Consider the following 72,089-nt stretch of genomic DNA (forward strand, 5'->3'; position numbering starts at 1 on the left):
TCTCAGGGCGATAGTTTTTTCAAAACGCAGCTAGCACGATACCGTTAGTTAGGTTTTGTCCCAGTCCAAATAGTACTTATTGATCTGTTTGAGAAGCGCTTCTATTCCTTTTTCTTTCAAGGTCTTTCAAGAAACCAGTTGCAAGTTGGCTGCTTCTGTGTTGGCAGTGCTGTGTAACGTTTTCCATTGTATCTCTGACTGCGCATTCTTTGTAAGAGACTCTGTGGCTCGTCGGACTCGTTGTTGGAAGTTAATCGACAGTACTGTAGTGCAGTTGAAAGTTGGTCGCCAGTAGAGATGGAAGTACTGTTGCGCAGATGCATGTGAACAGCCAGCAGTGACGGATGTTAAAAGTGAGAAGTTAGCATTGATGGAGGGTAGAGGTATGAAGTGTTAACGTAGGCTAACGATCTGGAAGTATCCGACTTGCAGATTGAAAATTATTCATGATTATATATCCTTGCACTGGATGACAATTCGTGTTTGAACTGGATGTTACATTATTAAGGAAAAAAATACATTATTTGGTTTGCAACGAAATATTTCCTTTGCTAACCACATGCCTATTAGCAGCTAGTGACTTGGGTAGTTAGGATTTTTTATTGAGCTGGCAGTATTGACACTCGCTGTATTGCAGTAGTTCGAGTAATGAACATTTTTGTGAGGTAAGATCTTAATGAAATGTATAGGTTATTGTTAAGATTTCTTTTTAGTCAGGGCCATTCTTTTCAGTTAATTTGGTAGCAGTCAGATCGCTTTTCTGTTGTATTGAGAGTAATTAATGAATACGAAAAGTTTGAGTTCTGTTTGCCAGGGCAAATTCAGTAGGTCAGTGTTATAAGGATAAAGACTACCAAAGTGACACTTGCATTCAATTTCACTCAGCAGTTTAAGCAAATATTTTATTAAGAAGTTTCACAGTATGACAAAAGCGATATAAACATATGTATGTTGCAAAATAATCTACTCTCACGCAAATACACACACACACACACACACACACACACACACACACACACGCACACACACACACACACACACACACACGCACACACACACACACATTAATTTTTAATATGGAATAAACGAAAGCAGTTTTTCCTTAGATGTGCACAAATATTAGTCACACTTAATCTAACATGACTTGGTTCAAAATCGTCGTCATGGTCGTCACTGAAGAGGTCACTTAAATATGAATCCTCCAAAATAAGTTGTATTATTTCTTCATCTGTTAACCCTAAAAGACAAAAGGATATTTTATTTGTACATAAAAACCAAAGCAGTACTATTTGTTCATAGCTCTTAGCGCGAATATTTACTGTACTGTCTTCATTGAGGGTGACGTTAGCGTGAAAGTTTGGCTTCATTAACACATGACGGAGGAGATAGAGAAGATCCAAAGAAGAGCGGCGCGTTTCGTCACAGGGTTGTTTGGTAACCGTCATAGCGTTACGGAGATGTTTAATAAACTCAAGTGGCAGACTCTGCAAGAGAGGCGCTCTGCATCGCGTTGTAGCTTGCTCACCAGGTTTCGAGAGGGTGCGTTTCTGGATGAGGTATCGAATATATTGCTTCCCCCTACTTATACCTCCCGAGGAGATCACGAATGTAAAATTAGAGAGATTAGAGCGCGCACGGAGGCTTTCAGACAGTCGTTCTTCCCGCGAACCGTACGCGACTGGAACAGGAAAGGGAGGTAATGACAGTGGCACGTAAAGTGCCCTCCGCCACACACCGTTGGGTGGCTTGCGGAGTATAAATGTAGATGTAGATCGTGCTACTCCAAATATAAACATTTATATAATCCAACTGGCACTTGCTGGACTTGTTTAGAAACCGTACATACGTTAAGAGAAATGTTCTCAGTCAAAAATAATGCAGAATTGCCTTAAATAAATGAAATGAAGAAAAATATATTGTATTTACCTAGCGGACGCGTGGCTCTGTCTTCTCGTCGAAGTTTGAAGTCATCTGCTGCCCTCTGGTGGTCGCATTATGAAACAAAACAGCTACCAAACAATACCAGTACAGATCCTGTAACTAGCAGGGAGTCCGCACTGTCGTTGCAGTCTGAAGTGACGTGGAAAAGTGATTCATTTAATGCGCGGCAAATCTAAAATCAAACCCGCACGATGGAGCGGGCTATGGTGAAAGGGATATATCCCTAGAGTCATCATTTAAAGCCGGTTCTTGAAAGGTGGTAAGTAGGCTTTCCCGGAATAGCTTACGTCTTTCTTCAAGAGTCTGCCAGTTCAGTTCTTTCGTCATCTCTGTGACACTTTCCCGCAGGTCAAACGAACCTGTAACCATTCCCGCTGCCCTTCTCTCTACAGTGTAGAGTGTCCGGAAATTCCCGTTTGAAACTTCTAGGACTTCTAGAGGGGAATAAGTGTATAATATTTTGAACAGGAACCGGCAGGCACGAGTTCTGGCCGCTGCACTATAAATTTAAGAGACATCAGATGGATGGAGAGTGTGTACCAGAGCACGCTTCGTAGGTACAATGCTGCAAGAACGGTGGGGATCGCCACAGCGAGCCACTGTTTTAGTGCTTCAGTACACTTCTGTACCTGAAGTATGCTAGATTCTTTCTTGTTTTGAAATAATGTAAACACGCAATTTTTAAATGTTAATACTAACAAATGTGCTTAAGTGATAAATGGATGTTTCGTTACGTTTACTTTCGAATTGTTACGTAATAACTGTACTGCGTATCACTTAATTCAATTCCTCAAGCAGAAATGGAAGAGTAAAACATCTTGACTGAAATCGTCATAGAACGGAAACGGTACGTTTCGGGACATGGGTTCCTATTCAAAATATTATATACTCACTCCCCTCTGCAGGTCCTAGAAGTTTGCAAAGTAAATTTTCGAACAGCCTGCATATTTTTAATATCCCCTGTTCATCCTATTTCGCATGGGTTGTACACACGTGAGCAACATTCTAGAATGGGTGGCACGTGTGATTTCAAAGTAGGAGCCTTTGAACACTGCACGTCCCTAGTTTGCCAATGAACCGAAGGCTGCTTCCTGCTTTACCCATGACTGAACCTATGTTATAGTACCACTTCATGTTCCTACTAAGTGTTATACCAAGGTATTTGTATGAGTTTACCAATGTCAACTGTGACTCACTAATATTACAGTCATAGGATACCACTTTTTTTGTTTTCTGAAGTGCACAATTTTACATTTCTGAACATTTAAAGCAAGTTGCCAATTCTTGCATCACCTCGAAATCATATCGAGGCCTGACTGAAGATATGCGAAGCTTGTTTCAGGTTTTAGTTCAATGTAGATAAATGTTTAGTATTTCAAAGTCTTTTTATGTCTGCAAAACTGCTGCGCCTACTTCCAATTAAACCTGCCTACTGTCTACCGCGCCAACGGTCCTAGCGCAGTGGTGGCACCGGTTCCCTTCACATCACTGAAGTTAAGCGCTGTCGGGCTTAGCTAGCATGTGGATGGGTCTACGTCCGGCTCTGCCGAGTGCTGCTGGCAAGAGGGGTGCACTCAGCCCTTGTGAGGCCAATTGAGGAGCTATTTGACTGAGAAGTAGCAGCACCGGTCACGAAAACTGACAACGGCCAGGAGAGTGGTGTGCTGACCGCATGCCCTTCTGTGACGCCTAAGGGCTGAGGATGACACGGCGGCCGGTGAGTACCGTTGGGCCTTCAAGGCCTCTTGAAGACGGTGTTTGTTTTTACTGTCCACCTGAAGTAGTCTAATCGCCTATCTCACTATACTTTCCTCCGTTATCAAATTATTTTGATGCCTCTTGATGAGTTACATCCGTATTATTATTATGGCATTGCTCCATAGAGCTCTTCTTTAACTTACTCGATCCAGTACCTCTTCACTCGTTACTCGGTCCTCCTATCTAATCTTCAGTGTTCTTCTATATCACGGCAAAGTTTCAAATTTGTCTGTTCTCTTCCACCCTGTAATTTTGTAATGTTTATCGCCCACTTTTCACTTGCATGTAAGCCTACATTCCAAACAAATACTTGCTGAGAAGACTTCCTAACACTTAAATCGATTTGAAGTTAAAACATTTCTCGTTTTCAAGAAAGATTTTCTTACAGTTGTAAGTCTATGTTATATACCCTCTTTTCTTCTGCCGCCATCTGTTATTCTGCTGCCCAAATAGCAACTAATTTCAGATTCTCGCTTGCTGATCTAATTTCCTCATCATCAGCTTACTTAATTAGACTGCACTACATCACCCCTGTTTACATTCATTTACTCTAATCTTCTAATCTCTTTTCAAGACACTACCCATGTATTCGTTGAACTGACTTTCCAAATAATTTTCCATCTCGGAGAGAATCACATCTAAATCCACAGTGTCATCGGCAAAACTTAAAGTTTACATTCCTTTTGTTTGAGCTTTACTTACCTTTCCAGTCTTCTCCTAGGTTTCATTTATTGCTTGCTCAACGTATAGATTGGATCATATGAAGGACAGAATATAACTCAGTCTCACCCCCTTCTCAATTACTACCTCCTTATCAAGTTATTCGATTATTCGAACTACAGTTTCGTTCTCCTACATGTTGTAGACAATCTATCGCTTTCTCTGTTTTGTTCCTGATAACTTCATAATTCCAAAGGGAGACTTACACCCAGCATTATCAAAACTCCCACTAAAATTTGCAAATGCTATGGCTGTAGCTTTGCCTTTCTGCACCCTATCTTCTAAGATGCATCGTAGACGCATTAGGGTATTATTAGGATACTGCATTTCTGTCGAACTCAAACTGATCTTCCCCCCGCTCTGCTTCTACCAATCCTTCCGTCTTTCTTTGGATAATTGGCGTTAATATAAATTCTGGTAGCCCGCCTTGTCTGCTAGGATGTCAATGAGACCTTCACTTGACTCTCCAAGACTATGACACAGAAAGGATCCTTTAAGAAAACAATTTCCTAAGTGATCCACCAGGATCTTTATTTGGACAGAAAAGCACTGTATATTGGATACGGCGTTGTACAGGTCTAATCACTGTGGTACAGTTTAAGCAAATTACGAGGGTTATTCGGAAGGTCCGAATCTCCATGACTAATTGAATGTCACGGGAACACTGCAACGCGCATACGCACCGCCCCCCTTCATGCCGTGCGCGTTAAATGATGCCATTTGCGTTGATATTGTCGCAGTTAGTCGTTTACAGTGTCCGCTCAAAACGGTTAAGACATTTGATCAGCTCGCCAACCATGAAATACCGTCAGTGATTCGATTTCTGACAGCAAGGAACTTCACAGCAGCGGAAATTCAGTGACACATGAAGTTAGTTGTATGGCCCCACTGCGATGACTGACAGCAAAGTGCTTAAGTGGGTGAGAGACTTCAAGGACGGACGGGAAGATGTCCATGACGAACCGCGGTAGGGTAAACCATCAGTGACCTCACAAGATTTTGTCAAAGCCGTGGACGAAAAGATTCGCGAAGTCCAACGATTCACAATTTCAACTTTAGCACTGGAATTTCCGTATGTGGGTAGAACAACTTTGCACAAAATTGTCTCCGAAAACTTGCAGTTTCGCAAATTGTGAGTACGTTAAGTTCCCAAGTGGTTATTGAGAAACACAAAATGGCTTGTGCTCTTGATTTTCGGGCCCATATCACAAGGAAGTTGGTTAACTGTCAGAGAACATTATCAAAGGAGACGAGACGTGGGTTTCCCACATGAACCCACAGTCTAATCGTCAGTCAATAGAATGGTGTCACGCGACGCCACCAGTCAAAGGCAAGAGAAAGCAGACGATCTCGACACGCAAGGTTATGGCAACCGTGTTTTGGGCCAGACATATAATCTTGTTAATCGAGTTAATGTAGCAAGGGCAACAATAAACGTAGTCGCTTACTGTGTTAACACGACTAAACTTCGATGCGCAATACAGAACAAGCGATGAGGCCCTCTGACGTCTGTAGTTTTGTTGCTGCATGGCAATTCCAGACCCCATTCTGCCATTCACAGACAAAATCGGAGCAGATCTTTTGGATGGGAACAAATTGTCCAGCCTGTACAGTTTAGACTTGGCGCAGAGTGTTTTCCACTTGTACCGCTACCTAAAGGAGCTTCTTGGCGGCAAGCGCTTCGCAGCAGATGACGAGGTGAAAGAAGCAGTTAAAGACTGGTTATATCCTCACAGGCGGCGGACGTCTATGACTTAGGGATAGAAAAGCTTTTGGGAAGTTACGACAAATATTTAAACAAATAAGAAAGCTATGTGGAAAAACATAGAAACATCTAAGGAATTAAATAAAAACAGCTTTTTGGAAAATCTATGTTGCTTTTCGTTTTATAAGAAATTCGATCATACTATTCGAATAACCCTCGCATCCAAGACGATATCCAACAGAGTGCTGGAAATGAAAGGTGAGTGACTTAATTACCATATATAATTAGTTATATAAGTAAAAACCAGATAAGATCGCGGCGTAAACGTCTACTGAGCAGCATGTGACGAGGTGATGGTCGGTGGGGCGAAACAGGAGTTACAAAGATGTTTACTTAGTCAGGTAAGCTACTTCAGGAACGGAGGACGACGGTTTTGATGGTAACACAATGTCAGAACGTATTGCAGATTGGTGAGAACTGATAAGGACATGCAGAAATTTGACAGCTGCTTAGTTTGGTCAAGGTCTTCCGGGTTCCAAAAACACTGAGCTAGTGCCTGAGGTCCTAAACCTAGCAGTATTTATTTTGTAAGTAAAATGCAGTAATGAAGGCACCGATATTTTAATTATTGATTAGTTAGTGTGTCCATTAATTTAGTTAGTAAGTAGTACTATTTTAGTAATTAATGAATTCTCTGGAAAATGTTCCTCACTAAAAACAGATACCGTACTAAATAAAATTACAGAATAATATCATTTGAAACAATAAAATTTCACGGTCTGCTTTATTTTCAAGGCGACATGCCTATACATGTATCAGCATTACTATTTTACAACCATGACTTATTAAACTGATGCCTCAATAGTGTGAAACGAGGCACGAAAACAATAAATTAATGTTGGAAACATTTTTTCGTTATATTACATAAGTTTTACGCTGTAAATTATCATAACAATAACACCCTATACCTATGCACAGATAATCTTACCGTTAGACAACAATTTCAGCACCTATTACAGCCTCCTGTAGCTATTCTACAGTTTCAAAACCGTGCATAAGATGTGTCGGATGTCATCATGGGCGAGAAAGTTCCACAATTTTTTCATTAGTCATCGCACTTTGCAAAGGGGTGTTTCCGGTAATGTACATCTTACTAGACTCCGTCCCATCATGCATCACGCCTCACACATGCTGAATGACGGAGGAATAGGAAGGAGGGATAGGGGATGGTTGTAAGGTCTGGCGTCTCTGCTCGCCAGAGGAGTTGAAGAACATCTTGCGGATTGTGTCGAGCAGCCATTTTACTGTCAAACATTTAAAAATTCAGACTTACATCCATTTTACAGCTTTACATGGTAACTCATACCTTAAAATCATCACATTCGACTTATTCCTAGCTGATATTTTTCGATGGAACTAGAAATTTACATAGGACGCGCTTAAAACTAAAGGAAGTAAAGTAGGAATAAGTTTCAAGGATAATTAGAATATACTCCAAAAGACTTTCTATCGGTACTTTTATGGATACGTCATAAGTTTTAGGAATCAGAGTTTGCATATTTATGAAATATCTTGTTTGATTCAAATAAAAACCACATATTGTAACATTTCGTTGTGAGATATTCCTCATGGACACATTAAGCAAACATTCTTCCAGGTCCTTTCTGAAGGGAATAGAGGTTCTTGTTTATTATTAGACCTACTCCTTCATTAATTTTATATTGATACTACTGCGTACACACAATTATTTAGAGTGCAATAAACTGGACGGAATGTAATATACTGTAAATCAATACAGAGATAGTATGACATGCTTCAGACAGGCAAGGTAAATGTTATCTGAGTCGTAATAACAAGTCAACTAAAGGCAACTATTCACGAAAATTTTTTCCAGACTTAGACTCTTCTGAGCTCGAAACTCACAGATATCGATATTAAACTGAAATTAGTGGAGTGCTGATAGCTAACAACAACGACGACAAATTTCATTGTATTTCTCTTCTTATTCCCAGCAGTGTTATAACACTAAGATTACATAAACTTCAAAAATCGGATTATGTTTTTACTTCTTTCAGAATTGTGCAACCCCGACTTTCTCTTGAATGGCATGTCTTTATATGTACAAGTAAAACAGTCCCAAGAGAATCAGACCCCACTTTCGTGAACGAGTGCCGTAAATGACAGAAATAATCATTTTGGCTAGCTTGCATTTCAAATGTCTTCTTGCTTCGGACAGCGTGGTATAAGTACATCTTGCACGACTGCGTCAGCAATGGCTAGCAGTCTAAGTGGAAGCTTAAACACTACCGTCGTTCCTCCCTTGCAGCAGGTTGGCAGACAAAAGATTGTCGTCCTATATAAGGCGGCCTAGTGGAGTAAGCATTAATAGGACGACTAACAAGTGGTTTTCTCACTCTGTAAAGTGAATGCAATGTTCAACGGTAAAACTTGTCATATCTTTTTCGCTTATGAGATCATAGTGGTGCCAAAAATACGCACTTTCTTGTAGTCGCACAAACGGTTATGAAATACCTTCAATAATTGTCCTATCTACTGATGTACTGGCATTCATTAATGAATCGAAACACTTTAGCATGATTGTAGATTACTTTTATATCCTATTAAAAAGAACCGCATGGAGTAGCCTTTGCCTTAGTTTGCGTAAGTTAGATTAAGTAGTGTCTAAGCCTAGGGACCGATGACCTCAGCAGTTTGGTCCAATAGAAACTTACCACAAATTTCGAATTTCCCATTAAAAAGGAAAATACGATGGTCAAAACTTATTTATTTCTACAGGGTGTTACAAAGTGACACCTCAGAACTTCGAGGGTTTGTAGAGAGTATCGTGAGCAACAAACTGAAGATCGGTAGCCATGTCCAGAAACATCGTACAACAACGCTACAGAGAACTGAAATTGTAGATCCCGACGCCTGCCGCTACGCCATCCCTCAGTAGCAAACCTGACTTTGTATACTAACGGACCTTAGGCGGAATGTTTCGCTTCTGACTATAACTGATCATGCTGGAATAACAAAAGTGACTCATGTTTATATTGAGTACCATTTATTAATAAAATATATTATAATTATTTACGTTTGGGCCCTACTGGACCACTTGTTGTACAACATCGGACAGTTTCAGAGTTTTGTTTTAGCTTTCCATCGTGCCCATGTTATTTGGATGGGGACTTACCCACTCGTCAGAGGAAGTTGTTCAGGTCTTTTCGGTTCTTGTGCCAGATCAACTGTCCAGTCGCGAAGTAAATCCCTAAATTTTTTTTTCGTCTGATGTGTGAAGTTGTGTTATTCTTACTAATTTCAGATCTTCTTGTACTTCAGCAACCCATTTTATTGTTTAAGTTTTTTGTTTACTGCAAGTTTCGTGGAATTCCACAACATGTCTAGTTAATCTAAATAGTTCAGTTCTTTCAATATGGTATTAGAATTTTAATTTTACAATATCAACACACCTTTCAATTTCTTTGTTTGTTCCTGGTTTGTGCATTCCCTCTTCTGTGTAATTTGAACTTTTCTGATTGATTTCGGTTCCATGTTTTGAATTTAGTCAAAGTTCTCTTTTTGTATAAAATAAGTGTTTCGCATTTTGTTATTGTGTATGTCTTTTGTAAGCCTGAACGCTCTTTCCGTTTCGTGACAACAAATTTCATAACTAGTCTTTTCTAAGCCAGTTTCTTGAATGGTTTCGCATAAATATTTGAACTGAGAAACTCTCTCCATTCCCCCGCATTTAGTTTTCAGAATTTTAAACACCATTTATTAACAGACATGTATTTCTCTTTCAAATGATATTTGGAGCCCCGCTCTTTCTGCTGTTTAAGCATTTCGATTTGTTTTTTGCTGTTTGAAAGTCCTGACATAGAATCACCAGATAAGCGATCTACTACAATTTTGGTTCTTCCTAATTCGATTGGTTCGTCAATTTTAAGCTGTTTTTAGCTTTCGTCACTCTTGGATTACATTCTCTGAGGCATATTTGAACAATAATGAAGAGAGTTCATCACCTTAACACTTCTGCTTTAATTTAAACGTGTTCCGAAATGAATTTTATCTTAGATTTTGTGAATTTTGTGTTTCTTTAATAATTACAGTGGTTTTGAGATCGAGACCTTGTTGTTTCAGTGTCTGGAAGCGAGACTTACGGTGCACTGAATCTAAGAATTTTTAAAACCGACAAGTTACTTTCTTGTTATACATTTTTTGATGCTTGAGAATTAGTTTCAGAATTAAAATTTGCTGTGGACAAGACTATTTGCTCTGAAACCTGTTCGATGTTCGCCAGTTTTGCATTCCAGTTGTTGCTGTACCCTCTTCAGGAGACATTGAGATATAACTTTGTAAGGGGCAGGAAGAGGAAAAGTACCTCTGTAACGTCCTTTCATCTCCATTTTTAAAGAGTGTATGTAGCAATTACTTCTCCATCTGGAATTTTTTCAGTTTACGATATGTTTTGTATGATCAGCTGAATTTGTCTTAAAATTTTTACATCAAATGATATCAGGAGTTCTTTAACAATTCCATCTACACCAGATGCTTTGTGATTTTTTAACCTTTTAAGTTGTTAAGCAATTTTCTCTTCATAGCGCTTGTGAATCTTGATTTATTTCTTGGAGAATTTCTGGTAGAAATCTTACTGTGGCTCTGTACAATTTTGAAGTTTTAAAAATATTTGCGAAGTTCGTAGCATTTCCTTGCTCCTTGAGTGCTGGTTATGCATTTTCCTTCATGAAGCACATATTTTGGGTCTAGTACCAATTTAGTTTTGCTTTAAAAGTGTTTCATAAAGTCCTGGTGGTTTTTAAGTCACTTACAGTTTAATGGACTTTACTGTTCTCATTTCGTTTTCTCTGTCTAATAAATTTTGAAGCTTCTTTTCTAGTTGCCAGCAACATCTCATATGTATTTTATAATTCGTTACTCTTCCATATATTTTATTTGCTGTCTCCAGTTACGAAACCGACATTTAAGAATAAACTGCATTTTTTACCGTTACATTTAGATAAATTACTTTTTTTTAGCAGGTGAACAACTCGAACCTAAGTGCAACATGTTAGACTTGAAGGAACTGGATGATTAAGAAGAAGATATTTGGATTGATAATGGATGTAATTTACGTGAGGCAGAGTGCCAGCCAGAATTAAAGCAGAAATAACACACTTGGGACTTTTTTAGACATACGTATACTTGAAGCTATTTTCTGTCAGATAATGATTTGATATTTTCTCCTCCATATATATTTCATTCGGTTCCCTAGTAGAAGACATGAAAAACATATTTTTCCTAAAGTTTTATTCGAAATTCAGATGTCCAGTAACCGATTTCTCTTTGTTATCCCACTAATACTACGCCGAATACCTGCTTAAGTGCGTCATTGAGCTGTAAACGAGAAACTAAGAAAAACGAACAAAATGTGTTGCTGAAGTAAGAAGAAGACTAATTCTTGGTTCCTGGTAACAAGGGCTTTTACTTTTAATGCTGTCGATACAAATACTCAGGAAAATTTTTTTGTGGGTGAAGTATTTAATACAGTGCGGTACACAAAAACGAGAACGCTCTACGCCTCACTCCTCAGTGTAAATGGAGCGTGAATGCTCCGGTTTCTAATGCTCACACTGATGTGTCGCAAGCGCGAATACTAGACCGGAGAACTTGACAGTGATTATAGTTTACTACTGGATCCGCTTCAGTGGCTATCTTAAGCAGAGCAGTAAAGGATAGTCTTCTCGTTCCAGCCAGACATTTCGGGCCTTAAGAGTATTCGTAACACAGAGATGAAATGTGCTTTAGTTTATCGTAGTACCGAAAAATAAAACGCATATTCCGCTCCGTCGTTAATCGTACAGAATAAATCATATACTTCCTCGGATAAAGGTTGTTCCAGCATCTAACAGCCATGGATCTAACGAAACTGCGTGTTTGTTTGCATAGTAGCCTACTCTTTTCAGCCGAGAAATTACAGTACCAACATCCAACTTTAGCAGATGGTATTAAATGCCAACTCATCAACCAACAGACAAACACTTTGACGTTATTAACTATTTTCAGTTTACTCAGAATATCGTTAACATCTCTCTCTGTCTCTGTAATGACATAAGCTCGTCATTCATCTTAACGGCACTGAAGTTTAAATTTTAAGTACTTCTAAAAATTAACTAGCAACTTACTTACAGTACGATCGCAGGAGACGTAAAATACGTGTTTATTAATTCTCGGGTGTGTGTCAGGCTTCTACCGCAGCCGTCAATAACATTTAAGGAGCCTACTGGGCTGAGAAGTTGTTGCCCAAAAACACCTTATTCCTAATGGAGGAACACCAGACATTTGAAGATGAGCGGCGAAGCTCGAGACGATACGTTAGGTTAAGGATTTGAATACCCTTCATCCCGAATGCGACGTCAGTGTCTTTACATCGGTCTGTGCCTGTCATAGGGTGGCAACACTAACTGCGCACTGAGATGAGATCCAATATTGTGTGCCAATCGAAAATATGTAAATTCCTCCTCTGATTCTTATACTCAGTGCACTATCCGAAAATTACCTCGAGCAATTAAACAGAGAACCGACTCGTGGAGATAACATCTTGGACCTACTGATAACAAACAGACCCGAACTTTTCGACTCTGTAAGTGCAGAACAGGGAATCAGTGATCATAAGGCCGTTGCAGCATCCCTGAATATGGAAGTTAATAGGAATATAAAAAAAGGGAGGAAGGTTTATCTGTTTAGCAAGAGTAATAGAAGGCAGATTTCAGACTACCTAACAGATCAAAACGAAAATTTCTGTTCCGACACTGACAATGTTGAGTGTTTATGGAAAAAGTTCAAGGCAATCGTAAAACGCGTTTTAGACAGGTACGTGCCGAGTAAAACTGTGAGGGACGGGAAAAACCCACCGTGGTACAACAACAAAGTTAGCAAAATACTGCGAAAGCAAAGAGAGCTTCACTCCAAGTTTAAACGCAGCCAAAACCTCTCAGACAAACAGAAGCTAAACGATGTCAAAGTTAGCGTAAGGAGGGCTATGCGTGAAGCGTTCAGTGAATTCGAAAGTAAAATTCTATGTACCGACTTGACAGAAAATCCTAGGAAGTTCTGGTCTTACGTTAAATCAGTAAGTGGCTCGAAACAGCATATCCAGACACTCCGGGATGATGATGGCATTGAAACAGAGGATGACACGCGTAAAGCTGAAATACTAAACACCTTTTTCCAAAGCTGTTTCACAGAGGAACACCGCACTGCAGTTCCTTCTCTAAATCCTCGCACAAACGAAAAAATGGCTGACATCGAAATAAGTGTCCAAGGAATAGAAAAGCAACTGGAATCACTCAACAGAGGAAAGTCCACTGGACCTGACGGGATACCAATTCGATTCTACACAGAGTACGCGAAAGAACTTGCCCCCCTTCTAACAGCCGTGTACCGCAAGTCTCTAGAGGAACGGAAGGTTCCAAATGATTGGAAAAGAGCACAGGTAGTCCCAGTCTCTGACGTCGATCTGTTGTAGAATTTTAGAACATGTTTTTTGCTCGAGTATCATGTCGTTTTTGGAATCCCAGAATCTACTATGTAGGAATCAACATGGATTCCGGAAACAGCGATCGTGTGAGACCCAACTCGCTTTATTTGTTCATGAGAAATATTAGATACAGGCTCCCAGGTAGATGCTATTTTTCTTGACTTCCGGACGGCGTTCGATACAGTTCCGCACTGTCGCCTGCTAAACAAAGTAAGAGCCTACGGAATATCAGACCAGCTGTGTGGCTGGATTGAAGAGTTTTTAGCAAACAGAACACAGCATGTTGTTATCAATGGAGAGACGTCGACAGACGTTAAAGTAACCTCTGGCGTGCCACAAGGGAGTGTTACGGGACCATTGCTTTTCACAATATATATAAATGACCTAGTAGATAGTGTCGGAAGTTCCATGCGGCTTTTCGCGGATGATGCTGTAGTATACAGAGAAGTTGCAGCATTAGAAAATTGTAGCGAAATGCAGGAAGATCTGCAGCGGATAGGCACTTGATGCAGGGAGTGGCAACTGACCCTTAACATAGGCAAATGTAATGTATTGCGAATACACAGAAAGAAGGATCCTTTATTGTATGATTATATGATAGCGGAACAAACACTGGCAGCAGCTACTTCTGTAAAATATCTGGGAGTATGCGTGCGGAACGATTTGAAGTGGAATGATCATATAAAATTAATTGTTGGTAAGGCGGGTTGAGATTCATTGGGAGAGTCCTTAGAAACTGTTGTCCATCAACAAATGACGTGGCTTACAAAACACTCGTTCGACCTATACTTGAGTATTGCTCATCAGTGTGGGATCCGTACCAGATCTGGTTGACGGAGGAGATAGAGAAGATCCAAAGAAGACGGTGCGTTTCGTCACAGGGTTATTTGGTAACCATGATAGCGTTACGGAGATGTTTAACAAACTCAAGTGGCAGACTCTGCAAGAGAGGCGCTCTGCATCGCGGTGTAGCTTGCTCGCCAGGTTTCGAGAGGGTGCGTTTCTGGATGAGGTATCGAATATATTGCTTCCCCCTACTTATACCTCCCGAGGAGATCACGAATGTAAAATTAGAGAGATTAGAGCGCGCACGGAGGCTTTCAGACAGTCGTTCTTCCCGCGAGCCATACGCGACTGGAACAGGAAAGGGAGGTAATGACAGTGGCACATAAAGTGCCCTCCGCCACACACCGTTGGGTGGCTTGCGGAGTATAAATGTAGATGTAGATGTAGATGTAGATTCCATGTATAACTTTATATGGACAGTTTTGTTCCTTCTGTCAGTAATAGCTTGGGGAAGTCTGCACGCATTGTCCTTGTACTCAAATGTTTAGTTCACTTATGGAGTCTCTCTAATATTTTCAGTGAGTTGGAGTTACTTTTTAAACGCAATTGTTTGTCACTCTGCCATGCTTTTGTAGGTACCACGTTAAAATATATAACAATCCGGAAAGTCTCAGGACAAAGGAACAGCCAAATGAGAAAGAATGGAGTGATCGCATTCTAGAATTTTTAGGATCTCTCCAGTAACAGTTGAGCGAGCTTGGTTCTAAGCTGAAGTCTATATGTCATTTAAAACTTCCGGAGAAAACACAGTGTGAGCATTCTTCTCGCAGCTTTATCTGGATTTCTTTAGAGAAACAACTCACATTCTTCATAAGGTATGTGTTAGCAAACTACCCTCGGATAGCCTTTCAAGGATGAGCTTGTATTCGTCTCCATTCCTTCCATCACCCTTCGTCCTCACCGTCAAAGTAATTTATAATTAACGAAGGGCAGCCTACGCTGCTGTGCAAAACTTAACGGATGAGCCTTTACCCGTCTCCATTCCTTCTATCAGCCTCTCTCCTCACCATCAAAATAATCTATAATAAATGAAGGGCAAACTACATTGCTCTGCAAAACTTAAGAACGAGACAGACAAAGTGACATACATTAATTGCTCGATGGAAAAGAATGAACGTGCGGGAGCACGTTGCCAGAGGTCTCTCCGTAGTGCACATGAAGCCGGACGTTACATGGAGTGAGACCAGCATCATTACTGAATAGAGCCAAACAGGGCTGACCCTGGAATACGAGGCAGTTGAAGGAACGGGAAAAGACTGTGTGTCAATCAGTGACCAATTACGGTGCTCTGTGGTGATGTTGTTCATTACAACACGCCCTGGAGACCACATTTGGATGACCTCACACGGGGAAGAATCGTCGGGAAAATGGAAGAGGGACGAAGTGTGACGAGTGTAGCTCAGCATTGTTTCATGTGCACGGGGAGCGTTCCGACCTACAGGCACTGCTGCCCGAAGGAGAGGACGTGGTCGACCACAGTCAATTACAGTAGCAGATGGTCGCCATATTGTGCAGTAGGCAAGAAGGGACCCATGCCAGACAGCGAGTACAATTGCCACCACATTTAACAGGGCTGCAAGGTACGCAGTGTCACGTCCCATAGTGGCACATCGACAGCGTGGACTCTCTGCACATCGGCGGCAACGTCTGCGATGACGCCGAGTGCACAGGGTCGCGTGCTCCTTTCGTATGCGAGCAGATTCAACCTGAGTAGTAATTCCCATGTGGAGAGAGGTGGGCACAGTAATGCACCCAGAAACGTTGTCGAACGAGATCATTTTGGTGATCTAGGTGTTATGGTGTGGAGAGGCATATGTTGCATGGGCGCACTGAGCTCCAAATATTTGAACAGGGTACACTCAACGATCAACTTTGTTGTGATACTGCCTGCTTCCCCATATGAGTCTTTTCTGCGGTGCATTCGGTTCTGACTTCATTCCTATGGATGACAAAGCACGACCGCTTCGAACCGCGCAGGTGGACTATCGATTTGAACGAGAGGATATTCCGTGAATGGGCTGGTCTGCCAGTTCCCCGATAAATCCCATTGTGTACGTGTGGGATGCGTTGAGGTATCGTCCACATGCACCAACGACCATCCAGAACTTGTCAACCCCGCTGATGAAGGAATGGAACGCCTTACCACAATAAGTCCTTGCCCTCCTAGTGCCCAGCATCGAAGCACGTTGCAGATCATACACTGCTGTTCGTGATGATCACACCCGCTATTAAGATACATAAACCGTCCTTGGTAATGTCCAGGGCACTATCAAAAAGCGCAGTGACTTCAGTGTACTTATGCTCTTTGAATAAACGTGTCATTTCCATTCGTGTCATTGCGTACTTCTTTCAGTTGTCTTCTGTACTATACCGTAGCATTTCTTTCTAAGCATGCTGCAAGTTTCATCGACCTATATAGTTGGTAGTGACACATTATACGAATTTAAGTTTTGTCCTTTTTTTCTATTTTAAGTTTTGTTTCCACACTCATCGAGCATCGTCCGCTTCAACTGCAGTTGAAATACAATCTTTCTTCTTCTTCTTCTTCTTTATCGTCGCCTTGTGCCACGTCACGGAGCGTCAGCGTTGCTCCTCTGGATCCTTCTCCTCCATAGTACTCTATCCATTGCCTCTTCCTTCTTCCATCCTTTCTCCCTTAGATCCCCAGATATCTTATCCTTCCACCTCATCTTCGGTCATCCTCTCCTTCCCGCTCCTTCAATCTTTATATCTTCAACTCTGTTTCCGATATAATCTTCCTCTTTTCTCTCTAAGTGTCCGTACCACCTTAGTCTGCTCTCTTGTATCTTTTTCCCCATGGGTCCCACTTTCACAGCTCCTCCAACAAATTCACTTCTAATCCTGTCCTTCCTTGTTACCCCAGACACACACCTCAGCATCCTCATTCCCACCACTTCCTTCTTCCTTTCCTGGGCTACTGTGATTGGCCATGTCTCTGCCCCGTATACCATAGCAGGCCTTACCACCGACTTGTACACTTTCCCTTCGAACCCGGTGCTTATCTTATTGTCACTGTCAGTTGAAATACAATATATACTACAAATACGATTCTAATCTATAGCAATGAAATTTGAATCCAATATACTGTATATTTACATCTGCATCGATATCTGAATACACTGACGGGAAAAAGATCGCAACACCAAAAAATAGATAATTAATGTAGAGTAATGGAGTTTCCGGACTACATTTGTCTAGGTAACACACTTAACTGATTAACTTTGCAACATCTCATGTGAATGTAAGCGCGAGATAAGCCATTCTAAACGTGAAATTTCTTTGTAGTAAGTTCTAAGGGACCAAACTGCTGACGTCATCGGCCCCAAGGCATACACACTACTTAATCTAACTTAAACTAACTTACGCTAAGGACAACACACACATCCTTGCTCAAGGGAGGACTCGAAACTCCGACGGGGGTAGCCCTGCGAACCGGGGCAAGGCGCCTAAGACCGTACGGCTACCCCACGCTGCTAAACGTGAAATGCTGGAACGTTAATAACCGGTGCAATCGCCAGAATGTTGAATGAAAGCATGCAGACGTGCATGCGTTGTGTTTGTACAGGTGCCGGATGTCAGTTTGCGGGATGGAGCTCTATGCTTGTTGCACTTGGCTGGCCAGTGCAGGGACAGTTAATGCTGTTTCTGGACAAGTCTGGAGTTGTCGTCCGATATGTCCCATATGCATTTAATTGAAGACACATCTGGTGACTGAGCCGGCCTAGGCAACATGTCGACAGTCTGTAGAGCATGGCCGGCCGCTGGTGGCCGACCGGTTCTAGGCGCTTCAGTCTGGAACCGCGCGACCGCTACGGTCGCAGGTTCGAATCCTGCCTCGGGCATGGATGTGTGTGATGTCCTTAGGTTGGTTAGGTTTAAGTAGTTCTAAGTTCTAGGGGACAGATGACCTGAGGTGTTAAGCCCCATAGTGCTCAGAGCCATTTGAACCATTTTTTTGTAGAGCATGTAGCATCGTTATCCTACTGTCAACACCCTCTAAAATGCTATTCACGAATGGCTGCACAATAGGCGACCAATCACCAGACCGACGTACAAATGTACAGTCATGGTGAGTGTGATAACCACGAGAGTGCTGGTGCCGGTATAAGGAATCGCACCGCAGACCATGACTCCACTTGTCGGTCCAGTGTGTCTAGGCCGCAGACACGTTGGTTGCAGGCGTTCACCCGGCCTTCTCCTGAAAAGCATGTAGCTGTCACTGACATCGTGACGGAAACGGCTTTCATCGGAAAACACGACAGGCCTCCACGCTACCCTCCAATGAGCTCTCGCTTGACGCCGCCGAAGTCGCAAACAGCGATGGTTTGGGGCCAGTGCCACGCATGTAACAGAGCGTCTGGCTCGGAGCTATCCTTGAAGTAACCAATTTGTGATAAAATGAAATTGTCACTCTATAGCGGAGTGTGCGCCGATATGAAACTTCCTGGCAGATTAAAACTGTGTGCCGGACCGAGACTCGAACTCGGGACCTTTGCTTTTCGCGGGCAAGTGCGGACGCGAGTCGTGCTTGGGTAGCTCAGTCGGTAGAGCACTTGCCCGCGAAATGCAAAGGTACCGAGTTCGAGTCTCGGCCCGGCACACAGTTTTAATCTGCCAGGAAGTTTCGATTTGTAATAGTTCGTTGTGTCACTGTGGTGCCAACTGCTGCTGACATTGTTGCTGCAGGTGTAGAACGATGCGCAAGAGCCATACGCCGAACACGATGGTCTTCCCTCTCCGTAGTGTCATTTGGTGGCCCGGAGCCCGGTCTTCTTGCGACCGTACATTCTCTTGACCACATGTACAGCGGCTACATTCCTGCGAAGTCATTCCGTCATACCACGGAAGGACATTCAGCTTCCCTTAGCCCTATTACATGACCTCGTTCAAATTCAATGAGCTATTGATAATAGCGTCTTCATCGTCTTAAAGCCATTCTTGACTAACAACAACTCACTACTTTCAGTCTCAAAGATAACTAATGCTCAGAACCGTTACAGAGCTTATTTAAAGCAAACCTGATTTGCATCCTCATAGAGACGCTACTATCGTCACTCTTATGCGACTGGCAAAATTGGAATATACATCATCTTCGTTATGTCGCTCAGCTCCTTCTTGGTGTTGCAATCCTTTTTTTCCTTCAGTGTACATACTCCGCAAGTCACCGTATGGTACGCAGCGGACGGTGCCCTGCACCATAACTTGTCATTTCCTTTCTTGTTAGCCGCGCGGGGTAGCCGCGAGATCTGAGGCGGCTTGTCACGGTTCGCGCGGCTTCCCCCCGTCGCGGGTTCGAGTCCTCCCTCGGACATGGGTGTGTGTGCTGTCCTTAGCGTAAGTTAGTTTAAGTTAGATTAAGTAGTGTGTAAGCCTAGGGACCGATGACGTCAACAGTTTGGTCCCACAGGAACTTACCACAAATTTTAATTTTTCTTTCCTTTTTCACTCGAAAACAGAGCGAGGTCATGGTGCCATACCTCCATACGAGCACTAATCTCTCTAATCTTATCTTCACGGTCCTCACGCGAAATGTACTTTGGTGGCAGTAGAATTGTTCTGCAGTCAGCCTCAAATGTTGGTTGTGTAAATTTTCTCAACACCGCTCCTCGAAAAGAACCTCGCCTTCTCTGCAGTGATTCCTGTTTGAGTTCCCGAAGCATCTCCGTAATACTTGCTTGTTGTTCGAACCTACCGGTAAGAAGTCTAGTAGCCCGCTGCGGAGCTGCTTCGATGTCTTTCTTTAATCCGACCTGATACGGATCCCAAACACTCCAACAGTACTCAGCAATGTGTCGCTCTAGTGTGCTATATGCGGTCACCTTCACAGGTGAACCACACACTCCCCTAAAATTCTCCCCATAAACCGCAGTCCACCGTTCGCCTTCTCTACTATAATATTTACATGCTCATTCCATTTCATACTGCTTTGCAACGTTACGCCTAGATATTTAATCGACGTGTCTGTGTCAAGCAGTACACAACTAATGCTGGACTCGAATACTATAAGTTTGCTTTTCATACTCTTCTGCATTAACTTAGATTTTTCTATATTTAGAGTTCGTTGCCATTCATGACACCAACTCGAAATTTTATCTAAGTTGTCTGGTATCCTCTTACAGTCATTCAATTTCGACACCTTCATGTACACCACAGCATGATCAGGAAACAGCCGCAGATCGCTGCTCACCCTGTACGCCAGATCATTTATGTATATAGGAAATAACAGCAGTCTCATTAAAATTTTCTTCGGGCACTCCTGACGATACGCTAATCTCTGATGAACGCTGGCCCTCGGAGACAACATACTGGGTTCTATTACTTAAGAACCTATACCGTATGCTTGTACCTTCGTCAACAGTGGGCAGTGTGATACCGTATTAAACGCTTCCCGAAATCTAGGAATACGCTTCATCCATAGTTCGCAGGATTTCGTGTGGGAAAAGGGCAAGCTGAGTTTCATACGAGCGATGCTTTCTAAAACTGTGCTGTATGAACAAGATTCTAATTCACCTACAATAACGGCACTTTCAATATATACACCCATGCACGAGGTGGAATTCGAACCTCTGACCGATTTCAAATGATTCAAATGGCTCTAAGCACTATGGGACTTAACATCTAAGGTCATCAGTCCCCTAAACTTAGAACTACTTAAACCTAACTAACCTACGGACATCACACACATCCATGCCCGAGGCATGATTCTAACCTGCGACCGTAGCAGACGCGTGGTTCCGGACTGAAGCGCCTAGAACCGTTCGGCCACCGCGGCCGGCTCTGGCCGATTTACGAGGGAGCAATCATACCACAAGACGACGATAGACGACAGTGCTGCAACTGAGAAAGTAACAATGAACCTTACTATACTAACCACAGGCACAGTTAATCAAAAACGGTGAGAAGCCATTGTAAACTTTGTAACGAAACCGAAGGGAATTTTCTCGTCACAGGTTCATATCTCTGCTCACATGGATACGTGGCTGTCCCACTTCAACAGCAGGACTGGTGAGCGACGAGGACTGGGAACGACTCACTATCGTATATAAGCTCCCATCCAGGGCGGAGGCCTTGCCCCGTAAAGGCGGGATCTGTCAGAACTCGGTAGTTGACTGCGGCCTTGCACGCAGCACCGATCTTTCGAAAGATGGAGGGGAATTATGAAAGGCACCGCGGAGGCTAGTGTTGGAAGAAGTGAAAAAAAGCCCAAGGCGACCAAATTAAAGCAACTGCCTTAGAGACGGAGTTAATTGAGCAGCGGCAGTTCGCCGTCCTAAGTGGCAGCGCCTCAGACCGGTTCACCCTGGTCGGCACGCTTTTGTTTCCCGACCCTATAACGAGCGCCGTAATCTATTACTGCATTTGCCATATGTTTTTAACGCCGGGAAAATCGAATCTGCTGTCTAATTCAGTTTCGTGAGATATTTTCACATTTGCGCTTTTGTAACCATTTTAACTACGAGACTGATAACTCACATTTTAAACTTTTATTCTGTGATTACTTTGAAAGAAGTACAGCAATAAGGATTGTACTTCGATCTATTCACGACCACTTAGTTAGAGATCGTTTACTGTGCGAGTGGCGCCTTGGTAAAAGACTGGACTCGGATTCGGGAAGAAAGCGTTTCAAATCTCTGCCGACCATCCGTATTTAGGTTTTTTGTGTTTCCCTGAAACCCCAATGGAAATGGCACGAAGGCTCCTTTAAAATGAACGCGGCTGATTCCTTCTCCTTTTGAGGCACGACAGTGTATGTAGGTACTGGAGAACACCATGATATAAACACCACATTTCCAGAGTTTGTTTTCTGGCTTATCTGTACCGCAGTTTCGTCCACGTCTACGTCTACATCTGCGTCTACATGATTACTTTGCAATACACACTTAAGTGCCTGGGAGACACTTTCATACATTTTCTCTACCGTTGTACTCTCGAACAGCGCGCGGGAAAAACGGACACTTAAATCTTTCCGTGCGAGTTCTGATGTCTCTTGTATTGTTACGGTGATCATTTCTCCCAATGCAGGTGGGGGCCAACAGAATATCTGCGCATTCGGAGGAGAAAGTTGGTGATCGAAATTTCGTGAAAAGCTCGCCGCAACAAAAACGCCTTTGTTTTAATGATTACCGTCTCAACACCAATACCATATCGATGACACACACTACTCTATTTCGCGATAGTATCTCCCCTGTTTCGCGATAGTCTTGTTTTTTGGCTTTGGCTTTTACTTGACATCAAAGAACGGTTTCCGTGCCGCCAGATCGTCTGTGGCTGCTGTGGCGTTGACCTTCGAACTAAAGATTTCCTCAACCCGTAGTCTGGCTTTAGTGGCACAGTACGACCCTGCTGTGTTTTATATGCTCTTGCCTTCCTCCGACCTCTAAACTGACTTACCCAGACTGTTACATGGGGCCTATAAGTTAATATTGACTCTAAACAACGATGCAATCTCGTATTTTTCTTATATACAAGTTATCACATATGAAAGAAGCTATAACTTACAGGGAAAAATTCTATGACGGACCGGATTCACAGCTAGGATCCTTGGGATATGTAGTACCTAATCTGTGGTACGTTGCTGCAGTTGTTACATTTCGACAACGCATGCCGTACTATTTCCTAAACGAACCGACCACTTCATTGGTTCTATTGAATAAGGCACTGAAGATTGCTTCCAGGGGTGTAGCGCGATTTTGAAAGAGCTTCAGGGCTTTCAGTTATCCGATAGATCGAGTTATGTGGTTTGATATGAAGTACTACATACTTCCAAAAGCAAAACAGATTTTTTTAAGGTACCTCATTCATTTGGCAGAATGCATGGAAAATACAGTGCTGCTACGTCATCTTTTCTCTGTAGACCACCGAAAGCTGCAGCTAATTAATTATCAGACAGGTCCTTGTGACAAAGTAGGTCGTACATTACAAGCTGAATTTCGTGTGAAATGTACCTAGTGGAAATGTTGCTTACATTTCCAACAAAAGAACATCACTCCTTATTTCTGTCATTCTTAGACAACTTTCACATGATGATGATGATGTTTGGTTAGTGGGGCGCTCAACTGCGCGGTCATCAGCACCCGTACAAAGTCCCAATCTAGCTACTTTTACGAATGATGATGAAATGGTGAGAACTACACAAACACCAGTCCCCGGGCAGAGAAAATCCCCAACCCTGCCGGGAATCGAACCCGTGACCCCGTGACCCCGTGATCCAGAGGCAGCAATGCTAGCCACTAGACCACGAGCTGCGGACACAACTTTTACTTATCAGCTTACCACATCACATTCCACGATCCATAATTTTGTAGCATACGTCCAGGCGCAAACAAAAACACTTGAAAGAAAATTGCAACTTATCGAGATGCGTATTTACTACAAGGTAATCATAGTAGTTCAGTAACAAAAACATCCTATCCAATCATCGCAACTAGTTCCATTTACATCCGAAGGGCTGGATAACACAGTTCTGGAGTACTGCTCGGCGTCTGGACTTGACGTCAGTTTGTATCACTAGTAGATGTGAGGGAATTCAAAAACGCTCCGCGTATAGTTCACAAGGAATTGCAACAGAGACGCCCAGGCTACTGAAATGTGACTGTTTGAAAGAAAAGCGACGTTGGCCTCATGAAGTCCTATTGGGTAAATCTATAAGAAAATGTGTAATTCTACTGTGTCCATAGAATTTCTCGCGTAGGGCTAACGAAAATGAGATAAGAGAAGCATATAAACAATCACTTTTTCCGTATACGATTGTAATAGGATAAAAAATCTGTAATGTCTGCCATGCTCCGGAACGACATTCGGAAATATACTTCAATAGAGATGCAGAAGAATCTTCAACTTCCCACGTAAGTCTTCTTACGACGGTGCCGATTTGAGAAATCGTGCTTCAAAAACTATTTTGTAAGAAATATGAACATTTAAGAATAAAAGATCTTAAATCTTCCAGGCCACCAACTTTTACATTTAGTACGGCGTCTCTTGCTTCCTTGAATCACCATGATGGTGTCGTAACATTTTATTACTAAAGAAATTAAGCTATACTCGTCTCGTCTTTCCTTGCGCAAGAGGCTTAAAGTGGTCGTTAAATTCTGGTACTAATCACCGTATTATAAGGCCGTTTAAGAAATGCAAATGGTTCAACTCTTTACATCAACAGTCTGACGTTTTATAACATCGGTATCTTTCTTTTTAATTAAATTTGTGTCTAAAAGCATAAGAGTGTAGAATCGTTTTTATTAATGTAACAGGTTATTCAGTTAGTATCAACTCTTCAATGACACGAGGCATTCGCATACATCAAGAAGCTAACGACAGTGCAATCACAGCTACTGAAATAACTAGGAAGTCCTCTATGACTGTCTAGTTTCAAGGATGAAGCTACATTCTGAAGTCACTTGTACAGTGGCCGAGCGGGTCTAGGCGCTTCAGTCTGGAACCGCGCGGCCGCTACGGTCGCAGGTTCGAATCCTGCCTCGGGCATGGATGTGTGTGATGTCCTTAGGTTAGTTAGGTTTAAGTAGTTCTAAGTTCTAGGGGACTGATGAACACAGCAGTTAAGTCCCATAGTGCTCAGAGCCATTTGAACCTACTAGTACAAGAGCGCGTCAGCGATTTTCTCCCGGCCTGTTTAACACCTAATCATATTAGAGTCAGTACATAAGAAGTGGTGTGATACGAGTACTGCGGTGTGGCCATCTGTTGTTTCCCTCAAAACTGAGAATAGAATCGTCGAAGTCTCAGACAGAAAAGAAAGAATGTTAGGCTAGGTCACTAAAGATGGTCAAAGACCCAGATCAGGAATAGGTTGATGATACATCAACAGCCTCGAAACTGGCTTAGCAGTGATCTTGTCGTCATATCTGACGTGGTTCAGCTTGTCGTATCTGAATCCAGCACGCTTCCTCGCGTTGTCGAAGGGTACCAATTGATACTTGTTGCTGCTATTACATGGTCCCGAGAAAAGATATGAGATCAGTCCCGTTCTGACGAAAGTGCACTGCATTTGCCTCATTCAAAATTGACACCATGAATCCTGCAGGGCTGTCCATAAATCCGTAAGAGTACGAGGGAGTGGAGATCTCTTCTGAACAGCACGTTGCAGAGCACCCCAGATATGCTCAATAATATTCATGCCTGGGGGAGTCTGGCGGCCAGAGGAAGTGTCTAAACTCAGAAGAGTGTTCCTGGAGCAACTCTGTAGCAATTCTGGACGTGTGGGGTGTCGCATTGTCCTGCTGGAATTGCCCAACTGCGTCGGAATACGAAATGGCTCTGAGCACTATGGGACTTAACTACTGAGGTCATCAGTCCCCTAGAACTTAGAACTACTTAAACCTAACTAACCTAAGGACATCACACACATCCATGCCCGAGGCAGGATTCGAACCTGCGACCGTAGCGGTCACGCGATTCCAAACTGAAGCGCTTAGAACCGCACGGCCACACCGGCCGGCTGCGAAATGGACATGAATGGATGCAGTTTATCAGACGGGATACTTACGTAAGTGACACCTCTCAGAGTCGTACCTAAACGTATAAGGGGTCCCGTTTCACTCCAACTGCACATGCCCCACACCATTACAGAGCGTCCACCAGCTTGAATAGTCCCCTGCTGACATGCAAGGTCCATGGATTCATGAGGTTATCTCCATACCCATACACGTCCATCCGCTCGATACAATTTGAAACGAGACTCGTCCTCTGTCACGTTGAACGATTCTCTTCAGTCGTCGTTGGTCCCGTTTTTGCAGGGTCTTTTTCGAGCCGCAGCGATGTCGGAGATGTGATGTTTTGCCGGATTCCTAATATTCACGGTACTCTCGTGAAATGGTCGTACGGGAGAATCCCCAGTTCACCGCTACCTCGGAGATGCTGTGTCCCATCGCTCGTGCGCCGACTATAGCACCACGTTAAAACTCGTTTAAATCTCGATTACCTACCATTGTAACAGCAGTAAGCGATCTAACAACTGCGCCAGATTCTTGTTGTCTTATATAGGCGTTGCCGACCGCAGCGCCGTATCCTGCGTGATTACATGTCTCATATGTTCATATGTGTGTGAAATCTAATGGGACTTAACTGCTAAGGTCATCAGTCCCTAAGGTTACACACTACTTAACCTAAATTATCCTAATCACAAACACACACACCCATGCCCGAGGGAGGACTCGAACCTCCGCCGGGATCAGCCGCTCAGTTCACGACTGCAGCGCCGTAGACCGCTCGACTAATCCCGCGCGGCGATTACATGTCTCTGTATTTGAATACGCATAGCTATACCAGTTTATTTCGAGCTTATATATCGGCTGAACGCTCTCCCGACTTCGAACAGTTTGTCATATGGCGTTTTAATATAAAGAAAGAATAATTTAATGAGTAGTGTGCCATTGGAGTATTTTTTTGTCGTAACTAACGCCAAAAGGTGTCCTATTTGCAACATTCTGTTGATCCTATTGCTTAATGCATCAGCTTACAACTGGATGAAAATATGAGATTTATTTCATTTGCTACTATTTTTATTTGACGTGCCACCTAGTGAGTAAGACATGTCGTGTTTTCACCGTTTTAAGATGTACGTGTACATAAAATGAAACTTTTAAAATAGTTACAGCTTTACATAGTTGGAAACTTAAAACTAATGAAGAAGCCGAAATACTCAAAATTAACTATTTGTGTATTAAGAATATAGGAAAAGAGGAAGATAGAAAAGAGCTTAGATGATAAAGGCTGTTGAAATAACGCATACCTACCAGTTCCCTGCTTGACTCTGTTATCTAGCGGTTAGTAGCAAGCGATACAACGTGGCGGTCAGCGACTTAATTCCAGTGACAATTATACGCGTAATCTGGCGCGGAATAATGAAGTATGAAGTGCAACGTCGTCAGCTTTATGAGATCGAAGGAGGAGTTTCTCAAGTCAATAAGCAGCCCTCTGGAGGTACGAACCACCGTGACAGCTTGGATCCACCAATGTTTCGCTGTTTTTGCATAAAAGGGGAGCCCTCATAAGTAAACTCTCAAATCCATATCTCACGTAGGTATATTTATACCTATCATGATTAGCTTTTCCGGTACTGCAGATCCATGGATTCATATGCCCGAAGTGATTTCAGATGGATGAAAAACAAATTGAAATTTTCCGCAATGATCACTCGTTACTATTCACAACAAAATAAAAGCTTCGTGCTCCACTCCACTATGGCAGTGGTCAGTGATGCCACCATACTAAACGGAATCAAAAACCTCCAGTGTTAATCAAAGCTGTCGCGTCCAGACGCCGCATCTTTATAAAAACAAACTCTACTAGAATTGTTCGTTTTCAAATTAGACGCCTTATTTTACTGTAATGGTTTGTAACGTCGTTCTTAAGGCATCAACCAAACCCTACGTCAGAATTAGGAGTGCCTTATGAAGCAAATAATTATTCGTACAACGTCCAATGACACTGAAAGCAATTTTCATCATAATTCAGTGGATAGAAATAGAATTCAGAGACTCTCACAGCTTGCCATTACATTTTGAGTGGGAAACGTATTTATAATATATTAATTGGGCCGAATTTGGATAGGTATGGTATAGAAGTTCAAAAACAGGCAAAAACGAAAATCAGGACAAAGCTGTCAAAATCAAAATTAAATAGTATGATTATATTATAATCATAGATTACAAATGTTTCATTTTTCCAGAACAAAGTATTCCGTAAGCTATCGATGCGTTTAAATCCATTATAAGTAACAAATATTGATTAAAACATCGTCTTTGAAACAAATTACATGTATCGAGGTAACTCGACGTCGTACATTGGCTGTGACATTTCAGTTGTTACAGAACGTTTCTCAAACGTAGTGGCGTAAAGTAATTGAAGCAGTGCTCTTATATCAGGCGTTTTAATTCGCGGAAACTACGCGCCCACCACTGCGTATTACAGCTGGTTCTAACATCCAATAAACTTTATTGATGGTGAGTATAATTTCTAAAAGAGGAACTAAATACGAAAAATTGAGTAACACGAAGAAGACTGTTCAACTAAAAAGTAAAAAATTTGATATAAGTAGAATGAGACGAATAATTTCGAGCTATGTCGTTTAATTGGCGAAAGTTTCTGTCATGTCACGTCAGAACTACCTTTTATTATAAGAAAATTTAGATTAGTATGAAAAAGTATGGTCCTTTTGAAGTAATCGGTTAGATACAAGTTGTTCACTTTCTAAAGAACAACGGGACGGTGACTGACAGGATATTCTGTTTCGATAAAAACCGAAAGACCGTTTATGACTTTGGAATGGTATCCACTTGTTTCCGGTCGCCTGACACGTAGCTTCCTATAACGTGTGGTGATGTGCTAATATTGTTGTAGACATACGGTTTCCCGGTTAATTTCTCCGTGACGAGTTGCGACTTGTGAATCGATTTGACATTTGCATTTATTTTGAAAATGAGGGATGAGTCTGATACTGCTTCGTCGAAGACGACACCTTCAATTTCTTCCACTCATGTTGGTGCAAAGAGACTTGTGATTCGTAGCTAAGTACGCAAAGTGATGCTAAATACTATAATGTGCTGTGCGACATTGGAAAACAGCAGAACAAACCGCTACACCGGCTTGCTCAGTCTACAAAGCAAGCTACTGCCTGCACAGGAAAAAGCGTGTTCTACCTAAAGGGGACCTTAAAGTTTAGTAATAATCGTCCTAGCGCATTTATGCACCAAGTGCTACGTATGTAGTAGCAAATAGGAGCTTCTTTGAACAAAACATAAAATCTGAACAATTTCAAATTCAGATACGTATAACATTCTGTGGTCTCGAACTTCTTGGGTTACGTCTAATTTTGTTTACGAGAATAGTTACGTGCTGAATACTGTGTCGTCTGCTATCTATAGTTGGCTGTGTTGGCTGCGTAGAAATGAATATCGGTGTCGACAGAGGCCATTCGACTTACATCGAAACAACGACTGCCATCGGTCGGCCCACCGAGCCTCTATAGAAAATGATCGTGTGGTGTAATTCGAATGTTTTCAGTCTGTCTTTGAATTACAAGAAAGCGAAGAATTCGGTAGAAATATATTGCGAGCTGGTAGCTGAAATACTTGCTGTGGTCTATCGGATATAGTTCAGTTTCAGAGAAAAAGGAACAATCATTTTTTTGACTTGGAAACGAATGTGTAATTGGACAAAGATGGCGCAGTACATCAACTGTGGCCTTTTCAATGGAGACATCGCTGCCGGCCGCGGTGGCCAAGCGGGTCTAGGCGCTCAGTCCGGAACCGCACGGCTGGTACGGTCGCAGGTTTGAATCCTGCCTCGGGCATGGATGTGTGTGATGTCCTTAGGTTAGTTAGGTTTAAGTAGTTCTAAGTTCTAGAGGACTGATGACCCCAGATGTTAAGTCCCATAGTGCTCAGAGCCATTTGAACCATATGAGACATCGCTGTGTTCGTGTTAAACTCAGGCTCGCCCGAAGGCGTCTCAGTCACGCTTCCCCCCGAACGCAAGTACACTGTCTTGACTACTACACCACACTGTTCTCATTAAAATAAGTTATGGTACATAATAATACAAACAATACGTTTTTATGACTTCATTGCAAAGTATAAAACACAAACTTATTACATAAAAATAAATTATATAATTACACAAAGATAAGTGAACAGTTATGTGAGACAATTAGCCTAAAATGTACGTTAGTCTGACTTCACCTTTACAATTAAAGGCAAAAATTTTAATATATTAAGACGGATGAAATGGCTAATACATTTGGCAAACTAAGAGCTACTCTAAAAGAAAACTAATCTTTAATTTTTAAAATATTGACCGTGTAATTGGTCTTCGATGATTGATTTTCATATTCTGGTAATTTTGTCCCGAATGTCCTCTTTAGGAGGCCACGAAGACATTATGGAGCGAGGGTATTGATTTTAATAGACATGTCTTCATGCGACCTGCTCTTAGCCTCATAACAATTATAGTTTCTTTTCTCGTCAGCGCCGAGTTGAGGGATCAACGCTGATGCGGAATCTATTTCTGAATCGGCCAATAACATGTGCCTTTGACGTTACAGTCCACTACTATGATCAGTCGTTACTCTTGGTTACTGAGTGTGCTGTGAAAAAGTCTGTTTCGTGGGGGTATCTCGACGGGAGGAATGTGTTAGACCATTTTCGCCAGCATGTCTGTACGGTCGTTGCCCGTAATACCGTTAGGTCCCGGTATCCATTACAGATGAAACACGTGATGCAATATATTGCCCAGTTGAGACTTGTCGGTATATCGTGTGTCAGGGAATTTACGTCTTGAAGAATTAATTTTCTCTGTAGCGGATTATACGCTGATTTGAAGCATCCTGGCGGGTGAAAATTGCGTACCGATCCTTGAGACGAAACAGCGAGCTCTGCCTTTCGTTGACAAGTGCTCTACAGACTTGCTTCAGTAAATAAAATAAATAAATAAAGAAAATCCATTTGCAAGCGGAATGATCGTCTCGTTACGCTGTCATTCTCGTCATGACTGCCTCGTAATGTCCCTTTTTGCATCCTTGAGAAAAAAAAACTGTAGAATAATACTTATGAACTTCCTTTGCCATGTAAATTCAAATTCCTGTTTTCGTCAATGCTAGTAAGACGATCGTTGTTCTTTAGGTGTCCGATGAAATCCTAACACTCACTTCACCAATGTCGTTAGCTTTAGAAGAGTCGTTTCACTTCGTCCAGATGTGTCCGTTTACGATAATGCAATGTTTAAGTAGTTTTGAAAGCGAATCGTTTATCTGCCGTGTTTCTGCAACTTACGAAGCTCTCCACGTATGTAGAATAAGAGGTCCTTCAGAGTGGGTGATCTGTAAGTCCTATAGAGTGGTTCAAAAATGGTTCAAATGGTTCTGAGCACTATGGGACTCAACTGCTGAGGTCATTAGTCCCCTAGAACTTAGAACTAGTTAAACCTAACTAACCTAAGGACATCATAAACATCCATGCCCGAGGCAGGATTCGAACCTGCGACCGTAGCGGTCTTGCGGTTCCAGACTGTAGCGCCTTTAACCGCACGGCCACTTCGGCCGGCTCCTATAGAGTGGGAGATTTGTTTGCTGTGAGGAAGAAACAAATTGAGCCATGCAAGAACGACTCACGACACCCCCCACAGGTTTACATTTGCCAGTACCTCATCTCCTACCTTAAAAACTTCACAGAAGTTCCTTACAAGACCAGCATACCTGGAAGAAAGGATACTGTGGAGAAATTTCTTAGCCACTGTCTGGGGGTTTGTTATCCAGAAAATATTGGAGCAACTACCAACTACCCGCCTAAAATCCAGGAAACCTATATGGGAAGACGAAGTCCTCAAATTCCCAGAAACGTACGACATAGCAAGGGAATGGAAGCAATACTCGTCGCTGAATAATCACCATCCTCTCATCACTGATTTTGATCCTTCGACACCGGTGGAAGGAATGCAAATGGCCAGAAGAACTTGGTTCAGACTTAATCGTGTGAGGACTAACCACGGCAGGTCTAAGGCCATTCTCCTCAAATGGAAACTCACTGATGAACCACGATGCGACTGTGGTGCAGAAGAACAAACAATCCCTCACCTGATCTTCGAATGTCCTGCGAGGAGGTTTGAAGGAGAATGGAGGGATATCATGAATGCTACTCCACGTGCTGTTCAGTGGGTGACCTGCTTAGATGTGGGCTTCTAATTAGCTGCAGTGGCTGTCTCCCTAATCTTTCGCATATTGTTGTTTGCAATCAATCATTTAATAATATATTTGTAATTCTTTTATTATATTAATTAATAGTATGTGTGCAATTTTACTCTGTAGATGCCATACGCTAAATAAAATAAAATCCAGAAAGAATTTTCACACTGCAGAGGCGTATGTGCTGATTTGAAACTTCCTGACACACCAAAAGTGGATAAAGACATGCACCTGAAACCCTTGCCTTTCGCAGTTTTTCTTTCGGCTGCCCTCATAAGAAACTGTAAGGCACTCGTCAAGTCCGTAGATATTAGAATTTTTTCGACTACTGCCCTCTGGTGCTCCTGTACTACTCTTGTTTCCTGGACGCTGTGGCTTTGACGGTAATCTTGAAAACGAAACATTTACAACTACACACATATCAAAACGCGAACACCGGATTCGAAAGGGAATCAGGTACTCGTCTACGAATGTCTTTTGCCTAGAAGAGGAAGAGGAAGAGGAGACTACATACTTGAAATGACTCCAACGGTGATGTACGCGTTCTTTACCACCTGATGGCAATTTGAACAAGGCAACGGTTCAGATTAGGTCACTGGAGGCAGGTAGCCACACGACACCGCCGCTCGCTTTTGGACTTGAGTTACGAGCGTCCTTCGCCGGCGGCGGCGGGCCCAAAGCGTGGTTCCTGGCTCTCGTGTACCGGCAGCCGCGCCCCTCTGGGACGGGGCCCGCCGCTGCCGCAGTGGGCGGGACACCGGAGACCGCTCGCAGATCCAGTTGCCCCGTAGCCGGTGGGTTGCGCCAAGTGGTCAAGCCGGGGCGGGTTGGCGAGCAGGCCGCGGCCGGTCTGACTGCGAGGTCGCGCCCCTATAAAAGACGCCGCCGCCGACTCGGACGGCACACTCAGCGCAGCTCACCCACAGCAGCAGCAGTTCACAGCATGGCCTGCAAGGTGAGTGCCGACGCCTTCCTCCTTTCGAGGTACAGAACAGCGGTGTCGTATGAGCCAGGCGCCGAGAGTCCATTAGCGGTTTAATGAGTTTCAGTTTACCATAGAAAGTATCATATGAAGAAAAATTTATCTTTCTCACTGTTCATGTGGAAAGTGCCCAGTAGTGTAGCTAGATTGTCATTCTAGAGCATTGCCACTTTTGCTGTAATAAGATGTTGGTAAGTTTTCAGCTCTAACGGTACAGATACAGTAGGGTCAGACACAGGGAAGGACGAACGTTGAAAGTAGTTTCCTACCTGTAGCCTTGTGTACTGGAACAGCGGTTGTCCGTGTTTTGCAGCTCATCGTCTTCGTCGCCGCCCTGGCGGTAGCCCGCGCCGGCTACCTGGGAGCTCCCGCCGTCTACGCCCCAGGCGCACCTCTGGCAGCGCGTGCGTACGCCGCCCCTGCCTACGCCGCTCCTGCCTACGCCGCCGCCCCCGCCTACGCCGCCTACGCTGCCCCCGCCCTCCGTGCCGCTCCCGTGGCCGTCGCCGCCCCCGCCATCGCTAGAGTCGCCGCCCCCGTCGCCGTCGCCGCCTCGGCCTTGAGGGCCGCCCCCGTTGCCGTCGCCGCTGCCGCCCCCGCCGCCGTCGCTGCCGAGTACGACCCCCACCCCCAGTACAGCTACGGATACAGCGTGCAGGACGCCCTCACCGGTGACTCCAAGAGCCAGCACGAGACTCGTGACGGCGACGTCGTCCAGGGCAGCTACAGCGTGGCCGAGCCCGACGGTTCCATCCGCACCGTCGACTACACTGCCGACCCCGTGAACGGCTTCAACGCCGTCGTGCACAAGGAAGCCGGTGCTCACCCCGTCGCCCCCGCCCCCGTGGCCGTCGCCGCCCCCGCTCCCGTGGCCGTCGCCGCCCCCGCCGTTGCCCGCGTCGCCGCCCCCGTAGCCTACGCCGCCCCCATCGCTAGGGCTGCCTACGCCGCCCCCATTGCCAGGGCTGCTTACGCCGCCCCCATCGCCAGGGCCGCCTACGCCGCCCCCGCTCTGGCCTACGGAGCCGGTCTGGGCTACGGCTACGCCGCCCCCATCGCTAGGGCCGCTTACGCTGCCCCCACCCTCGCCTACGGCAAGGCCCTCATCCACTAAGTCACTTCCTCTCATCTAACAGACTCCGCTCGTCATGCTGTCACTGCCGCTCTACAAACACGATTCAACATTACAAATGCTGCACTCTGTATATAAAATGCAACAATAAATCCATTTCACTACATAATCCTGATGTCTTTATTCGTTTTACTATTTCCTTTCCAACAGCAAACAAGGACATACTCGGTAATAATACTTTATTGGACACGTCATGTTACATCTTTCTCTTTTCACTGAAAAAATTTTCAGGACCTGGTATATGTCCGTCATCCACTCTATCAGACTGCTCCTATCGAATACAACTATGATGGAATACTCCTTAAAAAACAAGGTAAATGAAGGAAATATCGAGATGAAGTTGAACATAATTCGGTAAAACATTAATATCCTTATGTTCAAACAGAATGCTTCTTTTCGTGTTAAATTTCTTAACTTTAGTATCATGATTTGGTGAACTTAAATGTATATGACAACTTCCCTCTAAAGTTTAAAAGTTATATTTGTAATACACGGTTTCTTGCAGCCATAGTCGCAACGTTCCAGGTACCAGAATTTCTTCATTCTATTTTACCATTGTTCTCTCTGCAACTGATACTGGCAAGATGTCATGTAGGAGTAAAATAAATATGTTCCGGTAGACATGAACTGTAATGCTGGCCGCAGTTCCACATCACTGTCATTCGATGAAGAATGGAGGGCCGCATAGCCACTAGTTATGACACAGCGGTATTCAACACATATATTTAATGCTTATGCTTCAACAGTCATTTCTCTTTCATTTATGATTATTCACTTCCACGACTATCATTAGATGTTTGCTGTATACGTGTTAATTCTTAACGTCCATCTAGCGACAATACGATTTTAGGACTGAATAAGCTGACAGTGAAATTTCTATTCGTACAGAAGTCAATACTTTTTTGTGAAGTAATGACATTATTGGAGAACCGTGGCTGTTTTCTGGTAAAGAATGTTTTCAGCATATAGCAGCCACTACTCACAATTCATAAAAGAACCGTTACATACTCATCATCAGCCGATATGCATGCTTTTATCAAAATAAATGTCCGCCTACTTAGCTGAGTGGTTACGCGCTTGCCTCCTATGCAGCGGGCCCGGATTCTATTCCCGGCCGGGTTGGAGATTTTCTCCGCTCGTGGACTGGGTACTGTGTCTTAATCTAACTTAATCTAACTAAGTTACACTAAGGACAGCACACACACCCATGCCCGAGGGCTGACTGGAACCTCCGACGGGGTGGGGCCGCGCAATCCGTGACAAGGCGCCATCAACAGCGCTGCTACCCCCGCGGCAATATCAGGATACTACCGTCATTAAGCGTGCTGTGGATGAATTAAATATCAGCATCTTATACGGTCTTCAAAGCCTTCTCACATGTATATTGATGAGAATTGGATCGTCGTAATAGGCAGATATGTCTATCAAAAACGTCACATACATCGGGGTTTAACACGTTAATGGTAAAAACTACGGAAACGATAATTTGTATCTATCATGCTTTGTTTTCTGTTGTTTTAGGTGACACAAAATGGGTTATTGATATTTGAACCTGCTACGGCAAAGTACAGTGATTCAGTTCCTTTGGAGACACAGTAAACTGCTACTGGTCTGTGATAACAAAACACAATCGAAATAAGGTGCTTCGATAGCGACAGAAGTTTTCGCGCTGCGATTGGAACATACAGAACTAACTACATCTCGACAGATCGTCAATCTGTTAATACAAATCAGTTGCAGGTGGTGCAAAATGACATATTCATCTCCACATCTCAGGTAACGGAGCACATGCAAGTGATGAACAAAACCACGGAAACACCAAGTCACATCTACATCTACAAGGTTACTCTGCAATTCATACGTAAGTGCCTGGCAGAGGTTTCACCTCCACGGTAATTTCCTGTTATTCCAGTCTCGAACAGCACGCGGAAAAAACGAACACCTATATTTTTAAGTGCGAGCTCTGATTTCCCTTATTTTATTATGATGATTGTCTCTTTCCATGTAGGTGGTGTCAACAAAATGTTTTCTCATTAGAAGGAGAATGTTTCTGGTTGAAATTTCCTGAGAAATCCCGCAGCAATGAGAAGCGCCTTTGTTTTGATGATATCCCCCAAATGCTTTTATCGTTGCGGCAGGATCTTCTCACAAAATTTCAATCAAAAATCATGTGTCATGTTTCACGTCCGTGACATTCTCTCCCCTATTTCTCGATAAGACAAAACGTGCTGTCCTTCTTCGAACATTATCGATGTACTCCGTCAATTTTATGTGCTAAGGATCCCACACGATGCAGCAGTACTCCAAAAGAGGACAGACAAGCTTAGTGTAGGCAGTCTCTTTAGAAGACCTATCGCATCCTCTAAGTTTTTTGCCAATATAACGCAGTCTTTGGTTCACCTTTCCCACAAAATTTTCTGTGTTCTTCCAAATTTATGTTGTTCGTAATTGTAATTCCTAGGTATTTAGTTGAATTTACGGCCTTTATATTTGATTGATTTATCGTGTAACCGAAGTTTAACGGATTTCATTTAGCACTCATGTGAATGACCTCACATTTTTCATTATTTAGAGTCAATGCAAATTTGCACCATACAGATATCTTATCTAAATCGTTTTGCAATTGGTTTTGATCTTCTGATGACTTTACTAGACGATAAATGGCAGAATCATCTGCGAACTACCTATGACAGCTGCTCAGAGTGTCTTCTACATCGTTTATATAGACAAGGAACAACAGAAGGCCTATAACACTACTTTGGGGAACGTCAGACCTCAATTCTGTTTTACTCGATGACTTTTCGTCAACTACTACTAACTGTGACCTCTCTGACAGGAAATCACGAATTCAGTCACATAACTGAGACGATATTCCATAAGCATGCAATTTGATTACAAGCCGCTGGTGAAGTGCGATGTCAAAAATCTTCTGGAAATCTAGAAATACGGAATCAATTTGAAATCCTTTGTCGATAGCACTCGGAGTAAAGAGCTAGTTGTGTTTCACAAAAATGATGTTTTCTAAATCCATGTTGACTGTGTGTCAATAGACCGTTCTCTTCGAGGTACTTCGTAACGTTCGAACACGGTATACATTCCAAAATCCTGCTGCATACCAACGTTAATCATACGGGCCTGTAATTTAGTGGTTTACTCCCCTTGTCTTTCTTGAATATTGGCGTGACCTATGCGACTGTCCAGTCTTTGGGTACGGATCTTTCGTTGAACGAACGATTTTGTATGATTTTTAAGTATGGAGCTACTGTGTCAGCATACTTTGAAAGGAACCTGACTGATATACAGTCTGGACCGGAAGACTTGCTTTTAGTAAGTGATTTAAGTTGCTTTACTACTCCGAGGATATCTACATCTAAGTTATTCATGTTGGCAGCTGTTGTTGATTCTTATCCTGGAAAATATACTTCGTTTTCTTTGGTGAAAGAATTTCGGAAGGCTGTTCTTAGTAACTCTTAGCAGCACTGTCATCGGTAGTATTTCCATTGCTATCGCTCAGAGAAGACATTGATTATGTCTTGCCGCTAGCATACTTTATATACGATCAGAATCTCTTTGGATTTTGAGCCAGGTTTCTAGACAAAGTTTCGCTGTGGAACCTGTTATAAGCATCTCGCATTGAAATCCGCGCTATATTTCGAGTTTCTGTAAAAGATCGGCAGTCTTGGAAGTTTTACATTACTTAAAATGTGACATGCTTTTTTTTGTTTCTGCAACTATGTTGTGACCTATTTTGTGTACCATGGGGAATCAGCTCCGTCGTTTGTTAATTTATTTGGTATAAATCTCTCAACTGCTGTGGTTACCATTTCTTTGAATTCAAGCAACATCTGGTCTACACTTACATTGTTAATTTGGAAGGACTGGAAATTGTCTCTCAAGAAGGTGTCAGGTGAATTTTTATTTTTATTTCATTTTATTTTTTACATTATTTTTTGAATGGAAACACTTTTCGTTTATTTTTGGTGGATTTGTGAGTTACAGTATTCTGTCTCACTACAACAATTTTGTGTTCATTAATCCTTGTGTCCGTTTTGATGCTCGTCATTATCTCAGGATTATTTGTTGCTAAGAGATCAAATGCGTTTTACAACTGTTTACTATTCCAGTGAGCTCATGAACTAACTGTTCGAAATAATTGCGCTTAGCACTATTTCGGATGAGGTTTTATGCGTACCTCCGAATGTGAACACGTAATTTCGCCAACAAATGGAGGGTAAATTGAACTCACCACGAACTGTAATTGTATGAGTCGGGTACGTGTTTGTAGGTTGCTTTCAACAATTGTACCACCTGAGTTGGAAAGTCGGCAAAAGGATCCAAATATTATTTTATTCGGGTTGCCAGGAATGACCACTACGCATATCAACTCACAGGAATTATCTATTTCAATTTCGCTACAAGATATAAATTGTTTTCGACAGCAACAAACACGCCACTGTCAACTGTATTATCCTACTCTTTCTGAATACCATTAGGTCCTTTTCAAAAACTTCGGCTGAACTTATATACGGCTTTAGCCAACTTTCGGCTCTGGTAGTTTCCCAACACAGCTACGACAGTTTACAACTGTTATACAGGTGGTTCTAGATCTACGTTCATCCTGTGTTTGATCTGGACTCTTTGAAACTGAAGCCTTTTCTGTGTTTCCCCGAGGCTCTCTAGCCTAAAAAACAGCCAAACCCGAAACCTCGCCATCCTATGGCTCAAGTGGAGGAGTCTACAGGCTACACGGTCGCAGAACCGTCTGAGACTCTGATTCAAACTCTCCACCCGGCTGTGTACCAGAGGCCCGCAATCGATCCAGTCGACTTAGCTGCAAGTGGTGAGCCCTTCTATCATCTCGCAAGCAAGACTGGCAGCGTTTACCACTTCAGATAGCCGCTCGAAACCAGAGATGGTTCAAATGGCTCTGAGCACTATGGGACTCAACTGCTGAGGTCATTAGTCCCCTAGAACTTAGAACTAGTTAAACCTAACTAACCTAAGGACATCACAAACATCCATGCCCGAGGCAGGATTCGAACCTGCGACCGTAGCGGTCTTGCGGTTCCAGACTGCAGCGCCTTTAACCGCACGGCCACTTCGGCCGGCTCGAAACCAGAGAGAATCTCTTCCGATTCAAAGCGATACACATAATTGGTTCAAACATGAGCCACCACCTGTAGTTGGCTGCACCCTGTGCTCTTCATGGGATCCGGGAGGACTCGTTCCACGTCTGGAATGACTCCACCCGGTATGGACACGGAGTACACACTGGCTCTCTTCCCCTCGTTGGCACCACGTCCCTAAGGGGCTCCATAACACAACATATTTCAGTGGCTAAAACGATTTAGTAACACAATGGCATTCAAAACGGCTTCCAGTCGTCTCAAAATGGACGTGGCCACTGTGTGGTTTTCAAGGCAATTTTTTCATCATCTTTCCTGAAAAAATGGAGGCAAGTTCAGGTAACGATGATTGATGTCGACAGAGATCATACACCCTTCTCTCCAAAGTAGACCACAAAGGTTCAATAATACTGAGATGTGGTGACTGTGGCGGACAGGGGAGATGCGACAATCCATCACTGTGCTCACAAAACGAGTCCTGGACGATGTGAACTGTGTGAACGGGGACGCTGACATCTTGGAACACAGCCTCGCCATTGGAGAACAGTGTATCAAGGGATGGACCCCATCAACCACAATGGTCAAATAATTCTTGCCAGAGCAACCATGGGGGTCATGGAATATCAAGATATGGTTGCCCAAATCAACCCCCGCCATATTTCACTCTTTGGACGTAAACTCGGCCATAAGTTGGAAACAATTTGAAATAAGTCTCGTCCGTCCCAAACGATTTTCTCCCATTGCTCCACAGTCCAGGTTTTATGCCCGGGGCGCCCTTCAGGATAAAAAACGGAAGAAAATATCGAACAAGTTGGTAACCCGATTTTATGTGACCGTCGGTTGAGTATTCGATCGATTGCTGAAATTGTAAGAAATGAAAACGACTACGTAAGGCAAATTTTACATGACTAGCTTAACATATAGAAAAGCATGTGCAAAACTGGTCCCGAAAATTCTCACGGTCGAAAAAAGAAGCTCGTGAAACTGTTTGTACTGACACTTTGAATGCCATTAAAATGATCCTAATTTTTTGAAAGGGTGATAACATGTGATGAATCTTGGTATTTCATTTATAGCTCAGAAACTACGCGGCAATCCATGGCCTGGAATGGACCAACTTCACAACAAAAAAAGTTCAAATGAGTGATTCAAGATTCAAAGCGATGATGATTGTTTTTTCAATGTTTATGGAATTGTGTCCCTTCACTGGGTTCCTGAAGGTCAAACTATTAATCAACATTACTGCCTTGACGTTCTTGCCCAAATCCTTGCGAAAATAAGAAAAAAAAGGCGCGAAAAGTGAAAGAACAAGTGACGGGTCCTCCATTAAGACAACTCACGGGCTCATACTGCTTTGTCTGTTACGAGATTTCTAACGAAGTACGGCATCTCAGTGTTAAATAATCCACCTTATTCGTCTGACTTAGCACCATACGACTTTTATCCCCTCCCCAAGAAAAAATATGCATTACAAGGAAAAGATTTCAGTCCATTGAAACACTGAAAGAAAAAGTTATATATGTAATCAAGCAGCTCACACAGGAAGACTTTCAGCGCTGTTTCCACCAGTGGAAAATTCGTGTGGAGTGTCTTAGGCATAGAGAGTGGGGAAATATTGAGGGTGACAATAACTATGTTCACTTCTGAAATAAATTTTTGTACAGCAATAGTCCCGTTTTTTTTGTAGCCACACCATATGGTCTCAAGTACGGAAGTAAATGCTTGCTTTCATCGTTTCTAACTTAGTTAATTACTGTAGAGGCTGGAGGTGTGACCTCAATTGTGGCGGAGGAAATAGCTATGCGAATATCAGGAAGTAATGCCACCTCCTTCGCCGAGACGTGAGTTGAAAGAGGTTGTGGTGACTGGGAACGAGCGGCGGACCGTTAGTAAGACATCTCTAGTTGAATCATGTTAGGGACGGAGCTGTAGTGGCCGGGAAAGGAGAGGACATCGACTCCGGGATGACGTAAAGAGCCGCAGAGCTTAGCGAGCCATCCTCAGCAGTTGTGCCTGGGCAGCGGCGTGCATAAGCAGAGTCAACCGCTGATGTTAGCCGAAAGGTTGTAGATGGTAGATCGTGACCCACAGCCGATTTCTGGCAGCACTGTCCAGGTTGCTGGTCCATAGCGGAAAACAGCACAGGGAAGGACGGTACTCAAAATGTAGCTCCCATCATGATCGGTATCGCAGGCCTGCCCCCGCCTTAGCAATGACCGGTGTCGATTACAGCATTCAGGAACTGGTCCACAGTGAATAACAGAATGGGCCACCCCCAGCCTGCACTTGAGCAGGCGTCCCACAAGATAGGTGGCCGCCAGTAGGAAGTAATAACCCAGAGGTAGATCCAGGGTTGGTAAGGCACCACGTTTTGTGCGTAGGACCCCAGTAAAGGCAGCTGCCTGCCACTACTGGAGACGAAGACATCAGTAGATGACTGGATACTTCATCTGACTGTATTAGTCTGTACCCCAAAGTCAGCAGTTCCAGCTATGGTCGTGTGCAGAGAAGCTCCCCCACCCGGGAAGAGACAACAGACGGTAGCAGCTGCCATTGGATGGCGATCCTTCATTTGTTCTGCTTTTCTTATTTAGTCAGCTCTCGTACTACCCAGCTTTTGCCTTCAGCAGAGCTGACCAGGTTCTTCTAGTGTACCAGCTTCATGAATAGGCGCTCTTGCACTCTGAATATGTCTTCTTACTTCATAGAGTGTGGTCACGACAAAGACGGTACCTCTTTCCCAATAACGTCGTATTGGTGCATTGGCCCCAGGCAGTTCAATGCTCCAGACTATGGCATGGAGCAACATTACTATCACAGAGCTACATTAATTTGATGGAGCCAATTCTTCATTCACTTCAAGCTCACTGTATTTTGCAGTGTTGTTTGTTAATCTTTTCTTCAGCGCACACATTGTGTTGTAGGAAACAATCACATTTGAATTAGAAGTCTACTAGATGAAGTTATGGCAGAGTGTAACGGTTACCTAGCGACTTCATAAAGTGAGTTACATATTTCGTCCCACGTTAAGACCATTCTGCAACAAGAGTGGCTCTTTGGCAGGAGAGAGTACAGTGTTGTGGATTTCCTGCGGTACTCGCTTGTGATGCACCACTGAGTGGGAGGAAAATGGCGCATAGTGCTTCGAAGGCGAAATACGCGGGGCAGTACGGTTCTTGTGGGCAAATCGTATAAATTGCACACAGATTCACCGTGAAGTATATGGACCAAACGCAATGTAGCGTCCAGCCGTAGTGAAATGGTACCAACAATTGGACCAAAGCCGAACAGACGTGGGTCATGCTGGTCGGGAAGGAAGATCATCGGCATCCGTCACAGACTACAGTGTTCAGACAAACTTGTTAATAAGTTGAAAGAACACCTGGAAGAAAATAGATTTCCCAGTCGTGAGGATGTTCACATAGCGCTTCTCGAACGGCACCATGAAGAAGGAGCGAATTTCTATCGTCAAGGAACTGAAGTATTAGTGGAACGTTCCGACCGTTGTTTACAGAGACCTGGTTACTGTGCTGAAAAATAGTATCACTAATGAGCATCACTTTGAAGTGTAGCGCATCGCTGAATAAAACCTACTTGCCCTATCATAAGAATGTATAACTTAATTTTTTGGCGTCCCCTCGAAATATGTTACATCAAAATTTAATACCCAAGTCAACGAAACAGTAGTATTAAAGCAAAAAACACACTTTCTCCTACTATTTCATTAATTATTAATTATTTCTGTACACACAACAAAAGCTCATTTTCTAACGTTATTGTTTCTCATCAGACTCCTGCTTTCATTATATGATCCACCATCTGCTGACAGTTCCAATGACCACCAATGATTTTGAATAAGAACTGCGTATCACATAAACAATAGATTTAAACTATGGTTATCAGCCAACACTAAAGTGACCGTAATGAACACCTGCTGAAAGAATAATCGAAGTTTAGCTACTCTCCAGTCCTTGATACTGTCAAAACAGCTACAGAAAAACTAGACTCATTTCCCAATACATCTTTGCTAAGCTGTACCCTATTATAAATGTATTTGCCAGTAATTTATTTCTTTTAGTACTCTGCGACTTTGAATGGATTATTTTGTGTATATGGTATAGGTAGACAACTTGTAGTCCTAATTCTTAGCTTTGTTTTTGTTTGCACTATTCTGCGCAATAACATAATTGCCAGTAATGCTAGAAAGCCACACAACCCAAAACCTAGACCGTGTATGTAAAACTCATAAATGATTAATGAAGTTGTTTAACTGTAATCATTACGTTTCACATACAACAGTTAAATCGACAGAAATTTATAAAAAATAATTATATGCATAGTTTTGAGTTTCCCAGATTATATATAGCCTACAACACAATTACAGATGTGCTAATTACGTAAGTCCACTCATTTGCAACAGACTTCATACCTAAAAATGGATCCAAAACAAAAACAAAGATCAGACAAAAGAATGGTACTGTTCTGTACTCCGTGCGGCGTTCTTTATTCAAGGTATTCCGGAGAGGATACTGTACCGACATCTCTCTTCGTTCTCCAAGGCAAAGCAAAGACAATCTCAGCTGGGAATAATGAACACGTTTGCTCGACAGCGAACACAAGAAGTATTTGCGGGTGGTTGTGGTCTCCCTAGAGAATAAGAAATAAAGTTAAGGCTGTAGACGTACTGTGAATTCTGTTCTTGGGTTCGGAATAATGTTTAACTAATGTCAAGAGTACTACATGAGAAACCATCCCATGTGTTTTAAACTCGTAAATTTTACCAGCAAACTGTGATCCTCGTTTTGATTTCGGAAGTAAAAAAACAGTGAAATTTGAAAATAGGAAAAAGAATTTTACACTTTGTAAGAATCGCTTAAGCAGCTACAGAACTTAAATATGCTACGGCACACAAAGTAAACGAAATTCTAAAAGTAATGAACGAAGACATGAAAGATGTTCTGCAAAGAGAAACAGAAATAACAACATAATAAGGTAACGCATGGTCAAAAACAGATTCTTCCTCACAATCGAGTAGAGTGTGATGCACACCGTGAGGAAGTTCACTTACACCATGTGATCAAAAGTAACCGTACACTTCCTCAGAAGTTAAGTCCCATAGTGCTCAGAGCCATTTGTAACAGGACACCCCCAAAACCTTACGTTTTGAGTGCATTGCGCTCCCACCTACTGCCGGGTCCTTCATGTCAGAGACCTCAGTAGTCGTTAGACACCGTGAGGGAGCAGACTGGGGCGCTCCGCGGAACTCACGGATTTCGAACGTGGTCAGGCGATTCGGTGTCACCTGTACCATACGTCTGTACGCGAGACTTCCACACTCCTAAACATCCCTAGGTACACTGTTTCCGATGTGATAGTGAAATGGAAACGTAACGGAACACGTACAGCACAAAAATGTACAGGCCGACCTCGTCTGTTGACTGACTGAGATCGCCGAGAGTTGAAGAGGGTCGTAATGTGTAATAGGCAGACATCTGTCCAGACCATCACACAGGAATTCCAAACTGCATCAGGCTCCACTGCAAGTACTATGACAGTTTTTTTTTTTTTTTTTTTTTTTCAATGTGCGAACAGTCACAGTTAACCAAGCCTGGAAAACTAAAACAGAATGAAGACGCCATCGAAGATATGAGACATAAATGGCATGAAAAGAAAGCTACCACGTCGTAGTGAGGCTTCCCAGCGACTGCGCCCACTGACAAGATTGTTCAATATATGGTCGTTTGCAGGTCGTTCTGACCTCATCTGCCACTGCCTGGAACATTCCAGCTACACGGCGGGCTGTGAAAGGCACTCCATAGGTAGTTTGCGAAGCACTGTCGATATCTGGTATGCCCGGAAATAGCATGATGTCTTTCTTGCAAATAGAGCCAGAAGTCAAGGAAATCCTTGTGTCCGTCACGACAGAGGTAATGGACGGCATGTCCACGTATCCAGGTGACAGAGTTGGTTCGAGTCTTGGGGTAAAATGTCTCATCCGGAAACAATAACGTGCGTGCAGATATATGCTCCGGCCTAACTCGCAAGAGATAAGCCAGCATCTGCCGCACTAGGTGCCAAACCGGTTCCGCCTCTCCACAGCTGAGGCGGTGCTCGTCAGAATCTACTGTATTACAACCCACACAATTGGGAGATTCTGTCATGTGGATATTGTAGAGACGTTCTTGCGTCACGATCTTCCCATTCACGACGACGTACCATTGAGAAACAACATCGGAATCAAGCATGGCATCGTGTACAGTCTTCCACACCACGCGCCACCGTACGTCAGGATATTTTAGTTCGACCACATTTAGGGGGCGGCGTTGCAGCATGTCATGATATAGGCGTCGAGTTGTGGCCATTTGAGGTGTCGTGAGCGCGACACTGCAATAACTTTGTTCTAAATAGAAACGTCCTATATAAAAGAGGGGCGCTGGGATGTCCTGTAGTGGCACCGGCGCTCTTAGTGAAGCAGGACGTAGCGCCGTCAGAAGCAGACTCGTGAGGCTCGTAGGACAACGGCGCAGCAGACATAAATGTGAGCTAACATAGAGGGCAATGGCCCTATCATGGACGTTAACTAGGCCGAGACCACCTTTTTCCTTGGGGAGGGTAAGAGATACGTATCTGATCTTCAGTAACATACCAGTGGTGACGAAGTATCCCAGCGCTGCCATAATGCTACGAGCCAAGGGCTTCGGAATGGGTAGCGTTTGGGCGACATGCGGTATGCGGGACGCAAGGTATACATTGGCATAATACGCCCGCTGAACGATGTTGAGGGATCGCAAGCGCTGATTTGCAATTCCGGCCCTAATTTGGTTAAGAAGGCGTCGATAATTGAGCGTCGTCGCGCGTCGCATGTCTTTCATGAAATCTAAGCCCAAGCAGCGTACAGTATCACTGAAGCGTAAGGGGGCAATGTGTTCCTGCGGTAGCCCAATCCCGATGCTCAAGGCGACGGACTTGTCAACGTTGATTTGGCTACCAGAAGCTGTACCGTAGGTTGCAATCCAGTCCAAAGCCGCGGCCATATCGTCAGCTCCTCGTATGACGATCATCAAATCATCCGCATATGCGGTGCAGCGATAGATGGAGCCGCCGAACTGTATCCCAGTGAGCCTGTCTCGGAGACCACACAACAAGGGTTCTAAGGCCAATGCAAATAACAATGTTGATAATGGACATCCCTGTCGTACTGATCGGCGGATCGGCATGGGTGCCGTCAGTCTTCCATTGACAAGAACTCGAGAAGTTGCACCATGTAGTAGGCGTGTCAACACTGTGATAAAGGGGTCGGGGTATTCCATGCGCCGTAGAACGGCCGTGAGGAAAGTGTGGCCCACACGGTCAAAAGCCTGGCTAAAGTCGATAGACGCGAGGGCTGCCGGCAAACGTCTCACCCGTGCAAGGGAGATGAGATCTCGGTAACGACATAACGCAGTTCTGATGTTGTTGGGTCCCCCCAAGGACGTCTGATCGCCGGACAAGACGTGCAATAGTGTGCCGCGAATACGTCCTGATAGCAGCCTCGAAAAGATCTTGAAGTCGCTGTTCAATAACGTTAAGGGACGATAGTCGCGGACATGATTCCGTCCCTTCGGTTTATGGATGGGGACAATCAGACCTTCCAAGAATGGTGCAGGCAATGGTATATCCGGGGACATCAATTCCTGGCAAATTTCAATCAAACACGGTAGCAACAGTTGTGTAAAGGCTCGATAGAACTCTAATGGTAACCCATCGATTCCTGGTGATTTATGGGGAGCACCTTTACCAATGGCGTCGAGCACTTCCTCTTCTGTCACTTCTCCCAGTAAATTCGGTACCATGTCTGGTGGAACTGTACCGTGGACATGTGCTGAAACGGTGTCTACCGTTGCCATATCAGGGAGCACTGCTGAATAAAGTTGAGCGTAATGCCCATAGAAGGCCTCTGCTATATCTGCTTGTTCTACCACATGTCGACCGTCGTCGGTTATCATGTCGGTTACCAGTGCCCTGCGGCGCCTCCTGCGTTCTATGAGCACGTGGTGCATAGATGGCCTTTCTGATTGTATCATGTCTGGAGCACGCGACCGTATAACAGCGCCTTGTAAATGATGGCGTGCTAAGGAGACGAGCTGCGCTTTCGCGCGATTGACTATGATCTGCCTGTCAGGTGAGGGCTCCATAGCAAGACATTCCCGTAGGACGGTGTAATAGAAGTTTTCCGTGCTCCTCCTCCATGCCGCTGCTTCCCGGCCGTAAGCCATGAAGGTGCGTCTAAGAGCAGGCTTCGCACATTCAATCCACCAACTGAGGGTCGATCGGTACCGACCACGACGCCGTAAGGACGCGGTCCACGACTCTTCGACAGCACATTTACATGCCGGCTCGTCCAGATGGGCGACGTTCAGTTTCCAGGGGGGCCTACTGCGCCACACACGTGCAGGTTGGAGGGCAATGGTGCAAATATAGGCTGTGTGGTCGGTGAATGCAGTGGGCCAGAGCTCTGCTCCTCTCGTCGCCGTCGAAAGGGTGCTTGTGACGTAAATCCTGTCCAACCGACTTGATGAATGGCTTGTATAATGGGTGTAACCAGGAGCTGGGCCATGGATGTGTCGCCACGTGTCAATCAGGTGGAGGTCACGCACTAGCATTTCCAATTCCGCACACGGGACGTGATGTGGCTGCTGATCAGATGGAGATAATGTACAGTTAAAATCACCTCCGATCACCATATCGTCTATGTGGCCCATAAATAGACGCGTAATATCTTCCGAAAAAAAGCGGGCCCGATCTCTCCGTCTCCCTGATCCTGAAGGGGCATATACATTGATGAGTCGTACACCGTTGACAGTTACTGCCATGGCTCTTGCACTCGGTAAGTACAGTACGTCCGTAGCCGCCAAACCGTCCCTTAACAGAACAGCCACACCACAATCGGTAGAAGAGGCGTGGGAGATGTGGGCGGTATATCCGTAGAAGTCAGGGAAACTAGCGACACATACTTCCTGTAAGAGGGCCACGTCGATGTCCGCCGCATCAAGCATGCGTTGTAGCATTGTCAGTTTGTGTGGTGCCCTTATCGCGTTGATATTGATTGTGGCAAGGCGAAAGGAGTGCTGCCTAGCCTCTTCACCTAGGGTAGACGCCATGGCAATAAAAGCTAACCGCAAGAGATGCCGGACCCACCAAACCCGTTACAAATTATGAGTCGTTCACGCTAGTAGTGGCATCCCCAATGCCGCCCCCTCCCCTGTCACCCGTGCCCTCTTCAGGAAGTTCCTCAACATCGTCCGACCACAGTGGGTGCAACACGATGCTGTGTGGCTGATCAGCACCTAAATCTCTCTCACGTACGTCGTCTTTGGTAGAGGTAGACGGATCGCCATCCATCGACGCGACCTGCCGCGTTTGTGGTGCAAGAAGTAACTGGGCACTCGTAGTATGGGCAAGTGAACCGTCTACACCACTTAGATCCTCAGCAGGCGCAGCATCCATGCCGTCTGATGAGATGTCACCTTCTTGACCGGCCGTGTGTAGGAGGCAATCGTCAGAAGGGGTCCGCCGACGTCGCTTGCGTCGTCGGGGCGAACGTTGCTTACGAACGTGGACATCCGTATCCGAATGTGGGAGGCAATCCAGCGTCGTATCACCTTCCGCTAGGAAAGCCGCGGTCGGTACAATGTTCGCGTCCACGTCCATCGCGTTCTGAATGTTATGTTGCGTCTGGAGTCCGTGGGACTGTTGCTGCTGTTGTTGCTGTGGAGGGGGCGACATATGGGTTGGCACCGAAGGTCCTTCCTCTTCCTCCCGTGGTACTTCTGGCGTCGATGGATGTGTCTGATCGCCCGTTTCGTTCTCAACTATGGTGCGCATCGTCGTCTGAGCGTACGTGAGGGGCAGGATTGTCGTCCCCGTCGGGGAAACGGAGTCTCCCACTGGTATCTGCGTAATTCTACGTTGTAAGCAGCTCGATCGAACATGGCCTTCCTGCCCACATCCGGAACAGGTACGCGGTTGACCGTCGTACATGATGATTGCACGACAGCCACCGATGTTCAAATAGGACGGCACATGTTTCTTGAGCTCAAGTTTAATTTGGCGCACACCATTGTAGACCTTATACGTCGAGAAAGTTTGCCACTTTTCTGCAACGTGGCTGATAACATTGCCATATGGTCGGAAGGCGTCCTTGACAACTTCCTCTGGGACCTCGAAGGGGAGCTCAAAAACTCTTACAGTCCTTAGGCCCATGATCCACCGTCACTGCACCGATATGCCCGTCAGAATGTTTGAATCGGAGAGAGGTCGAGTATTTAGAAACCACTGTCGTGCAGACCTCTGCACTGGTCATTTTAACATAAACCACGCTCGCCGTTATAGAAAAATGTATTCCGACGACAGTCGCCGGATCTAAATGTAGATCGTCGCGTATGAACTGTTCTATTTCATAGGCTCGAGGACGCGCGTGATCTGATGGAAAGTAATTCTGATCGTATCGTGGCGCCATGTGTGTGCCATAATCGCACTGAACTTGGAACAAATACAACTCGCGCCGCGAGAAGGTAAACACAAGCAAGCGCTCACGGTCGCACACGGCGAGGCGCAGCGGACGTCCTCGCCTCACCGCAGCCGAAAGCAGACTGGTGACAGTTAGGCGGGAGGTGAGAAAACTTGGATTTCATGGTCGAGTGGCTGCTCATACCGCGCCGGTAAACGCCAAACGACGCCTCGTTTGGTGTAAGGAGCGTGAACATTGGACGACTGAATAGTGGAAAAACGTAGTGTAGAGTGACGAATCGCGGTACACAACGTGGCGATCCGACGGCAAGGTGTGGGTATGGCGAATGCCCGGCGAATGTCATCTGCCAACGAGTGTAGTGCCGATAGGCGGTGGTGTTATGGTGAGACCGTGTATCACAGCACAGACCTACATTGATATTTTAAGGCCGGCCGCTGTGACCGAGCGGTTCTAGGCGCTTCAGTATGGAACCGCGCTGCTGTTACGCTCGCGGGTTCGAATCCTGCCTCGGGCATGGATATGTGTGATGTCCTTAGGATAGTTAGGTTTAAGTAGTTCTAAGTCTAGGGGACTGATGACCTCAGATGTTAAGTCCCATAGTGCTTAGAGCCATTTGATGTTTTAAGCACCTTGTTACTTCTCACTGTTGAAGAGCAATTCAGGGATGGTGATTACATCTTTCAACACAATCGAGCACCTGTTCATAATGCACGGCCTGTGGCGGAGTGGTTACACGACAATAACATCTCTGCAATGGGCTGGCCTGCACAGAGTCCTGACTTGAATCTTATAGAACACCTTTGGGATGTTTTGGAACGCCGGCTTCGTGCCAGGCTTCACCAGCAGACATCGATACCTGTCCCCAGCGCAGCACTCCGTGAAAAATGGACTGCCATTCCCCAATAAACCTTCCAGCACCTGATTGAACGCATGCCTGTGAGAGTGGAAGCTGTCATCAAGGCTAAGAGTGGGCCAACACCATACTGAATTCTAGCATCACCGATGGAGAGCGCCACGAATTGTAAGTCATTTTCAGTTGTGTGTCTGCATACTTTTGATCAGATAGTGTCTATATGATCAGAAATCACACCAAATTTCCCTATTTGTGAGCAACAAGAACTAAATATGCAGATGCAGTTGAAGAAATTTGATGGTAATCTGCAATGTTGTCGGAAGAGAGTGGTATGCTACCTGTCAGATACGAAGAATGAAGCACTAAGGGAAGGTCAATAAATAACAATGTCCTAAAACTGGAAGTAATTTGAAGACCTTGTTCTGACTCTGACTCGAAAGCAACTCAGAAAAAGTCGTCACACTGCCAATCCCATTATAATATAATTTATTGCGTCACAAAATGTCAGTCCTTTTTGCGCAAGGTGACAACACATAATTTTTTTTCTCGACCGCGTTGTAGGAACTTGGTTCTCTACGATAGGTCGTTTGCATGCGAGGCAGTGGCTTTGCAGCAACGCACGTTTAGAAAAGGTGGGCACATTACTTTAATGTGGCAGTTATGTCGGGCAGTGCGGCCACCAGATCAGACTATAAGCGCTCGAGAACTGGCCCGACAACACGACCGAGTCCACTGAACTCGATGTGTCGACACAGCGTCGTAACCGGACTGTACTAAGCGAGTATCCCGTAACGTCACACACGGCGCGCGTGGGCGTTCGCTACCGGCAGATGCCGGCTGGCGCCTTACTCGCAGCTGTGAACCAGCACCTACCGTTGGCGATGCCTGGGCCTACAGCTCAACCTGACGTAGTTCGGCTTGTCAATCATCGACCGAGTTAAAATAAAATGTTGTTGTTGTGGTCTTCAGTCCTGAGACTGATTTGATGCAGCTCTCCATGCTACTCTATCCTGTGCAAGCTTCTTCATCTCCCAGTACCTACTGCAACCTACATCCTTCTGAATCTGCTTAGTGTATTCATCTCTTGGTCTCCCTCTACGATTTTTACCGTCCACGCTGCCCTTCAATACTAAATAGGTGATCCCTTGATGCCTCAGAACATGTCCTACCAACCGGTCCCTTCTTCTAGTCAAGTTGTGCCACAAATTTCTCTTCTCCCCAATCCTATTCAATACCTCCTCATTACTTATGTGATCTATCCATCTAATCTTCAGCATTCTTCTGTAGCACCACATTTCAAAAGCTTCTATTCTCTTCTTGTCCTAACTATTTATCATCCATGTTTCACTTCCATACATGGCTACACTCCATACAAATACTTTCAGAAACGACTTCCTGACACTTAAATCTATACTCAATGTTAACAAATTTCTCTTCTTCAGAAACACTTTCCTTGCCATGGCCAGTCTACATTTTATATCATCTCTACTTACACCATCATCAGTTATTTTGCTCCCCAAATAGCAAAACTCCTTTACTACTTTCAGTGTGTCATTTCCTAATCTAATTCCCTCAGCATCACCCGACTTAATTCGACTACATTCCATTATCCTCGTTTTGCTTTTGTTGATGTTCATCTTATATCCTCCTTTCAAGACACTATGCATTCCGTTCAACTGCTCTTCCAAGTCCTTTGCTGCCTCTGACAGAATTACAATGACATCGGCAAACCTCAAAGTATTTATTTCTTCTCCATGGATTTTAATACCTACTCCGAATTTATCTTTTGTTTCCTTTACTGCTTGCTCAATATAGAGATTGAATAACATCGGGGATAGGCTACAACCCTGTCTCACTCCCAGCCCAACCACTGCTTCCCTTTCGTGCCCGTCGACTCTTATAACTGCCATCTGGTTTCTGTACAAATTGTAAATAGCCTTTCGCTCCCTGTGTTTTACCCCTGCCACCTTCAGAATTTCAAAGAGAGTATTCCAGTCAACATTGTCGAAAGCTTTCTCTAAGTCTAATGCTACCCATCACAAAATTCTAGGCTGTTTAGCTGCGCCGGCCGGAGTGGCCGAGCGGTTCTAGGCGCTACTGTCTGGAACTGCGAGACCGCTACGGTCGCAGGGTCGAAACCTGCCTGGGGCATGGATGTATGTGATGTCCTTAGGTTGGATAGGTTTAAGTAGTTCTGAGTTCTAGGAGACTGATGACCTCAGCAGTTAAGTCCCATAGTGCTCAGAGCCATTTGAACCATTTTCTTTAGTTGCTCCCCTGAGGTTAATAATTCAATTGTTTTGTTTATGCCAGAAAGAAAGAATTTATGAAAACAACTCACGAAGCGTTGATGCCTATAGTGAAAACGTCAACATAGCTCAAATACCAAGCTCTTTCTCACGCACGGATTCTGGGTTTGCTTCTAAGGAGAGAGGCTCTCAGTTCATCATTTTCTTACTTTCTCCCCTCTCTCCCCCCCCCCCCCCCCCCCCCACCCACCGCCTCCCGCCATTGCATCTACCAAATTTTATTTGCTAGTAATCCCACTTTTAACTTTCCACAGACGGCTAGAATGTTATTAATAATAAGAATAAATGTTTTAATGCAATAATAATAATCTGTTTACTTCACTGCTTAGCACATTGCTATAGCACAACTTACAAGAAATTACATTCTGGGTTTGCTTCTAAGGAGAGAGGCTCTCAGTTCATCATTTTCTTACTTTCTCCCCTCTCTCCCCCACCCCACCCCCCCCACCCCCCGCCTCCCGCCATTGCATCTACCAAATTTTATTTGCTAGTAATCCCACTTTTAACTTTCCACAGACGGCTAGAATGTTATTAATAATAAGAAAAAACATCATTTTAAAGAATTCGACCAAAAATTTGAAACATTCATGAGTCATGAAATTGACTGAATAACCATAATGGCAACGAACTCTTACAGCTACGAAAACTTCAGAATATACGCGATATAAAATCTAAGAGTGCACTCATCACAGTCAGTACTTCCCATAGTACTACGATCGTATACACGCACAACTGAAGACATGCGCGAAAAACAGGCTAACCCTCAAACGAAAAGATTAGAGATAGGTCTTGTCGTCTGTTGCTGGGTACGAGAACTATCAAAATTGACACTGGTCTCACTCTAAACATCACTTAGGGGTGAGACCAATGCCAATTTTGATAGTTCCCATACCCAGCAACAGATGGCAACACCTATCTTTAAGCTTTTACATTTGGGGTTAGCCCGTTTTTCCGCGCATGTCTTCAATTGCTGTGCGAGCGTGAAAATGCTAGGAGTGCTTATTCTTTCAATCTTGCTCCCTTCCGTTCCGAAAAGTCAGTCTTTCTGTTATTTGTTTCTCAGTGGAGAGTCTTTCCCTTTTTCTCTTACCTTATCTGACTTCCTGTGACTTGCCGGTTCTATCTGTGGACCCACGAAGCATGTCGCATTTGTTTTTGGCAGCAGGTACGATCTGTGTCCTGTAAACTACGCCCAATGGAACTTGCGCTCAGGAAAAGTCGAGTAAAGGTCCACTAATCCCCCTGTCCCTTGCGTGCTGTTCTGATAAAGACGACTAGAGATGCTGAAACACTGCCAAATGTAATATCTAATATACCACAGCTCTCATTGTTGCGACGTTAATCTTTATGTTTAGTCTGTGGCTTTACGTGTCTAATATATTTAAGAAGATAGTGCGCCAAAGCTTGTAAACATTTGAAGAACGTAATGATTTACTCTTAAGAGCTGCTGATAAAATTTCTTTATTAAACAACCATTTTCGGTCTACATAAAAGCTTTAATAGCAGCATACAAGGTGATAAAATCAATGGCGTCAAATAATATAATCCATGAGTTCGTCACTGCTGTCAAATTGACGATGTAATTTTCAACTATTTGACAACAGTGACGAATTCATGGATTTTATTGTTTGACGCCATTGATTTTATCGCCTAACTTGTTGTTGTAGCTTCTATTTGAGAACCTGATCATGGTCTGTGTATGGAAACTGGCTGTTCAGTAAAGAAGTTTTATCAGCAGCTCCTATGGGTAAATCATGAGGTTCTTCAAGTTTAAGATAGCGTTTCCGTCGTATATTTTCTGCGCAAAGAAGCCTATTCCTATTATTAATTAGCCATTCATCTGAGCCATTCCATCCTTGCCGCCGTCTCATTTCAAAATAAAGCAGAAAGTGAGAAGCAACTGAAAACGCCTGGATTATGGATGTATATAGGTGAGATAAACGGTACACATTTTCTCCCAGCGCTCCTAGTACTACATGCACGTACTGTATATGCTACTTAAAATATGAAAACAGTTTTCTTTATAATTAAAATTCACTATGTCATAGCCATTACTGCCAATTGGAGGATATGTGAGAATTATAAAATTGTAAGTTAAACATAGAACACTTAAGGACCGGGGGGGGGGGGGGGGGGGGGGAATGTTACATTATGTAAAGAAGACATAATTTTAATTTTAGTTCATGTACTAGTTAATTACGTTTATAAGGTCTCCATTGTTATATCACATAAAAAGTAAGTACAAAACGACCTGTTTTACACCCTGTACTAACATTACCAGATTGACGGGAAATGGGAATTGTAAATTTTAGGAGAGTTTAGTAACGTGGGGTTGCCAACAGCCTTGCCGCAGTGGTAACACCGGTCCCCATCAGTCACGGAAATTGAGCACTGTCGGGCTGGGCTAGCACTTGGGTAGCTGTCTCCCGAGCGCTGCTGGCAAGCAGGCTGCACTCAGCCCTTGTGAGGCCAACTGAGGAGCTACTTGACTGAGAAGCAGCGGGTCCGGTCACGAAAATTGACAACGGCGGGGAGAGCTGTGTTCTGACCACATACCTCTCCATATGCGCATCCAGTGACGCCTATCGTCTGAGGATGACACGGCGGTCGGTCGGTACCCTTGGACTTTCTGTGCCTGTTCGCACGGAGTACTCTGAAGTTAAGTAACACTTTAAAAGGGCAGAGTTTTCATTACAAAACAACGTATGTAATAACAAACAAACAAAATTTTTAGGATGACAACGGATAACTGAAACCTTACGATTGTGGGCGAAGCCGTAATCAGTTACTATTGGTTCCCTTTTGCAATTACACACATTTATTTTAAAACGGTAATTCCAGACTCAGCAATAAATAAAGATATCACATGTTATTAATGAAGGAATAAAAATGGTTCAAATGGCTCTGAGCACTATGGGACTCAACATCTGTGGTCATCAGTCCCCTAGAACTTAGAACTACTTAAACCTAACTAACCTAAGGACATCACACACATCCATGCCCGAGGCAGGATTCGAACCTGCGACCGTAGCGGTCACGCGGTTCCAGACTGAAGCGCTTAGAACCGCACGGCCACACTGGCCGGCAATGAAGGAATAAACAACTGTGTAATTAACAGTGCTTTCAGTTTCGTTACAATTTACGAAATGAGCATAAAATACAGACACAGCAAATAATGTTTTTAAAACAAGCCAATGTGATACCAATTAGAATTTTAAGGCAAGTAACCACAATCACGGCTGAAGGCCTTTAACAACAAGAATGGCAATTATAAAAAAATTTAACAAACTTATTGTAAAACAGCAAATACAATAGCAAAGTCTAATTTAAAAGGACAAGCAAGTGATCACCAAACGGGTGAGACAATGATGGTAAACTTGATAGCATAACCATTTAAAGCTGCTGTAACGCCAAGAATCGCAATTATATAAAAAAATTTAGAAACATACGATAATGAAACACAAGGGCCAGTCACAGACGGTGCTCCAGGGATCGACCTCTGAAGAGGTCCGGCAAAAAACACTTTCGCGAGTGATGAGATGGGCAGCCAAGAGTTGCATTCACTTCACAAGATGGTAACTCAGACCAGTGGCAGTATAACGAATGACTAATGATAATCTTGCTGAGGCTACCTGATGTCCAATAAACCAAATACAAAGAAGTAAAAATACGCCAAAGCCGGAACCGGTGGTCTGGACTCCGCAGAATACAGTGCTTAGAGCGTCCAGGACGAGAAAGGAATCACTACCACCAGAGTAGAAGAGCCAACCAACTTACAATCAAGAAGGCTGTCAAAACTACACGCCTCACTGGACAGCAGTGGCAAGGCGAGGAAACTTACACTGCCGTTATATACACTAACCCCCAGGGCAGCCAACTGCGGCGTCAGCGGCCACGAGGCAGGAAAAATACCGCTGGCTGGACTTAACAAACCGTAACAAACTGAACGCAATAAATAGTAATTAGAAGTCCAGGAAGGCTAATCAGATCCGCCTTCCCCAAGCACTACACTCGCTGCTCTTTGCCTCGGCAACACTATGAGCAGCAACACGAACATAAGTCACTGGAGAATTGCAAGATCTCACAATGGTGGTGGTTTCTCTACTTGAATCCAAATGTACTCAACCTAAGGCTGCAGGATCCGGTTTACGATGAGGTCGTGCACCCTGGTGACCACAGGCCTTCGATCTGGCAGTCCATGTGCGCCGCCAGCAGTCCCGGCGTGTCCTGTCACTGCGCGGACCTGGCTCCACCTGAGTCCCCAACTGAACTGCACACTAACTCGACCCGAATGAAAGATAGGGCCACAGTTACTACATATAGATAACCGCCGCTGCTGCCACTAGCAGACAGGCGACGCTTGCGAAACCAAGTGGCGCCAGTCGACACAGGAAGAAGACAAACAACCGCAACCATGTCAACTAAACGATACGGCCTGGCCTCCGGCAGAGGACGGAAACCTACAAACAGCACCAACGCGAGCCGCAGCACGGCTCTAACGATTTCTCGTATTAGGACAGAAATCATAAAAACAGGAAAATCTGGGTTTAAATGCTAAATCAATTGGAACTAGCGCAATAAGCGTGTGTAAGAGGGCATGTCATAGTACGTTACGTCGACCATTGCTCTCCTTCCGGCCGCAGCATGTTTACGTTGCGAGACATTTCGTATGGCGGCGTCAGCGCGGCTCGTACGTGGAAACACAGCACCTCACTGCGGGCACATTGGAGTTTCCGGTGCACGTGGACCCTACCGGTACGGATGCACCGTGACGTAGTGGGCAAGTAGTTTCCGGGAAAACTAGTCTCAAATTCCCAGTTTTGTTTGGGTGAAAATTTCACTGAAGCAGTTTTCGTATATCCGGTACGGTGGGCCGGTGACTGGGAGCCTCTACTTGGGTGGATTGTTCACTGCATGTGGCCATGCTGTAAGTACCTCCACGTGGGATAGCCGAGCTTTCAAGGAAACAACAGAGAAGTGACCTTAGTTCAATACTGATTGTAGTTTCTAGAATGTCTTGCCACTTTAGAGTCTTAGCTTTTATTCTCCGAAAGTTAGCTGAAAATTGGATATTTATAGTCATGAAACAGTAACTTTGGGAGAACACAGTGGTTTCGCTTCGCGCAAATCGGAATTTTCGGAACTCCACAACCGGCAGTGTTGTTCAGTCAGTACTCCATTCTGATGGAGGTGTGCATCATCTGTGAAGCAAATGCTGTCAGCGTCACATCCTTCGTTATCAACCATTGTGAGAATCTGTTTCGCAAAGTCAGTCCTCTATTGTACAGATCATACAGTTATGGCCTGGTGGCCTTGGATTTTGTATGAAAACATGCGTAGGCTCTGTCTCAGTATTTTCTGCGAGCTATAACGCATCAAAACAGTCTCTGCTGCAATTCTTCTAGCGGACTTCCTTAGATTTTGCTGAGTAATTCCAGAAATCGTGGCAATATTTTCAGGAGTAGCTACAGTTTCCCTGGGGCCAACATTCCCCACTAGATTATCAGCCACACTGCCTACCCATTGGAATTTGGCGAAGAGCTTGCGAATGGTTTTCGCATCGGAATGCTTTTGGAATATTAAATTGTGTTTGAAAACTGCGCCTTGTTGCCGTAGGACAGTCTTCCAACATGTGGTATTCCAGCACCAAAAAAACACGTTGTCCAGTGGAATACATGATTTTAACCTCTTCCTTCGGTATTCTAACCCAGCGGTGAAACTAATCGCTCTGAGTTGCGGCGCACTACTTAGAGGTACAACGCATTCCGATTACAGGGCCATCTCATTCACTGGATTATATTACTGAAGAAGTCTTCTGTCCGGACACATATCTGGCAATCTATTCCGTATGCTTGGGCCTTCGTTAGCAGGCTGCAGTGGAGCACTGTGTCAAACTCTTTCCGGAATTCTAGGAATATGAAATCTGTTGCCCTCCACCCATGATTCGCAGGATATTGTGCTAATGAAGGGTAAGCTCAGTTTTGCACGAACGATGCTTTCTAAATCCATGCTGATTTGCGGACAGGAGCTTTACTGTCGTAAGGAAATTTATAACATTGGAACTGAGAATATGTTGAAGAGTTCTGCAGCAAGCTGTCGTTTAAGGATATTAGTCTTTAATTTTGTGGGTCCGTTCTTTTACCCTTCTTAAACACAAGAGTTACCTACATTTTTTCAAGTCATTTGGGACTTGGCGCTGGGTGAGAGATTCGTGATAAATATAAGTTGAGGGCGAAAGCGGTGGAGTACTCTTTGTAAAAACGAACTGGGGTTCAATCCGGACCTTGCGACTTATTTGTTTTCAACTGTTTCAGTTTCTTCTCGACGCCAGGGATGTCTATTTCTATGTCCTCCATACGGAAGTCTGTCCGACGGTCAAATGACGCTATTTTAAGTTTCCTTTGATTTACGTCTATGGTCACAAACTTTTTGTTAACAAATTACCGGTTTCGGGCTATAATGACCATTATCAGATTTGTTTTATAAAAACAAAGTCTTTGTTTTTATAAAACAGATCTTATGATAGTCATTATAGACCGAAACCGGTAATCTGTTAACAAAAAGTTTGTGACCATAGACGTAAATTAAAGGAAACTTATTGTATATACGGGTCACTGTCTTATTCGCGACAATGTCGCAGCTTGCGAAAATGACGGTATGTTTGTACAATACTCCCGCACTATGGCAGGTATCGACCCATCCTGAAACCACGGGCGGCAATGCAGATGCTGCCTCTAACATCCAGTCGATCGTACAGGCGGTGAATACTGTTCTATGATACGTTGTGTCACGCCAGATCTATCTCTTCACGTAGTTCTGTAAGAGTTGTTGTTGACAGGCAGCGCGAGTCCTTTCTTGTACCGTGATATCCCACACGATCTCGATTGGACACACAGTCTGGGGATCGTGCTGGCCAGGGAAGTTGATGCACGTCTTGCAGAGTAGGTTGAGCCTCACGGGCAGAGTATGGGTGAGCAATATTCCGTTGCAAGAACGGCAAAAGAACGGGTCTGACACCGTTCTGGTCGCACTGAGCACTTGTTAGCATCCGCTCCAGAAACAGCAAAGGTGAACGAGAGTTGTAGCTTCTTGCATCCCACAATATAAGGCCTGTGGTAGGGCCAGCGTGTCTTGGACGAATGCACGCAATGAGACATCGACCATTAGGTCTACGTCTTACAAACTAACGACCATCACTTGTGTGTAGGCAGAACCTGCTTTCACTGCTACAGACCACTGCGCGCCGTTCCATCTTCCAGATAATCCTCTGTCAGCACCAGTTGAGCCGTGCACAACGATGCTGTGGCGTGAGTGGAATGCGGGCTAGAATACTGGCTCGCAACAGTTGGAGCTGTCACGTTTGGGCTCACAACCCCTCTTATCTGTGCTATGGTAGCTGTACGGTCTACCACTGCTGCCCTTACAGTACGACGATCGTGGTGGGCTCTGTGGTGCGTGGAAGACCAGAGCCTCGTACGTAAAGTCTATGAACGCTACAAATAATTCAATACCTTCTCTTGCTGACAGTACGGGTAATGTGTAAGTAGGCTGTTTAGGTTTTTATGTTGGTAACGCCACGTAGCGCTCTGTATGAAAATCACTGATTGTGCTGTGTGCAGTCTGTGGTTGGTTGGCATTGTTGGAATATTCGCTTGTGTAGCGTTGAGCAGTTGGATGTGAACAGCGCGTAGCGTTGCACAGTTGGGAGGTGAGCCGCCAGCAGTGACATATTACAAGGTGAAAAGTATTTAAACCGACAAACTCTGGGAGGTTGCAGGGGACATCAAAACAAATATTTTCCCCTAATGTCATTTTTTCCTAAGAGGATTATTTAAACTGTTGGAGGCCTCTTCAGTTAATAGAGGCCGTATTACGATCTTCAGTACTTAGAGGGCGTATTACGCTCTTCAGTTGCAGGTAACTGCTGTCCACCAGTGTAGTAGTGCATTGTCTCTGTCTACTAATGGAGCGATACACCTGGAGTGAGTACACTGATATGGTTGGTGCGTACTACATTGCGCACCACAACGGACGAGCTTTACAGCGGGTTTATCAACAACAATATCCTAATCGCCGTATCCCGCATCATACGACCTTTGATGGTGTGTACCAACGTCTGCTCATCAAGTGCGGTTCTTCGTTAATGTGTGGGTCGGTGTTGTTGGAGACTGTTTAATTGGGCCGTATCTGCTACCTAGTTGTTGTCTCTTGGTCATAAAAAAATGGAAAAGTGTTTGTTGGTTTAATTAATTTGCCGCCAGAGAAATCTTCCGCTGCCGCTTTAAATACTCCTCATAGGAAAAAATGACATTGGGGAAAATATTTGTTTTGATGTCCCCTACAACCTCCCAGAGTTTGTCGATTTAAATACTTTTCATCCTGTATATATACAGTATGATGACTTTTGAATATTAGTAAGGTAAATATATTGTTTGTTCTCTATCAAAATCTTTCATTTGCTAACTAAATGCCTATCAGTAGTTAGTGCCTTGAGTAGTTAGAATCTTTTATTTAGCTGGCAGTATTGGCGCTCGCTGTATTGCAGTAGTTCGAGTATCAAAGACTGTTGTGAGATAAGTGAGTCATGAAAGGTATAGGTTATTGTTAGTCAGGACCATTCTTTTGTAGGGATTATTGAAAGTCAGATTACGTTGTGCTAAAAATATTGTGTGTCAGTTTAGTGATGATCAGAATAAGTAAAAAGAGAACTGTCTGAGTACGTTCAGTTTTACTCAGCTGTCTTTGTATCAAATAACGTAGAAGTTTACCAGCACAGTCATTCATAATTTTTCTAAGGGGACGTTTCAAATGTAACGGATGATGATAAACAGAAAGCCGAAATTCTGAACCGAGCTTTCAAAAACTCGTTTACGGCAGAGGATTGCAGCACCATTCCCCCTTTCAGTTATCGAACAAACACAATGATGGCTGACATAGCGTTTAGTGTATCTGGGATTGTAAAACAGTCGCGATCCTTAGACGCCAGGAAGGCATCTGGCCCAGACGGTATCCCCGTAAGATTATATGTTGACTATGCCACAAATATAGCACCATTCTTATCCATCATCTGTCAGAGATCAGTGGAAGAGCGGAAAGTTCCACGGGACTGGAAGAAAGCCCAGGTCATAGCATTCTATAAAAAGGGTAGAAAATCGGATGCACATAATTACCGGCCAATTTCACTGACCTCAATTTGTTGTAGAATCATGGAACATATTTTGTGTTCAGAGGTAATGACCTTTCTAGACTCTGAGAAACTCGTCTAAAGAAACCAACACGGTTTTAGGAAACAGTGGTCATGCGAGTCAACGCTGGCCCTCTTTGTGCATGATATACAACAGGCTCTAGATACCGGCTCCCAAGCTGGTGCCATATTTCTCGTCTTTCGAAAGGCGTTCGTCTCAGTTCCGCACTGACGCTTGCTCCAAAAAGTGCGCGCTTACGGTCTATTCGATGACATATGCGGTTGGATAGAAAGTTTTCTAACAAACAGAGAGCAGTATGTCGTCCTGAATGGGGTGACTTCAACAGAAACAACCGTAACTTCAGGTGTGCCCCAGGGCAGCATAATAGGTCCGCTGCTTTTTACGATTCACATAAACGGTCTGGTTGATGGTATTCACAGCGGCATTAGACTGTTTTCCGATAATGTTTTAGTCTACAGGAAGGTAGTCTCACGAAAGTTGTGAACAAATCAATGAGGATTTGCAGAAAAGAAACGCGTGGTGTAATGACTGGCAGTTATCTCTCAATATTAGTAAGTGTAACCTAATGTGTATAACAAGGTGAAAATCCCCATTAATGTACGAGTACAAAATAAATGCCCAGTCTTTGGAAGTTGCAACATCGGTCAAGTATCTGGGTGTGACTATTCGAAATGATCTGAAATGAAATGATTAGCTCACACAAGTAACGGGCAAGGCAAACTCTAGATTGCGTGTTATTGGTACATCCTGAAGCGATGCAGTCATTCATTAAAGGAAATTGCTTACAATACGTTAGTTCGTCAAGTCTTAGAGTATTGTTCGTCTGTATGGGACCCTTACCAGTTGGGTTTCGTTCAAGAGATTGAGAAGGCCGAAAGAAGAGCGGGAAGATTCGTGACTGGTACATTTAGCCATCGCGAGAGCGTTACAAATCTCATAGAAAGTTTGAAGTGGGACACACTTGCAGACAGACGACGCGCTAAACGGGAGGGGCTGCTCACTAAATTCCGAAATTCGATCTTCGGCGAGGATGTACAGCGTATATTATTACCACCAACTTCGAAACCGCGCAATGATCACCATTCAAACATAAGGGAAATTAGAACTCGTACTGAGGCATTCAGACAGTCGTTTTTCCCTCGTACGATCCGCCGATCCGAGAGTGGAACAGGGAGGGGGGGGGGGGGGGGGGGGGAATTTGACGTTGGCACGAATTGTGCCCTCCGCCACACACGGCTTGGTGGCTAGCGGAGTATATATGTATATGTAGATATGGGTATGAAAATGTTCACGTGACCCCTGATATGAGCATCGCTGCACAACTAAAAGCACGTCGAACTTGTGAGGCAATTCTCCGAAAGAACCATACTGCCACTCCGAGGACCACGATTTGACCCTCTCAGACGGCTGTATGAAGCACGAGTGCGTCTCTGAGGTACTGCTGCTTGCTTACTTTACACGTTTGCACCATACTGTGCCTTATGGCTGTAAACGTTCCCTATTAAAGGTTATACGCAAATGACTGTCTGGTAGCTATGCCACTACACTATCTGTTGGCGGACGACGTTGAATCGACTATCAGAACATTTACTATCCACAGGTGGCTTATGCCGTCATCGTATCAAAATCAACGTCGTCTTTCCAGGTCGGGTGATTTTTTTTCCGTCAGTGTTCATCTTGCTTAATGTCTACGACGGCAAAATTCGAGAAATTAAAGTTAATACAGAGGATTACCTTTCCACGCGCCATTCGGGGTGGAACAAGGTAGCGGGATGTGGTGCTAGAAGTACTCTCCGCTGCACACCATGAGGTGGCTTGCGGAGTATGATGCAGATGCCGAAACCTGTCATAGGAACTTTTTTCTTCGCTTCTCTGTCAAATGCCTGCGGCAGGAGCCCGGGAGCTTATAATTGCAGAAAATTAGATGTTTTTTCCACTGCTTCTACAAAACTAACGTTTATAACTTGCTCGTTCATTTTCAAACTAAACCAGTACAGAGTTATGTTCGAGGACGTGGAGCACCGCAGATTGATTGACAATGCGGACGCCGAGTCTCTGGCAACTGGTTGGTACCGCGTTGCACACGATTTACCGGTGAGTCAGTCTGCAGTCGCGCAGTCTGCTGAGCTCCACGTAACTACACAGGAAGTGATTCGCAAGCGACGAGTTACCAACTCGCGTCGTCAGCGAGTTTCATTTGGGTGCCCCGGGCTTAAGCAAAAGTTGGGAACCAATGAGTGCAGCGAGCAGGGCAGCGGCCGCCGCCTGTGTTTACGACTGTAGTTTCCGCTGGAACGCCGTGCGGCAAGGCCGCGCACACTTGGGTCTAGGGACAGCATTTGTTGGAGCCGATTGAGTGTTCTCAGCTGGCCTCGGATCTACATCCCAAAGCGCTTTCTGCTGATAGCCAGCGGGATCTTACAGTAGTCTTCTGTGTACTGTTCGCGTGTTTTGGTTACTATGCGTTTGTTTATGTTAATACAGCTCTCTTTAGAAAAATGAAAATATATAGTTGTAATCTGTGCACCGCAACATGTGGCAGTAAGAGAAGCTTACATCGCCAAATTGTCCATGATACAAGCGTGGTAATCAAAACTTCCCTAAAGATAAACAATACTTACAAATGCCCGTTGCTTTTTTTCGTTATTTCAGATGAGTGAAAGTCAGTTGAGGAGCTAAGGCATATAGCTTTTTATTTAAGATGCAAATTCTTCCTACAGATTACGTTTCAACGGCATAATCCCTGACTTTTAATATTGATTGGCTCAGACCTTGCTATCCCAGGAAATTATGGTTCAAATGGCTCTGAGCACTATAGGACTTAACTTCTGAGGACATCAGTCCCCTAGAACTTAGAACTACTTAAACCTAACTAACCTAAGGACAGCACACACACCCATGCCCCAGGCAGGATTCGAACCTGCGACCGTAGCGGTCTCGTGGTTCTGGACTGTAGCGCCTAAAACCGCTCGGCCACTCCGGCCGGCAGGAAATTATGGAAAGAACGATGTTACGACAATGTTTCTCTCATACCATCTATTAGGATACTCATATGTGGAACATATACCAAATTTCATCGTAATCGGAAGTGATGAAATAATAAATTTATTTCTTTGAACAATCTGACGTAGAATTTCTTATTTTATGTATGTGAAAATTAAAGATCTCATTTCTGAGACATATATTTGTTTACAAATCGTATTAAAGAAACATACTGTCACCTACTTTGTTATGGTTTTCACAATCAAAAAGTATGGTTGGACAAGTTACTTCACTTTTTTAACTCATTGTCATAGCAGTAAAAGTTTTTATTTGCTTTTATCAGCAAAAACACTAGTGGCAATCAGACAGTACAGGCAGAGTTATTCTAAACTCACACAGTTGTACGGTGCTAAAGTAGCCTTAGTAATCAATAATCCCGAATTTGTGCAACGCTGTTAGCACTTTCCTGGAAATTTCTTCATCCGAAACATTTTTAACAATATCATTTCCTAAATGTACTATCGAGACTATAAACTATAAACCATCTTGCACAAATTTCAAAATATTTCATGCGAAGACAAAAACTACATAAACACTGGCACAATATAGACCTTGCCCTAATACTGAGCTTATTAAGCAAAGTAGCTTATATCACAAAGCCTGTCATCTGTTTTTGATTCTCTACTCTAGTACAATACCAATACATTAATAAATGCTTTTACACCTCCAGGATTGTGAGATATAATTACAACAGTCTCTGCGTTATTGGCAGATTCAATCCGGTGATACAAATGTTACATAAAAATACAAAGCTATTTGTAAATTGCTTTCGTTGGATATGAGCTTTTCGAGGGAACTACATAAAGTTGCTTTTGTATCCTGCCTGGAAGGCGGCGCGTGGGTGTGCTCCCGTAAACTGAAGGGTAGGTCGAATGTAGAAAATGAGTAGGAGCAGGTAAGGTAAAACATGTCGGTACTGCAGGTAAGTAAAAGTGGTTTACTGGTGCATGAATATATACAGAGGCATACATAACTTTGTACAGATGCGAAGCCTTAGACCCGTCGTAAGTAGTGCAAAGACTCTATATGAAGCGAAGCGTCCCGGCCGTCTGCTCTTGATCAAAACGGGTAGAATCTGCAGCGGCGCTCGTAGAGCTGAACAGCGCCTGCTAGAGGGCGCTGTCGTCGTTGTCAGTGTCGTAGTGCCAACCTATGAACTTGCACCTACGCCGTGGCATCGTAGCTATCGATGCCACAGTTCCGACACACGAAGATAAAATTCGGCTCCAAGTTAATAAAGGCAACCAGTTACGACGACGTTTGCACAGCCATCCATCGGCGATAAACATGGGATTCAGACCAGACTAGTAATCCTCTATAGCCAGAAAACGTATACTATTAGTCAATTAAGATAACAAGAACTGGAGTACTATCCTCGTGGAAAATTAGTCGTAGTTTGTGGAGAACTTTCTAATGTTTTTAACAGTGGTCTATATTTTCGAAGAATTTTTTTGTGAAGTCCTTCATTACCGTAAACTTTAGGCCCTAAAAGCTACATAAGCGATCTAGGCAGTTGAAATACAATTGTGAATTTCGCGCAGAATGAATCAGACAGCTGAAATTCTAAACTTAGCATTTGAGAAATCTTTCACGCAGGAGGATCGTACAAACATACCGCCGTTTGAGTCTCGTACAGATTCCCGTATGGAGGACACAGTGATAGACATCCCTGGGGTTGTGAAGCAACTGAATGGGTTGAAAATAAATAAATCGCCAGGTCCTGATGAGATTCAAATTCGGTTTTACAGAGAGTACTCTACTGCATTGGCTCCTTACTTAGCATGCATTTATCGCGAATCTCTTGCCCAACGTAAAGTCCCGGGCGACTGGAAAAAAGAGCAGGTGACGCCTGTATATAAGAAGGGTAGAAGGATGGATCCTCAAAATTACAGACCAATATCCTTAACATCGGTTTGTTGCAGGATTCTCTAACATATTCTCAGTTCGAATATAATGAATTTCCTTGAGACAGAGTAGTTGCTGTCCATGCATCAGCACGGCTTTAGAAAGTATCGCTCCTGCGAAACGCAACTTGCCCTTTTTCCACATGAAATCTTGCGAACCATGGATGAAGGGTATCAGACGGATGCCATATTCCTTGACTTCCGGAGAGCGTTTGACTCGGTGCCCACTGCAGACTCCTAACTAGCAGGTACGAGCATATGGGATTGGTTCCCAAATATGTGAGTGGCTTGAAAACTTCTTAAGTAATAGAACCCAGTACGTTGTCCTCGATGGTGAGTGTTCATCGGAGATGAGGGTATCATCAGGAGTGCCGCAGGGTTGTGTGGTAGGTCCGCTGCTGTTTTCTATCTACATAAATGATCTTTTGGATAGGGTGGATAGCAATCTGCGGCTGTTTGCTGATGATGCTGTGGTGTACGGGAAAGTGTGGTCGTTGAGTGACTGTAGGAGGATACATGATGATTTGGACAGGATTTGTGATTGGTGTAATGAATGGCAGCTAACCCTAAATATAGATAAATGTAAATTAATGCAGATGAATAGGAAAAAGAATCCCGTAATGTTTGAATACTCCATTAGTAGTGTAGCGCTTGACACAGTCACGTCGATTAAATATTTGGGCGTAACGTTGCAGAGCGATATGAAGTGGGACAAGCATGTAATGGCAGTTGTGGGGAAGGCGGATAGTCGTCATCGGTTCATTGGTAGAATTTTGGGAAGATGTGGTTCATCTGTAAAGGAGACCGCTTATAAAACACTAATACGACCTATTCTTGAGTACTGCTCGAGCGTTTGGGATCCCTATCAGGTCGGAATGAGGGAGGACATAGAAGCAATTCAGAGGCGGGCTGCTAGATTTATTACTGGTAGGTTTCATAATCGCGCGAGTGTTACGGAAATGCTTCAGGAACTCGGGTGGGAGTCTCTGGCGGAAAGGAGGCGTTCTTTTCGTGAATCGCTACTGAGGAAATTTAGAGAACCAGCATTTGAGGCTGACTGCAGTACGATTTTACTGCCGCCAACTTACATTTCGTGGAAAGACCACAAAGATAAGATAAGAGAGATTGGGGCTCGAACAGAGGCATATAAGCAGTCATTTTTCCCTCGTTCTTTTTGGGAGTGGAACAGGGAGAGAAGATCCTAGTTGTGGTACGAGGTGCCCTCCGCCACGCACCGTATGGTGGATTGCGGAGTATGTATGTAGATGTAGATGCTTGCCCTTTGCGAATGTACGCTTTCACTGTTTGCCACCTGGAAGCGCTGCGAGCTGTAGACCCGAGGCCAGCAGAGCGCAACCGATCGACTCACCCGAGCGGCACCAAGATTAGCTGTCCCTAGATGTAAGTGCTACGCACCACACCTGCGGCCTCACACCAACTCCGCACGTGACGGCCGACCAGAGGAAGTAGGCCGGCCACCGGCCACTGACCACCGGGCCGTCCGCTCATACACACGCAAGCCGCAATACTTGCCGCTGGAAGCTGGCGGTTACTGTTTCTACTAGCCGATGGCATCATTCCCGAGAGCAGCATACGAGGGTAGTTTGAAAAGTTCTCGGAACGTAATAGAAGAACATTATTTACATCACTGAAACTTTTTTTATATTTTTCAATGTACTCTCCTTGTAGATTAATGCCTTGATCCCATCTCGAAAATGAGTTTCCTCCAGGCCTGCAAAATAGTTGTCAACTACTGCTATCAACTCGTCGTTTGATTCAAATTGGTTCAAATGGCTCTGAGCACTATGGGACTTAACATCTGTGGTCATCAGTCCCCTAGAACATAGAACTACTTAAACCTAACTAACCTAAGGACATCACACACATCCATGCCCGAGGCACGATTCGAATCTGCGACCGGAGCGGTCACGCAGTTCCAGACGGAAGCGCCTAGACCGCACGGCCACACCGGCCAGCAATTCTTCGTTTGAAGTGAGTGTTCATCCACCAAGAAAAGTTTTCAATAGTAGAAAGAGATGGAAGTCTGTCAGAATAAGGCGGGTGTGGCAACAATTCATACCTTAGTTCGTGTTATTTTGCCATGGCGACAGCACATGTGTCCTGGCGTGCGTCAAGAGTCGCGGCACCCATCTTGCAGATAATTTTTTCATTTCTAATTCTTCAGTTATAACGTGATATACCCTTTCAAATGACATCTAACAATCTTGAGCTATTTCATGCACCTTCAATCGGCGATCCTCCTTGACCATTTTGTGCACTTTTGCAATGATTTCTGTAGTAGTGACACATCTTGGCCGAGCACTGCATGGATCGTCCTCTAAGCTCTCCCGACCAAATTTCAATTCATTTGTCCATTTGGCAACAGTTGCATATGAAGGAGAAAAGTCCCCCAGTGTATTTTGGAAATCGGCATGGATGCCCTTTGCTTTCGTACCTTTCTTTACGAAGTACGTAATCACTGCTCGAGTCTCGATTTTTTCCATCTTCGCAAATCACTACGCGGGAACAACACAGATCCACGTCACCGCCACAGCTCTCTTCCAAGAGCACTGACGTGGCACGTGTTTACAGGCAACAGTCCAATGAATATCACGTCAACAACTCGTTGCCCTAGCGCGTGACCTCTCATGGTGATTCCGAGAACTTTTCAAACCACCCTCGTACAATGAAACGAACTAAACCAGAGGGGGAAATCGCGTTATACGAGGGTCACTTCAAAAGAAATGCACACTATTTTTGTAAAAATACAGTTATCATTCTGCATGTGTGAAAGTTTTACAATGTGTAGATACATCCTTCCCGCTTGTTTTCAAACTTAGTCCAACCTGTTCCCGTGAGTGGCGCCGTCACAGCATGTCTTCAAGATGGCTGCTACACTTGATGTTCGTCAGAAGCAACGTGCTGTCGTAGAATTCCTGTGCTGTGAAAACGAGACAGTGGGAAACATCCACAAGAGGTTGAAAAAGGTGTATGGAGATGCTGCTGTCGATCGCAGTACAGTTAGTCGGTGCGCAAGCAGGTGCGTGATGAAAGCGGGCACGCAATATTGAGGATTGTCCTCGCAGCGGCAGGCCTCGTACTGCATACACTCCAGACGATGTGCAGAGAGTTAACGAATTGGTGACTGCTGACAGACGCATCACAGTGAACGAATTGTCACGCTGCGTTGGGATAGGGGAAGGAAGTGTTTGCAGAATACTGAAAGTGTTGGCGTTAAAAAAGGTTTGTGCCAGGTGGGTTCCCAGCTCACAAAAAAAGAAGAAAAACGGTATGCAGTGAACTTTTGGAACAGTACGAGAATGGTGGAGATGAATTTCTGGGAAGAATTGTGCCAGGTGATGAAACATGGCTCCATCACTTTTCATCAGAGACGAAGAGGCAATCTATGGAGTGGCATCATGCAAATTCACCCAAGAAAAAAAATTCAAAACCACACCTTCTGCTGGAAAAGTTATGGCTACGGTGTTTTTCCATTCCGAAGGACTCTTGATTCTGGACGTCATGCCAAGTGGAACCACCTTAAATTCTGATGCATATGTGACGACACTGAAGAAACTTCAAGTTCGACTGAGTCGTGTTCGACCACATCGGCAAAAGCAGGATGTTTTGCTGTTGCACGACAATGCACGGCCACATGTCAGTCAAAACACCATGGAAGCGATCACAAAACTCGGATTGACAACACTGAAACAGTCCTGACCTGGCTCCATGTGACTACCATCTCTTTGGGAATCTGAAAGACTCTCTTCGTGGAACAAGGTTCGAAGATGATGACTCCCTTGTGCATGCTGCCAAACAGTGGCTCCAACAGGTTGGTCCAGAATTTTACCATGCGGTTATACAGGCGCTGGTTCCAAGATCGCGTAAGGCAGTTGAGAGGGATGGAAATTATGTGGAGAAATGAAAATATTGTTCCTTAAGGATGTATCTACACACTGTAAAACTTTCAAACATGTACAATAAAAGATGGATTTTTAAAAAAATAGTGTGCATTTCTTTTGGAGTGACGCTCGGACCACGTAACACCCGTTGTACACTTGATAATGTTTTCAATTCGGCGACGCAGAGAGTCCAAAAGTTCCCTCAGGTGTGCCATATCGCGCTTAAGTCCCCCACTGATGATTAGATCGCATACGGCTACCGAAATGCGGGAGTGTTAATTGCTAAGTTTCAGCCGCAGCTCCAAATAATCCCGTCCATTTTCTATAGAACTCAGGTCAGGTGATCCAGCGGTCCAGTGCTAGGTGCTCAAGTGTTCGTCAAATCGTTACTGTCCTGAAGCGCTGTAACAAAACTCTGTTTGAGAAGGCCGCGCACGCACTTGCGGTTTGGGGTGCTCTTTGTGCCCGATTCCTATATGAGCTAGGAACGTGGGGTGAAAAGATTTTTGTTTGGCCCGGACCAGCGGCCGTTTGTGTAGCCATTAGAAAACCTGTCTTCTGTAGCTATGTTACAGATAACTAAGCAAGGTCTGAACGACGAAACGGCGCCCAGACAAATTGTGCGAACCGATTAATTCCTTTTGCAAAAAATGTTAATTGAACTCAAATCAATGCTTAGCTAACGGTGCTATTTGTATGCGCACAGTTCGAATTTTACATGGAAACACGTGCAAAATACGCGTTTTTCTGAGAGGTTTTTGAAGGGCGGCATTTGTATATTTTTAACTTGTACGAATCGGTTCAAGCATTGTACTGAGGTAAATAAATGGATAATGTCAAACCGAATTTTTTTCACCCAGTAATCTTAGTCCGTTGACGAGATACGATGGTTTAAAATGGAGA

General features: G+C 44.1%; 1 protein-coding gene across 1 annotated transcript; it reads left to right on the forward strand.

The window, feature by feature from the left end:
* Positions 1-33,118: 33,118 nt before the first annotated feature.
* On the forward strand, positions 33,119-34,443 carry LOC124594921 (cuticle protein 21-like). Its single transcript, XM_047133413.1, has 2 exons — positions 33,119-33,175; positions 33,516-34,443. Exons 1-2 carry the CDS (start codon positions 33,164-33,166, stop codon positions 34,314-34,316), a joined length of 813 nt encoding a protein of 270 aa, XP_046989369.1. The 5' UTR covers positions 33,119-33,163; the 3' UTR covers positions 34,317-34,443.
* Positions 34,444-72,089: the final 37,646 nt, after the last annotated feature.

Source organism: Schistocerca americana, chromosome 2 (genome assembly GCF_021461395.2).
Source record: "Schistocerca americana isolate TAMUIC-IGC-003095 chromosome 2, iqSchAmer2.1, whole genome shotgun sequence".
Classification (NCBI taxonomy): Eukaryota; Metazoa; Arthropoda; class Insecta; order Orthoptera; family Acrididae; genus Schistocerca; species Schistocerca americana.